This window comes from Thunnus albacares, chromosome 6 (genome assembly GCF_914725855.1).
Source record: "Thunnus albacares chromosome 6, fThuAlb1.1, whole genome shotgun sequence".
NCBI lineage: Eukaryota > Metazoa > Chordata > Actinopteri > Scombriformes > Scombridae > Thunnus > Thunnus albacares.
In genome coordinates, this window is record NC_058111.1 from 24,966,843 (window position 1) to 25,038,931 (window position 72,089).

Consider the following 72,089-nt stretch of genomic DNA (forward strand, 5'->3'; position numbering starts at 1 on the left):
TCATTCAGCTCATGTCTCAGTGAGGGGACTTAAGGTGAGAATGGAAGTTTGCACCAAGTCGTGAGGCAGCAGATGAGATTGCTAATACTGGCAGAATATCACGGGGCCTGTTGGGTGAGCGAGCTTCGGCATAAATGAATGCAAATGTTGGCTAAGTGCCCACAGAAGGAGCTAGCATCACACAGCCAGAGCAGGTCTGACAACTTGCCCAGGTACAGAGAATATTCTCTCATTTTCTGAATCATATGCCAGGAGATCATCAATCTGAGTCATGCTGACTCGTGCATTTGGAAAGGGTACATTTTCTTAGTTCCAGCACAGAAAACCTCCCACAATATTTCTGTACTTTCCAACAATTCTTTCTTTCTTAGTTGTTCTTACTATCTTTCTTTGGTGCAATTCTGTTCACAACCAGGCACTTCCTTTTCAATGAGGGCTGTAATTGAGCCAGTTACCTTATGGCGCCAAACAAGCGAACACTCAAGCAGGGTAACACACTCCAGATAGCAAATTGAATCATAATTGGAGTAGACACTCATGTTGGGCTAGTGGGCACACAGATCGCACACTGTTACGCTACATGCCTCTCTCTGATAGGATTCCTGCCCCTTTACATTTAGTGAGAGGCATCAACAGGGATAAGTAGAAGATCAGTGGTTTCCCCCTACAAATAGCCTCCATTTAGTTTAGCCAGAAGCTGGTTACAAACTGCAATTCCACTGCTGCACTACCCATTTGCACTACTCATTTAGGGCAAGTGGGGACTCTCGCCTTTTAGCCCCCACACAAGTGAGAAAATGACATCATTACTCACAGTTTAAATGTACTTGTGAACCACCGCCATTATACATCATCCTTTATTAAATGACACTTTATAGGCCTTGCCATCTGGAATCAAATAGTCTCAGTAATCAACAGGAGCTGTTTTGGTGTTAAAGAGAATAGAGCACAGTGGATTGCATGCTGCATGTGTCTCACATGACTAACTCTCGGCTGAATTGAATGAAGTCTAAGCAGAACCAATCTCATTTCCAAAAAGATTTGATGTGACCCATTAAAAAGTGACAGTGAAGAAGACGGGACTCACCTTATCCCAGTAGTGTGACCTTCCAGATTCTTTCCGACTGATTACTTCTCACAAAGCTCCCTGTTATTTACTTTTTGCCTGTCTCATGTGTATCAAAGTGCATGGACAAGGAGCTGCTAAGAGCCCTTTGCAGGCAAAGTCTTACCTTCATTGGCTCCCTGCCTCTCTCTGTCCATCCCTCAGCCAGCCTCTGAGGGGTGACTGAGGAGGTGTTGGAGACAAGGTGTCCAGGATTTTCAGGATCTTGTCAGGACTGGGGCATGGGGGGCATAGAGCCTACACTTGTCAACAGAGGTGTCAGCAATCATCAGCTTACGGGAAATACAATATGATAGGCGCATGGCCTAATATTGGGTGGTTTTCCCATAGTGGATGCTGTTTAGGGAGGATGCTCAGACAGTTACTTAATGACCCTTGTCTGCCACCAGCTCTGCCTAGGGGAAGTGAAGAATGGTTTGGTCGGATGGTCCATCAGGAAAGAATGGGGTTAGATGCAAAAAGAAGTGAAAATAAGTGTGGAGATGCCCTCCCCTGCAGCAATGAGTATCCTGCATCTTCACACTATGAAGAAAAAAAATCTGGTAACTGACAACCTGTCTTTCTCTGATTGTCTGACCATGAATTATTAATGGGCACACTAGTTCCCTTGAGCCTTGGCACAGGCTTATTCTCCAATTTTAAAGGCCCATCTTTTTCCCTGAGCTTCATGTGGTCAAGTAGTAGTGGTGACAAAAAACTGGGGAATTTCACAATATGGGACATAGTTTAGCAAGGACAATAGCCTTGGATTGGATCCATTCTGACTTTGCTCTGTGTTCTGTGCGTGTTTGTGTGTATTTGTGTGTCCTGCCCATTAGACAGGAACTTCCAGGACCAGCAGTTTCCATTAGGCCCGCTGATCAGTTCTCTCTGTTTTCACTGTTGATTTGCTGTGGCTGACTTCCATGCAGTTGTCACTCATTACACCGAAGTCCGTCCACTAGAGCATGTCTGGCTGGCTCCAGAACATCGGCCTGTCATTTCTCTCTCCAACTGGAGACTGAGAAGGAAAAGACAGAGAAGAGAGGGGGGAATGGGAGGCAGAGGATGGGGTATGGAGTATTCTATTGTAAACTCAAATGCAGACGTGACCAAATCCCTCTAAATGCAATGACAATGTGGTTAATGTTTAGCTGTAGATGTAAGAATAAAACCAGAATCTACATGAGAGAGCCGGAGCTCTGCAGTGAATTAAATGGCAATGATGAGTGGATGTGACAGGGCTATCATGAGAAAGAAAGAACAACAGAGCATCAGGCATATATTTGATTTAATCAGAAGTGATATGAAAGTAATCCCTATGTTAAGTCTAAGAAATAGAAATGCAGATGGCAAGAACAGCACAACCAAGTCATCAGTTATGGTCATCATCTGCAGACCCTGCCCTGAGGAGCGTGCCTAGGCAATAACAACGCAGAAGCTCTGACTCAGCATCCAAACCTAATTCAAAGGGCAAATGCCATATTATAATAGTAAATTACTCCTTACTCGGTTAAACAGGCTATGAATTAATGATTTTACAAGGGGATTATTAGGAGACATTTTTATGCTGGATCATTTCTTATAGTGCAACGCTATCCTAAGGCACCATTCATCATGTAAGGCTGAAGCCTGTCGAAAATAGTTCAGCTTTGATTTCGATCCTGTGTTGCTGCTCTTCATTTTTATTGCCATCTTAAAAATGCTAAAATAACAGAGTGTAACATGTTTTTTATGATCATTAGAAAAACCCCAACAATAGCTTTTCTGACAATTTTACATGTGTAGACTCAAAATTTGGGAAATTTAGAATTTTATGCAGTCAGTCCAACAAGCATGTTAAGGCATCTTTATCTAACACGAAATGAGATCATGGCTATTTTCTACCCACTACAGTTGAAACACACTTCTTCTTCTAGTATCTGCTCTTCAGAAGTTGAGTTAGTCGCTTGGCCTGTTGCACTATAGCAGCATCTTGATTTTCAATAATTTTATGTTCCTGTCAGTAATGTACCATATTTCCTCAAATAAAAGATGGTAGTCAATTAAAAGCCAGGTCTCTGATAATGTCCGGGGGCATGGTTGACACGAACAAGTAAGGGCTGGCCCCAAAAACAGGCTCGGGAAAAAACAATGGTGGATAAACTCCTGGAGCCTGTTGTATAATGTGCAGACCAGTTAAGCATAAATAGTAGTTTACTGGATGTAACTCCAGTTCTTTAGTACATGCGTTGCCCTGTCACAGAGAGGGGAGGGGGATGGAGGAAACACGATATAGTTTAAAAACAGGGATAATGGTGCATATTTTAATAATAATGACGGCAGCAACACTACATGAGCATGGCTAACCAGGGTAACCAGGGAAACTTGGCTAAGCTGGTGAGCATGCATCAATGAGCATGCTATCCACATGCTACAGCTAAGTGGTGCACAGCCAAAACATTCTGCGTGGAACTCAAGTGCTAGAATTATTGTTCTGCATGTCAGAGTAAGTGAATTATGTGAGGAAAAGCTAATATTAGCTAAAAAAAGAAGTGGCACCAAAACTGCTGGGAAAAACCACAAAAACATGCAGGCCAGCACGCCAACATTTCACTTTCACCCAGCTATCTTTTTTTGGCTAATAATAGAAATGAGTGCACAGTAGTGTAGGCTGTCAACCATCTAATCATCATGGGTGTGCACCATATGTACTTTTTATATAGTTCCAGTGTAGATTTTGTCAATTATAAACAGTCTTTACTTGAACAAGTCTTTTATGCAATGATCAAAATGATCAGTCTGCAAGTAGATCGATTTATCTGTGGAGGTGCACTGTCCTCTGTCTGCAGCATCTCCATTTTCCCCACTTGCATCAATCATGCTTATGTCCCATAATGCAATCAAAAGCCTAATGGCAAACACGGCCCAGCGGCACAATGCTGATGCAGGACATTTTTCTTGCTGGCATAAGTGGACACGCAAATAAGTGAGTTAGGGTAATCAGGGAGTAGAGATAGTTGTGGCTCAGGGTATGTGTGTGTGTTGATGTATGTGTGTGTGTATCCGTCTACCACGTCAGCCCAATATCGATCACATTCACAGTTGCAAGCCCATGTTGGGCAACCTGCCTGCTAGTTTGACAGGTGCCCTTGTCGGCCTAATTCCTCTTGCACCGCTTTGTTTCTCCTTCTCTTTTCCTTAACGGGGAGCAGTACCCTAGAGGGCTGTTCATGTGACAGGTGTCCCAGTCGATACGGAAAGCACAGACAAAGACAAAGGCGAAACAGAAAGACACCTGCTTCCGTGGCTCCTTTTTTAATATGTCGCCAGTGACCTGTACGCAAAGTCACGTTCACACTTAATAAATGCTTTAGCACATAAGCAAACATACAGATGTGCAGGCAAACAAACACCAAGGTGTCCTCATATGACTGGATTGAGGTCAAGTGTGAACCGCCGCTGCGTGTGAAGAATCCATGGAGTAGATGCTAGATGAGCAGCTGTGTGGCACACTGAAGGAGGAGAGGTAATCACTATTCAGAACGCAAAGGCTCTTTATTATAGGGATACACTGCAATGATGCAAGGCAGTCTTGCATGAAATTGAAGAACTGACATACTGTGTTTTCATCTCCTTTTTTATTTGTCAGCTTTGCGCAGTTCAATAACAAGTTCAGTCAGTCACTCACTCAAGTCGAGTGACACTGTGTTATTGTTTCCCCTTTTCTTTCATGCTCAACTTTTGGTTATCATCGCACTGAGTGGGGCAGATGATTGAAGCAACATTCTTTCATGACACCTGAAAACTTGCATGTCTGCATCTGGAAGGTTGAATCTCTGTGATTGAAGGAGAGAGACCTTCCTTTGACATGCTACAAAAATATGTCCGGGAGAATGGGTGATAAAGGGGTTTTGGGAAAGGACTGTCAGCAAAAATGAATATCAGCACAAGAGGACACAACACAGGCAACGGTTCAGTGGTTCACCATGTCCTGGCAGTTATTCACAACGACAACCTTTCAAACACCGCTTTGCGTGACTTTATTTTTCAAATAATGTTTTCGTCTGAACCAACAGAATCGACCTGGATTATGAAGAATGTATTCCAGCCTCCATCTGTTTTAAATAATGGATGGACCATCTGACCAAAACATTTTGCACCGCTTATGAGAGACTGTATCATGTTTAAGGACTTGATAGCTGAGGTTCGACTACTTTGCTCACATTACTTGTAGGAAAGTTTCCTGAGCTGTCCGCAATGGGCCGTTGATGCAGTCATTGGAGTGGATTTGGCAGAGATGCACATTGAGGTGTTATCGATTTGACAGACTCCAGCCCAAAGCATGTGTTTGAAGTTTCTCCATCCTACTGTCCTGCAGTGTTCTCTCTGGTACTGTAATGGCGGATTTACTGCCAAAAAAAGCTTCATTTGGAGTAAGCAAACACCATAGTCTGCTAACAGTATTAACAATTTCATTGAGAACTATTGACATAACTATTATTGATTGACATATTGACATATTCACTGTTAATTATTCTTGTTGAAGAGTATTTCTCAGTCAGTTGATACTGGGAAAAAAAAGTTTTCTTTTCATAGTTTTGGCCCTTGATCCATTTCATTCACAACAGCATGTGGTGCATGGGACATCTTCACACGAGCTTTTAGTATTTAAATAAGTTTCCAATTTAACCATAAAATCAAAACTAATTTTTGGTTCCTGTTTATGAAGGTGAATGTTAATTGTTACTCAAATTAGCTTTGCATTGCTTTGTCCTGCCGCTGTAACAGCAATTTCTGGAACACTGATCGTTGTTTTCTCTTGTGGTGCCATAGACTGTCACTTCAAAAACAAGACTAGGTCAAAACCTAGTATATGACTAGACTGTGTATGGTCAATGTGTCTAATTGCGACTAATTTGTTGGTCAGAGTAGTGTCTATAATGTGAATTCCTGGATATTAAATGTTCATCCGCAATTTTCTGTGGTGGTCACAGCAATGTTTGTTATTTGTTATAATATTTCTTAACGTGTACTGAAATAGCATATCAAATGAAATGGTTAAGCAATGTTTGAGTCAAAAAAAGGGTATAAATGCAGTTTCAGGATCAGTACTTTCCGCTCATATCTTGGGATGTTTGAATTGAAAGACTTGTTATATGAAAGTATTTAAATTTTAATTATAACTATTCTAATTATCTGTCAACTCCCCCTACTTTCATCTGTTTCTATCTGCGGATGTCTGTAAACATATTGCCTCATCCATATGTTTACATAGGATTAGCATGTTAGGCTAACACTCCGTCAGCTGTGTGACTTTATATCCACACCATGACGTCTTTCAGAGCACACAAACACTGTAAACACACCTGTCACCTGCCCAGCAAGGTGCTGTTAAACCAGAAACACCACAGCTGCACCTTATTTTTTATACAGTCTGTGGGCTACACACAGCATGGTACAGCTATGCTAACAATGCTAGCCATGCTAACTAGCTGGTAGCCATCGTGCAGGCTGGTAAAATGGATCAGTTGTGTCTCTTTGTAGACACTTCGATTGGTAAATGTGTGTTTTTAAAACATATTTCGGGACTGCACTCAACCTCAGTCCTGCTGAGAGTGAGCTGCCGTAAACGCTCTGCTGTAAACGCCCCCTGAAGACGTAATTGTTGGAACTGTTCACGCCGATTCATTTTGAAAGAGCAGTGGTCAACTGGGAAACTCCAACACTGGGCTGGCAGACCAATGGTGTACCTTCATCACTCAGTGAGTCAGTCAGTCAGTCAGTTAGTCATACATTTGGGGTTATAGGGCTTGTCTGTGGCCGATCCAGCCAAAAAAGTGGAGAGTAAAATGGTATTGTAAGTGATTTTTTCTTGTCTTGTCTATTGTCCTGTTCAGCAGTGCTCTTTAAACAAACATTTCTTTTTTTCATCTCCCCCTCCTTTTCTGTCAAACTCTCGTCTCTCTTATTCCTCTTTGGCATATCTCACTAGGCCTCCTGTCCCTACACTGCACTCTATACAAAGCATTTGACCAGCTCTCACAAAACATTTTCTATCCCCTAGCTAAGCCCATTCTCCTGCATCCTGCCCTAAATTCTGCCATCCATTAAAACACAGATCCCCAAGGTTTATGATTAAATTCTTTTGATGTTCTTTCACTTAAAAAAAAAACATACAAAAAAAAACAAATCCCATTTTTATGACTAACTAGTACAAAATGGGACATTTTGCTCTTACAGAAACTATTAAGAAACTAGTGATACAAAAGAGAGAGTATGAATTAGTTTAAGATTATATAATTTCATACATGTCCTGATTTTGGAGGAGTGGGCACTCTGGAAGATAAGTTGATGACATGGCAGGACGACTTTTAGTCCTGTTTCCACTGAGGCTACTTCTTGAATTAAAAATTGCAGTAGATAAAATTCCCAGCTACACTCAGCAGGCAGCACTCAGATCTCACACGAGGTTGGCAAGAGTGACACAATCAGTGAGGCAATATCAAATATCAACCGTGTTTGATAATGATGGGGACAGTGTGGGGCCCAACTTCTTCCAGCATAGTGGTGATGAGACCCTGCCAACACGAATATTCTGACAATTCTCTGGAACTCATTTGCCATTTAATGGGAACTCATCTCATGTGTAAGTGATCACTGGTGTTAAGCTGTCTTTATTTCTGGACCCAAACAAAGCTGCATTTATTCTGAGAGTCTTCAGAACTGTGAACAAGACTTCAGAAATATGTGAAATTTTGTTTAATGACTGGCCCTGTGTCTCATAGTGTTTGTATTTCTGCTGTCCAAACATAAGAGAACAGAGCAAAAAATAAAAATTATAATTTCACATGAGGCATAAACTGAGGTTAGAATTACACTGTACTTGAAAACTGTGTCATAGCAAACCAGTTTGGTGCACAGAAGCACAGTAGCAAAGATGAATGTTGCACCCTCTAAGTACTCACCACTTATGAATTAATAAAATGCAATAATTTGCCTCTTTAACTTCCATATAAAGGGAGGCAGTAGCCACTTTTAACACAGTAATGAAAACACTTTCACATATTATGTAAAAACGGAACTCTGACCTTGAGATGTCAACCTCTGACACGGTTTCATTACAACTTATATATGTGTGTGTGTGTGTGTTTGTATGTGTGTTTTATACTAAGCCAGCTAGCTCTGTGGTTGCCATGGTGTTTTAGCCTTTTAGTTTGAATTAAACCTCCTAGATTTGCTATTTTAAGATGATTCATTCAATATTCCTTGTAATTATTTTTTAAGAAGCAGTACTGAAAGCAGTGTAAATGAAAAACAGCTTCTCATGGAGTTAAAGGCCATCACTGCTAAGATCCCAGTGAAAGAAACATCCAAGACATTTCAGAAAAAGAACCTAAAGTGAAAGAAACAGCAGGGGAGAGCTGAAGTCTTTGCTGCCCAGCCACAGCAGTGGTGGATGGGTGAATAGGCAGAAGCTGGGGTAATAGTAGAGACTGTGGGTAACATTGCATATCGGTATAGTGGGAGGTGGAAAATGGGTGTGTGGAATATGAAAAGCCCTAACACTGTTATCGTTGACTGTCTACGCGTGCGAGATGCGATGTGACAGCTGAGCAGGGCTGTGAGGGCAGAGATGAATTCACAAATGGTAGCCCTGGGGACCAGTGGGTTAGGGGGAAGGAGGTGGGAAGGGGTGAGGGGGGTGACGGTGGATGATGGGGAGGGAGGGTCGGGAGGTTATCAAGGGCTAGTGAGGTTAAACTATCTGCAGTGCAGCCAGAACTCTCCCTCTACCTCTCTGCCCTTTCTTGTGATGTCCAAATACAACTATCTGATATAACAATGTACAATTCACCATTTATTAGTTCATTTGCTATGATGAGACACAGCTGAGGAAAACACTGTATAGATATGTTGATTGTTGTGTCAAGACATCATTGCAGATGGTGACATTCAAGGTCATCAACAAGAATAATACTTGTGTTCCCTGCAAGCTACTAGAGCTTAAAGCAATAGTTCCACATTTTGGGAAATATGCTCATTTGAGTGCTAGATGAGGAGATTGATATCACTATTATGGCAAGCTATCTGTTCCCAGCTCGTATGCTAATCTCATTAATATAATAAAAACCTCCTTAGAGTATACTCAATTTAGTGGACATATTCCAAGACTCTATATTGAAGGAATACATATCTATGTCATGTTATATGTATGTGTAAGAATGTGTCTGCCATTCCCCTGCTCTGGTTTATAAATAAGGTTGTTTGAAAAAACTCTATATGCTAAGCAAAGCTAACCAACTGCTGGCAATTTCTACTGCAATCCTCTCATTTAACTGTTGACAGGAAAGCAAAATTTTGTACTTCCCAAAATGTTTAACTATTCTTTCAGAGACTGTTATACTGTATATACTGTATATACAAGAAGAAAATGTAAACACCTAGTCTATTTTAAGGCAGCAGCACAAACTGATTCCAATTGCTAGTACAACTGCTAGCGCAACGCAGCCAAATTCATTTGCCACTCTGTAAAACAGAAATTTATGATGCACTAATGGAGAATCATTACTTCTCCCGATTTGTCATCCTGATGATTCAAGTAGGCTTTCAGTTTATCCAGAGGGAATCCCTCTGAACATGTATGCCAGATAGCTTCATCCATGCTCTCTTCTAACAAATGGACTTTACATTATAAGGATTCAGACCTATAATGACCCTTCAATACTGCAAAGTTCCTGGTCTTTCACAGCTGTGAACTGAAATTGTTTCTCATTTATTTTTTGTTGCTACATTCATGTCACTAGCCCACTTTTCCAACCGCTTATCTGATGCTGCCCTACATACGGTCCGTCCTTTGCTTTTAATTAAATTCCTTCAGGACAAAATTCAGGAGATGCCAGGTTAGTGTGGATGCTACTTCCTGTTGTGCTCTGGCTTCCAATGCTCTTTGCACAATACAACTCTGTGTCTCTGAATCACAACACTGGCATAAAATACCAGATTGCAGATGACATTAGGCATTAGTATATCAACCCATCACTGCTGTGTACCTTCTTCCACCTCACCCACGCACATACACACACACACACACACACACGCAGACACACAGACACACACACACTTCACACCCTACCAGAAAAAACAAGCACAGCTCTGAGCGCAGTCAAAATTAATCACAGATGTCACCAAAAGTGAGGGTGACAGCATTGAGAGAGAGGTAATATGTTTGTGTGTGTGTTTGTGTGTGTATGTGTGTGTGGGTATGACTTCAGTCATTTTCAGGGAAGCACCCCAGACTTAAGACATGTTGATTGGGGATGGCTTGTGCAATTGGGGGCAAAAGTCATGTCCCCGTTCAGTAAAATGCTGATTCTTGGTCAGTGGTTATGTTTAGGATTAAGGTAAGTCTCCAGGAAATGAATGTAAGGCTATGTAAATACCCCAAAAGTGACTTAAGTAAACCTGTGTGTGTGTGTGTGTGTGTGTGTGTGTGCAGCACTGGTGAGGAGCGGGTCTGTTGAGCAAGAGAGAGGAAGTCTGAAAAACCATTTAGCATTTTAAATAGCCGCACCATCTCCAACTCAGCCGAGCCCCATTAATTAAAAGGACATGCCCCGTTGAAGCTCAAATGAAATCTCACTCTTATTCACTGTAGGAGACGTCTGTAAGAATGATCTTTTCCCTGCCTCACGGTAAAACCATGTAATCTGGGCTACAGACTTTATCATAATTGGATGAGGATGATTTATGCCAGGTAGAGAGAAATGATGAGGGGAAACCTACTCCACCACTTCACCCAAGCCCTTCTCAACCGCCTCTCTCTTTTAGCCCCCATACACACACACTCAGACTCTGACTCTCTCTCACACACTGTCTTTTAGTTGAAGAGGATGTCATATAATATACACTTACAAATCATTGCAGCCAACATACTGAGCAAGTTCTAAATTATCTTGATTGACATTCTCATCTCATTGGGAGATTTGTCGTCACTGTTTTGGCATGTTTGTGTAATGTAGGAGGGCTTAATATGCACTCGATTTGTCAAGTTAGGGCTGAACTCGGAAACCCATTTTACAAGTGTAAATGTGATGATTGCATGTCCAAAAACTGATTGATATACCCAGTGACAGAATACACATTATTTTTTTGTTATGTGGAATATTTCTACCCTGAACATATGTTGCCTAAGGCCTTAAAAGCCACTGAATCCAAAGGTATGAATCCATAGAGGACAAAAAAACCCCTGTGTTGGTTGATGTGTATTGCTGATGTCATATTCACAACTTGCTGATCTGATGGCCCTTAATACGTCCTCATGCGGGATAAATGTGGGGGGATTTCTGCCTCTTGTTAGAACTAAAGATGCCATTCCGAAAAATATTTTCATAACAAAAGTTCAGTGGATTGATGAATTTTGGCTCCTGTGGAGATGTTCAGTTTTCCTTATCATTGAATCTTATTGCGTATAAATCATCATTAATAAAACTGGATCAAGTCTGACATCGAGAAAAGACAAAATTCAAGTAAAGCCTGAATTCTCTTTTATTCAAAATGAGTGTGACTCAGATTTGAGTAAACAACTCTTGTGCCCATCTTTTGCCATGTGGCTCTGTGGCAGCTGAATACCCTTCAATGCCCTTCTGAATTTAGATGCAACTAGAATTTTTGTGCGTTTGTCAACGTGCGTGGGTAAGAATGTGCATATGCATGCACATTCACATTTACATTGATGTTTTTATTCATGCGTTAGTAGTTTCCTCTGCTGTTGGATTTTGCTTGTGGCTGTCCAGCTTGCTGAAATTTCAGGTAGCTGCACTCCTTACCCCAGAGGAAGGTCCTTGGGGAGGTCTTGTTGTTTGAACAAAACTTTCCACCGTGCCTTACTGTAAAAAGTAAAAGAGGCTGCTTGCCACTTAGCACACAGTATGTGGGGCACAGATACATATGATATAAACTCTCCCAATTCAAAACACATTAAACTTGTGATTATAAAAAAACCCCCTGCTTTTTTAAAACCTCTGATAACTATCCCATATTCTTCATCCACAGCTTGTTAACTCTTATCAGAGATGGAATAGTGAATGAAAAGAAAAGAAGAGGGGAGTTGGTAATGATGCCTCTCCGCCATATATTGGGAGCGGATGCGTAGCTAAATAAATGGACGACACAGAAGACATGTTGCTGATACAGTGGTAATTACCAACTGCTGCCACTGCAGTACCTGCAGTTTCTCAGTCACATGCTCATAGCCCTGAGCATGACTTCGGCAATGCTCAGAGCAACTCTTCTCTCACTACTCTACTCCCCATCCTGCCTGTCACTGCTCCTGTAGATGTCTAGCTCTCTCTATCTTTACTTTAGGTCTGTACTGTACTGTACTGTCATTAATTTTCGACTGTGTTAAGTAATAGAGCAGTTAGTGGGTTTCTTCTGTAAATATTATATGTATAAATAGTTACAATGCTATCTCATATGAGTTGTTATTTCTTACTAACAAATATTGTCCGTTTAGCTGAAACCTGAAAATAATTTACTCCTGTGGCAAAACCAAATTTTTCACTCTAACTATAAAACAAAAGATAAAATACAGGTACAGTAAAAATGTCTATGAAAGGAAAAAGAGTCATGCTATTTTCAACTGTAGTTTCCATCAATGCAATGAAACTCTCTTCGTCCCCATTCACTTGTTTCTGCACCTGACAGCTGTGATAGTGGCTTTAAGCTTCTGACTGTACTTTCTGAAGCGTCCATTAACCTAGTGATGCAGTGCGCGAATATAAAAACTAGATGATGCACGTTTACTTTAGTGCCAATAGCTAATTGATTGCTGCCCCTAAAGCAACAACTGTCATTATAATAAAACTTGTAGTCCATTTGAGGCTCCTGCTGTCAGGGGCATGTCAGTAGTGGAAATAATTAGCCAGAGCCCCAACATGTGGATGAAAAGCACCGAATTAAAAGCTTGTTTTTATCTGCAATTTTGAAATCTTACATTGTTAGCATTATAGTAAATTACTGTTGGCTGAATCAATAGTCTGACAAACTATTTCTTGTATCTAAAACAATATTAGAGCCTCTCAAGCACTCTTGCAGTAGGGTGGAATAAAAATAGTGGCACAAGACATGTTGTGGTTTTACAGTGGGTTAAGTGTCTGACTTTTTCTTGGCTCTAAGTAGTTACCAGTTGGAGACTCCAGGAAGTTACACTTCTGTTTTTGTACATATCAAACGAATGAGATACAGCGTGTTAATTAGTGAACTTCAGAGGTGGAGGATTGTGTTACCTTTAGACAGAGCCAGGCTAGCTGCCCCCCCCCAATTTTTATAGCTTCATATTTCACATACAGATGTGAATGAATTTGATCTTCTCATCTAACTCTCAACAAGACAGTAAATAAGTGTGTTTTTCCAAAATGTCGAACTTTTCTTTTGAGTAAGACTGTCTTCCAAAGAAAAACGACAGCATCAGTTGTTTCAGCAAATGCCCAAACACTACATGTTTTATGTGCCTGTGACAGAGCCCTCTAGCAGCCATAGTAATTATCACTCTTGTCTGTTGGGAGCAAAGGGGGAAGTAGTGTGACAATGTTGTAGAGCCACAAAGTCCACAGAGGGAAGGGAGGATGCTGAGGTGGTCAAATGAGTCAACAAAACATCTGACTTTGACACAAGAGACTGCTGTTCGTTTCCTGTTTCATATCGACAGTTCACATTGGTTTCTTTTAACTGTGACTGTCAAAGCCTGTGCCCTCTAGAGAGTGGGTTGCACTTTTGCCAAACATACACTACATTGTCCAATTCGTTAGTTCATTCAATCAAATCGGTGCTATAGAGTTTGCTCTAAGTGTGTAGTTAGACAAACTCATCATTCCATCACTCTCATTTGCATTTTAGTCAGATCTCTATGCCACATTCATTTATATTTCAGTACACAAATGTTTGTTGTTCTCCATGTGTGCCATTTCATATCCAAAATGCCAAACAGGAAGTGGGAGGCTCCTAAGGGCTTTATAGTAGGGGGTACCCAGACTGTACCAGCTGGATTGGAGTACACAGGGGGATAATTCATTGTTTTGGGGGACTGGTCTTTCAAAGTACCCCAAGCAATTAGTTTGTCAGTGTTTCCTATGTTAGGACACTTTGAATAAGATGTGGACTTTGTCCATCTTGTTTTTAATTAGAAATAGTATTCAGATTACTTAATTGATTGTAATCTAACTTTGATTTGTCTGGAGAGGAGGCGTTCCCTGTATAAAAGGCAACAATAGAAGCTCCCCAGGGTGTATGTGTGTGTGTATGTGTGTGTGTGTGTGTGTGTGTATGTTTTTCCCAGTTCAGGTGCAGACCTACTGCAAGCAGCATGTGCTAGATGCCCCTAGCTGCTATGGGCCTAGCTTAGGTTTTCTTCTTATTTACTGATGAGTTTCCTGATGGTTTTTTGACAAGTTTTTTATAAGGGTTTTTTTTTTTCTTTTTTTCACCACTTCATACCAAAACCAGCTTGAACTGTTTTTGTTTATCTGGTGTCTTCTGAAAAATAAACATACACCGAGTGATTACACGTGCCTCTTCTTCCTCCACCACTCGGCCAATTCTTAGAATGACCATGTTTGTTCACTAACTAACTATACCAAACCATAGCAGTGTTACATCAGAAAACTAAAAATGTATTTTAGTAACAGTGATTTGTAACAGTTTTGAAAATCACTGACTAATGACGTTGTCCTGTGTCAGATCAGAAAATGTTTATATGTGTCATTATGAAGGGCAATTACAGATTATGTTTTTTGTTTTATAGTTTGGAGAACGTATGCATCAAGGTTAGAAAGCAGTGTCACTTGGCCACAGTGTCACTGTAGTTCTGCGTATTGTCTTTCTGCCATGTGGGCTTTCAGCTACCATGCTGTTATGATATGGACAGGGTGTATAACGGCAGACCCCTGTCAAATACTGTTTCTATTCTAAATTCATCCATTCCATTAGCTGTGTGGCACCCACGTCTCACTCATTCTGGTATGATTAGCATTATGCTAATAAGGCTGTAGGTGGAATACTTTGGAGTAATTACAGTGCCATGAGACAGAAGGGTTCTGAAAGTGCAATCCATTGATTATGTTAAAAAGCAAAGATCTAATGGGAAGGAATGAATGCATGTAGGCAGAAGAATGCAGTTGTAAAATCACATATACCACAGAGATCCTGTATTGCAATGATTACATTGTGGGTTGAAAAAATTCCAAGTGGAATAGCAACACCTGCAGAGACCCTTAAAGCTAATTTGGGAGAAATCCTTTGAGTGAGACATTAACTCAGCACAGATGATATGAAAAACTCAATTAACATTTAACCAAGTGATGAAATACAACAATACAAACAAGTGTGCCTCTGGGCACAGTGAAAATAAGCTCTCATTAGCCAGATGGAAATTATTAAAATAGGATAATAAGAAGACCTACCCCATTGCAAGGCTGCGCAAGGTGGAAAAGTTAAAGATGTTGCTTTTATTTACCAAAGATGATTATTAACAAAGAATATTCATGAGGAGAAAAATGCTGTTTATCTCACAAATAAATTAAAACCAATTTGAAAAGGTACACAGACTAGAAACAGGTTGTCATATTTTACTGTCTTGTTTTACTGGCTCATAAAAAAAACGACTATTTCTCATAGTCATTTTAATTTAAAGACATTGTCACTGGGCTGCTGTGTGGTAAATAGCAATATTGATTTCAGTGTTGGTGGTCTTTGACCTACCAAACAGCCTGCTTATCTTTGTCCTGCATCATAATGGAATTAAAACATTGGGAGCAGAGGTTGGGATCGCAGGGGGAAGTGTTGCTGCCAGAGTGGTGATGGTCCCAACCTTTTCCCCCTTCACATGTCACCCATTAATTAAGTCATATATCATTGCAGGGACTGCTTATTCTACTGCTGTCATTCTTTTACTGTGTTGTAGTTGCCTCGAATGCTCTGCCTGACACTTTCTTGACCCCACTGATAAATAAAGAATTGGTTTGGGATTAGTCCTCTATCATTAAAATCTCTTCACTCCACCTGCTATATCATTGTATCTGCTAAATTTGAATTTCAATCTGTTCCAGTCATTCATATATTTTTTCTTGTCAACAGCCTGACAGTCTGTTGATATATACTCATGCTGCAGTTTATGACTTTGTCCGGACTGTATGTAAAACACAATAAAGAAAACAATAAATCTACCATTTGTGTTCTCCATCACTGTGATGTGTTTGCAGTATCCTGGTTGGAAGACTGGAATGAAGTGCCATAAAGTGGAGGCATGTGCTGCTATTAGAGCCACATGGTATGTTGTACAATATACAGATATGATTTATGGAACACCATCACCCCTCCGATTCCCATCTATATCCGCTGCTATAATTACACTCAACAGCATTTTTCTTGTACTTGCTGCATGGATTGATGTACATAATTTATTTACTTTCCGACAGATTTTAAATAGGAAGCATCAAACCACGGAGTAACCTTGGTGCCTCACCCAAGTGCAGCTACATCGCTGTCACTTTGAAGAAAACAAAGTGTGAATATGCAAATTTATTTCCTTTTTTACACACCATTACAAGGGCTACAGTTAGAAGACAATGACTCTCTCTGTCCCCTTCAATATGAAAATGCAGTGAGTGGCTATGAAGTTTTTTGATGACACCCTAATTATAAAACGCATGTCCACTGAGATGTCCTCAAACCAAGTTGAACTGGTGCTCAAATTCCCTGAGGTGGTGACAATAGGTTCATAGCGTCGCTTACATGCATGTCCAGACTTTTGACAACTTTTAGCTCATTTACTCATCTTGTGTGAGTTGGTAGGGATTCAACATCTTGCTTTTCAACAGGATGAGTGCACATTTGTTGTTGTGGGGATTAAATGTATGAGTGTATAATTCAGTCTCTCTAATAACTAGGTCACCCTATTGCCCTTACTACAATGTGACTTTCTTGTAATTTGTCCTCTCTCTACACTGTGCTTATATGGGATATGAGGCCATTCCATCAATACATTTCCTACTATTTAGTATTCCATCAACATTATCTGCTAGTTAATGTATGAACCTCAACTTTTTGTTGCCAGAGGGACAGGACTTGCCCCCACACCAAGGAACACCAGACAGAGAATATAAAATGAATATTTCATAGAGCTCCAACGCCCGTCAGACAAATTTATGTGGACATCCCGTCAATAAATGGTTGAAAGATTGATGGAATATGATGTCCCCGGGTGCAGCATGAAGCAGCTGGTAGGAGTGTTGATACAAGTGCTATTTTTGGAAGATCCCTGGTTCTTCCCTTTAATCTAGTGGGGCAGCCAACTGATGCATTGTAGCATGCGTCAGTGTGGTCTGGAAAAATGGAGAGTAGAATGGCATGTGTTAAATGATAGCTGACATTGTTTCATCAGGTAACACAATAAATCTAAACTGGATTTGTCAAATGTATATGTGGAAAACAGAAACATGTGTGACTGACTGAAAATCAGCTTGCAAATGTAGTTAATGGTCCTGAATAGAATTACTTTGAACTACCACTATGACAATGTTCTGTAACATTTGATTCTTTTTCTGGTTGGACCAACTGTTGCCAAGTTATAACATATGTGTTCATTAAATGGAGATGTACACATATATAACATCATAACACCACACAAAGTGGTTTTCTCCTATAGATTAGATGTTTCTAAATACTTATACCTGCTAACTGCCAGGTCTAATTGTTGCACTGCTAACCAAACCAAATGACAAAGCTAAAGCTGTATCTGAAATCCATGCTCCTTTTTTTGTTCAATTGTGGAATTTTTGAGGGTAGTACAGTAGATAGTGGATACTAGGGATGTGCAGAGAGTCCAGTATTTGTATTTGTATCTGTATTTGTTGAGGCAGCAAAATTATTTGTATTTGTATTCAAATAAAAGTGGAAAGAGGCTTACAAATCCTGTTTTTGCTTTTATTACGCATTTCATTTTAGAAAAAACTGTAGTAATTACAGAGCAGTTCAGATGACGTATATAAAAGTTGACAAATTTACTCATTTGGAGGTGGTGGGTTGGGTGAATGGTGTAAATCAACCGTTGACTTTGCCACAGTTGACTGCTGTTCGTTTAACATTTCCAGCTGTCAGTTGGGACAGTTTGTGCTTGTGAAACCAAATCCAGAAACTGAGATGTCCGTAGACTATTTTTTAAAATATTAATAAGGAGAAATTATCATGTGCGCTCTCTACTTCTGTGACATTTGAGATCCTCTTGCAGGTCTCAGGGCACGAGCCCAGAGGGTTGCCTGAGGGGCCACGGTCACCTTTGAAATCTGAATGTTTTTTCAAAACGGCCATTAAAGAAAAAGCAAAGATCTAAAAGCTTATTTGTCTATAATTTTGGGACCAACACAGTGACTCACAGCACAATCTAAGCTGTAATTTATATTAATGAGAAGGAAATCTCTTTAATATAGAGATAAACATCACCGGTCAGAAGAGTCAAAGCATAAGAAAATATAAAGTTGTGTTCAACTATGTAGTACTTGTATATGTGCAGCTGTTTTGAAATGTATACATACACATTATGTACTAAAACTGAAAAATATTTTTATAATTATATACACGAGTGATTAATTTTTAGAATTTTTGTTTGTCCTAAGAACCCCATATGAAATAAATAGTTATGTGGACATAATAATGGTGGCCGTTTACCTAAGACAACAAGATTACGATTCCTTTATTTTCATTGAGCCGTATGCAAGAAATGTCTCTCTTTAAGTAGTTTCATGTCCTGTCTGCAATTCTCTGACATCATAAATAAATTAGCTGAACGTCAAGGCAAATGGGTAACATTTGTACAGAGAAACCCACAAGCCAAGGATAAAGGGACCAAACAATATTAGTTGTGACAATGACAGATCCAAACCTCTGGAACAGCCTTCAATGGATTTGACATGGTCTCATCTTGCCGGATCTGTCAAACTCCTCTTGAACTTTCCTTTCTATTATTTTATGGTTAGGAGCATAGTACAGCCTAGAGGAACTCTTGCATGGGTTTGAAGTAACGTGCTTCACCCTGACAGTGAAGATAAAGGGCTGGGGCTGGGGGTGAGGCGGAAAAAACAACAACTCCGAGGTCTCGAGAGAGCTTACTGTTTATTTGAAGGTTAGTTCTGCTGTTTTATGCCAATATAAGACCAGTAGTTGGCTATAGCAGTCCACAAAGCTATAGTGCTAGCAATGCACACTAAGCATTGGCAACAGGACTGAAAATTTTTTGACCTTCTTATGTTCTCATAAACACATATGCAGCTTCTCCATGAAATGACAGGGCTAAATGCAATTTTATTTCATTTGCATCATTGACTTCTGGGTGGCAATTTTAGCCCAAGCCTAAGGCAGTTTAACAACCTATTAACTTTGTGCCAGTCATGCCTGGTTTTACAGTATATGAGAGTCTGTTTCTTTTTTTTGTGCACAGTAAACCTACAAGGATGATGACACCACCACTTCAGCGGAATTACAAAATTTCATCTTCTCAAGTGCTGTTTGATTGAGGGGAACTCCGATTTGAGAACAGCTGTTTTATCTATTTCCAGTTTCTGTGTAATTTCTTCAATACACTGACATTACAGATGGTGGCCTGACTGACTGCAGGGTTCTTTATCCAACGAGTATCATTTCCTATGTGCAGTTACATCAGTAAGAGCGGTCAGATTGCTACCCTGAACTCAAATTAGAGTGAGTGTTCTAATCTGGAGACTTTGCATGTAAAGCAAATATTTGCATCACAAGGAGTTGGCTTAACATCCTCTGATCAGCTGATTACCATAGTGATGAGAATCTTCAAAGGGGAAACTTTCTTTTTCTGGGGTTGAGCTCAGAGTTATAGGTTATGAGCTGTAATATTGACTGTCTCTGAGGGCATGTTCTGCTCAGCAGCAGGAATATGGGACACTCCAGCATTGATTATAATGAAGTGGGGGAAAAGGCAAAAGCTTACTTTTGGTAGAGGAAAAAAAAAAGGAGAAGCAGACTCTTTTGACAGAGCTCATTATCTTCTCGGAGGGTGTTTGAGGCTTTAAGAAGCAGCAGAGAGAGAGGAGTAGATTAGAAGAGGAGAGGAGTTGGAGATGGGACATCCGGAGAGGCTGGAGATTTGTGATGTGATGAGCTTTATGCTGTGGGGATCCATTTCCTAATTATTCCTCTAGGACAGTCATTTCCCCTCCATTCCCATAAAACACCCTCCATATGGCACCTTTGGCAAAGGACATTATTCTGTTCCTCAACAGGCAGGCGTCAGGGGTGAGCATGGCCATCTGAAATGTGCTGACAATTCACTCCTTGGAGCAGTTAAAGGGGTAGAGGTAATGAGGGGAGTGGGCTAGTGGTATGCAAAAGAAATGTCCCTTATTCTTTTTACGGCAACAGATGCTCCTTCCCATGCTCTTAATCATATACTGTAAGTTAATATTAGTCACTGGACACCCTCCCTGGGGAACTGGGGAATAAGGGGGTGCTGTTAGAGTTAAGTGATGGAAAGGAAAAGGGGTTTTGGATACCCTGCCGCAGTCTGTTTTGTGGTGTGGGGCCGATGCCAGACATCCCTCCTCTCTCTCTCTCTTTCTGATACTGCTACTCAGCACTGCAGCACTGTAGCAACAGGGTGGATCTTTCCCTCAATGTGTGTGTGTGTGTGTATGTGTGTGTGTTTGCGTTTGAAAGAGGGAGACAGAACGCGAGATGGGAGTCAGAAATGAATATGAAGTCACAGCATGTCAGCGCAGCGGCAACATGTAGCGCTGATATTGAGATAACAAGCAATGGGAGAGAAAACTGTAAAGAAATGAAGCGGCTCGGACACCCCTCAGAAGATTTTTGCATCCATTTGTTTTAGGATGGTGCTGAAATGGGGTGGCATGCTGCCAGTGATGAACTCTTGTCTGTGAGTGTGTGTGTAAGTGTGTGTGTGTGTGTGTGTAATAGAGACAGAGAGAGAGAGAGAGAGAGAAAGAGAGAGTCACTTCATCAGATGTGCCTTACAAAGTGAGGACAGAACATTTCCCTAAAGTCCAAAACTTAATATTTGAAGCAAAGCTGTAGAAATTGATTGATTGAAAATGATTATCATTCTACCAGGAAAAGGATGAGTAATGCTTAACTTGTGTGGCTTAATGTGTGCACTGTACCTCCTTTTCTACTGCAATATACTAAAAATATTTCTGAATCATCTCCCACACATGATTATGCAGACATAACAGATCATTGTAAATGGACTCAGTATACAGAAAATACACCACACTACTACTATGCATACTGCATACTCCAACATACAATAACCTAAAAGCGAGCCTGTATAGTCCGCAGTCCTGAATAATAAATGACATTCACCACAAAAGTGGTTCTTCTGTTCTGTTGAATTAAGTATGATTGATCCACATATCGCCACAGGAACCTAGGAACCACTCAGATTCCTTCCCTATCAATTGAGTCTATCCAATAGCAGAGCAGGGGGTGTAAAATAAGATTGGGTAGAGGTGGGGGGTTGTTGCTGGATAAGCACCGAGTAGCATTTATAAAGGTACAGGCCATTAAAGTGTGCACTGGATGCATTGAATGGGGAGCCGCTCTGTGACATCATGCCTTCAAAGAGGGATGGCTTAGTTAAAATTTCATCCGACAAATATTCATGTGCGTTTAATGATCCCGAATCACTTCATTCCACATGAATTATGAATATTAATAAACAGGAGGGAAGGACAGCGGAAGGGTGTGTCATGTAGGTTGGAGCTTGAAGCAAGGGTGCTGGTTAAAGAGAAGGATGTGTCTAGCCACCAGTCAATCACTTCACAGTCCCACCAAACCTTCCTGCCCAGAGGTCATAATTGAAGACATATCTATAGTTCATTGTGTGTGTATGTATAACCTCATTACTGTAGTCTTGTGTGGAGGCACTAAAACCACCATAAGATTTCACCCAGATCTGACCAGAGCAGGAGTGGCTGGTGGTGGCCTATTTCTGGGGTCCTGCCATGTCACTTCTCCCTTCGTTGAATGCTCACTGGCTACCATCTTGCCCTTGAGCATGGCTCCCATTTTGTCATGTTTTTTTCTCTATTAATTAAAACAATAAGGCCAAATCTCATGTGCAGGCATCCATGAACTAAGTCGTAAAAAAAAAAAAATGGATGCACTCATGTTAATGATGGGATTTGATGTCTTTTCAAGCTTAAGTGCATTCCACTGTTTCGGACTGTGTTTAGCTGTGAAAGTGTTGTAATTGCTATAAATTAGCACAATGTTTTTCTGCATGAGCACTACTTGTTTACAGACAGATCAAAAGCCATAACAGTGCTCTGCTTGTCAGTGTCTTGGATTATAAAGACAAAGTCAGGCAATTCTGTGAATTTCTACAGTTCAATAAACTTGAGCAGCTGAGTGCACATGTGCTAAGTAAAAATAATGAGTATTCAAAGCAAAAAAAAAAAAAAAAAAGACATATGACGTGAACCTGAGATATCTTGGGGGATATATTAGTAATCCATACAGTATATCATATATGCAATTTGAATCCCTGTCAAACAAGATATTGACAGTTCTTATAAAGAACAATGGCTTTATGATATCCAAATATCCCCATATTCCTGTTCATGAGTATGCACCACGAATGTAAAATGTAAAGAGGTTCTGTGGACCACCTGCTTTCACTCAAGAATTTTCTGCCTACATAGAAAAAAATGCACTCCATTAGAAAAAGAGGTCCACAGTCAAAATTACCACGTAACTAACAAGCAATTTAGATCTTTTTAATGCTATGAGAAACTGGAAAGTGGGCTACAGGCTAAAAGAAAATATTCCTATGACAATCTTATCTAATCCATTCTCCACATTAAAAAATTGAATCTTTAAATTCAGCAATTTTTCTTCCATGGTGCGTAGCAACTGTCTCACATCCCCACAGAGATGAAGTCCCCACTACTGCTCTGGCATAACCGGTATCATTGGATCAATGCTGCCATCTACTGCTATATTTCAGACTCTTCAGTGTAGCTCTGTGTATTGAGAGTAATAACTGAAATGGTTATTGCTAACAATTTGGATTAATCGAATCAGATCTGGTTGAGTATAGAAATCAAAAGCACATTTACAAAAATACATATTATATTCAGTCAGTTTCTGTGGGCAGTGATGTTTGTTTTACAGATTCAGCAGGTTGGCCTGTTTTGTCTTCCAGTTCACTTATTTCTACACTGTATACTTTGTCCCGTGGAACAGCACTTTCATAGTGCTCTCCTGAAACCCATCCAATGGTTATAAAAAGGGAGGGGGAAATACATCAGGGAGATGTATGGGCTAATGGCAATGTAGAGACCCGAAATAGATTCAAGGGCTTTAGTCATCAAATAGTATACTGCACAGGTGTAGTTTTATGGTTTAGGCTTTTTTTACAGCTTCCATTGCAACCTTGCAGCATTTTAAATCATATGCATTTTGTGGGAAAGCGCCAATACATCAAATGTTAACAACTATGCACAACAGCGCAGTTCCCACGAGACAGAATGACAGCCAAGATTTTGGTGTTAAATTGCGGTGTTAATTGCCATTGGACTAATAGAAGTAATGGAAATAGCACCTTGTGTGGAATAAATATGTCATAGAGATTGCAAGGTGTAGATTCTTCTGTAATGGCTACAGCATGCGGCCTATTCAGGTCACCTCCATGAATTAAACTAGAAAGGTTTAGTCTTGAAATTGTCACCGATATGCATATGATTTCTCTAACTTGAGCTTTACCAGGGCAGAATCTGTGAGGATGTTCCCCAGGCATGAAGGAGAAAATCATTACAGTTTAAATTGATATAATTAATATGAGGGGCAGACACCGTGGCCCATCTGATTAGGGTGGAAGTTAAGCCTCTCACTTGACCTCCACAGGCTATGATGTCGCCAATACCAGAAGCGCTTGGTTCTAGGCAATTGAGCCAGTGACCCAATCAGAGTGAGCTACAGGGTAAGAAAAATAAGAAAACCTTATCAGTGTGCAACAGCCAGCAGGCAGTCAGAGGAACTGAAACAGGCAGAGAAGAGACGAGAAGAGAAGAGAAGAGAAGAGAAGAGAAGAGAAGAGAAGAGAAGAGAAGAGAAGAGGAAAACCATACAAAATGTCTGCTGTGAAAATCAGTTTTTTACTGTTCTCTTGGGTGTCTTTTAACAAGTGTTAGTACTATACATTGCACTTGTAAATGGCATGCAATTCAAACAACTAAAGCACACAAACAAAAACAAAACAAAACAAACAAAAACAAAGACAATTAATTTATTAAGTCATTTATCAAAGAAAAATGCCAAACATTCTTAGGTTTCAGCTTCTTAAATTTTCTGCTTTTCTTTTTTAGTGAATGAAATATCTTTTGGTTTTAGATTGACAAAAACAGACAAAACAAGCAGTTTGATGATATCAGCTTGATCTCTGAGAAATTGTAACAGGCATTTCGATTAATTGATCAAACAAAAAGTCTAATCAATAGATTAGACTGTCAATCGTGAAAGTTGAAGCCCTAGTAGTCTAGTTATAAAAATAAGTAGTTTGCATTAAACATCAAATCTTCATTGTAGTTTTAAGCAGCTCTGTGTTGTCGTCATCTGTGTTGTTTTTCGTTGTCGTAGACTGCTGTTGTAGCGCAAAGGAGAGAAAACAAAAACTCATTCTCAGTCATCATATAAGAGAACTGTCATCTATTATAATTATGTAAAAAATAAAACATGTTTATCATGTCTATCCCTTTAGACGGAATAACCATTGATATATAATGGATATAATAAAATGTTCAATTCAGCACAGGGAGACATTTTCCAGCCTTATTGTTCAATGTGTCGTAAAGTACCCTCTGTTCATCACAACGGAAGCTCAACTATAAGCCAAATTTATTTCCTAGGATGGCGAAGTCATGACCCGCCCTATTCTGCCTCTGATTCGCTAGTATTCGTTGCCTTAATTTATTGGGTTGGTTAGGTTTCGGCATGAGGAGTGAAATTGGTTAGAATTAAGGTAAGAATATCTAGTCAAGCCAATCAGAGGCAGAGTAGGGCGGGTCATGACTTCGTCATCCTAGAAAAAAAAAATCGCCAAATGTAACGACATTTCACTTTACGGCAACACAGGGCCTTCCGTTTATATTTCACTGAGCGCTTTTTTACGCTGAACGTTTGCATCGCTTGGAGAGAGCCAGTACTTGCTTAAATACGATGGGAATAGAGGATGAAGCGGATCGGACGCTCTTCATAAGGAATTTAGATTCAAGAGTGACGGAGGAACTTTTGTTTGAACTGTTTTTACAGGTGCTGTTGTCACTAACATTAATGCTACACATAGCTAGCATCACACACAGAATGCTAACCGAGCGAAAGTGTTAAATTGAAATTACCCAAAAGTGATATATTATGAAGTGATAGGCTTTTGTAGTAAGCTCCTTCACATAACGTCACTTGTATCACGCTAATGTTTGTTTTGTATACGCTGCGGACAATTTTAAGAGATGTTATTGATTCATTTAGGCTAGCTGGCTAACCTAGCTGTCGTTAGCTGCAGTCGCTGTTTGTGCACAACATTAATCAGATTGTTTTTGCAGGCAGGACCTCTCATCAAAACCAAAATCCCAAAAGACTCTGATGGGAAACAGAAAACATTTGGTTTCGCCGTTTACAAACACGAAGTGTCCGTGCCATACGCCATGCAGCTACTGAACGGGACATCGCTGTTCGGCAGAGCTATTCATGTGCAGTTCAGATCAGGTAAGTTCACGTTTTTATTTTCAACCGGTGAGCAGTTTTGACAGTTGCTCATATACGTCATTATATGCAGCGTTTTTCTCTTAATCTTAATTATAGTAAAGCAGAGTCAAAGTAGCAGCCTAAACTTGTAGGTGTCCTTTCACTTTAAATCAATTCGGTCTTGGTTCAGTGTTGTGTGGCAGCAGGTGTTTCGGTTTAACTTGTGACTGTGTTAACTGGTGACTTTTAGCTGAATGTGGCGTGGTTGTCGTGGTTACGGCAGATGTTGGAAACACTAACAGAACACGCAGGTGTCCTAAAAGTCTTATCAGTTTTACTCTAATTAGTATATACTCATCTGTTTATCATCTAAACATTTACATATGTTAAATTGTGCTCAGCAAGACACATTCATCTCGTAATGTTTCTTATAATTCGGGAAACAAAACGTAGCATATAAATTAGCAGCTACAGCCAATCTTTGGATATTATACAATTATCTTCAATTGGAAAGTGGCCCATATTTAGCCAATTGACCTGCCTTGCCCTGTCCTTGTGTACACATAATATGTACAGTTTGTGAACTTATTGTGTAGAAATGAAACTGTAGAAAAATGTAATATCACAATTATAGTGACCAAAATTATCACGGTATGTTAAAATGTTCAAAAAGCACTGATACATAATGAAATCATTTCACCCAGTTTGATATTGAAAACCACAGGTAAAATTAGCAGAATTGTGCACTTTTTGTTTGCATAAACACTAAAATAATAACATAGCTAATACCATGAAAACATATGGAAACCATATCAAATGTGCATTGACATTAAAGATGACACCATGTGGCCATGAAATGTAACTGTACTCTGCGCAGCAGCAAGCAGGAATGCCGGTCTTTTCTGATGTATGTATGTACTGTATTCCTGTTCTCATTAAGCTGTCACTTTTCTTTTTTCGACTTTATCTTGTTGCTCAGCAACAAACAGAAACTCCTCAGCTGCATTCAGACTGAGAGCAGTCCTTGTAAAACTATACAAGGGCGCTGTGTTGGTGTGGGTGTTTTGTTTAAAGTGCCGGTGAGACAATGAAATACAATCCAGCATGTAACATTTAAAGTTTGATCAGAAAAAACATTGCACAGCGGTTTGAAATACTCACAGACTGGATTTTACGACTCTGGAAAGTTATCACACTCTAACCCTGTTTACTAGCAGGCACATGTGGAACGTGCCTGTGTCCTTGGACCTCTGAAAAAAGTATGAATGGAACTGCGTGCACGTACGCAAGACCACAGCTGTCCGCAGATGCAGTACGTGGAAAGCATGAATTCGATTTGAAGTAGTGAATTAGTCCTCTTAACCCCGTGTTGAGACAGCAAATGTAGAGTGAGCAGCACGTCAGTAGAGCAGCAGCAGCGAGCGCTCCGTCTGTGTGTCTACACTGGAGGCGTTCAAGTGCAGTGTCGAGCGTAGGTCACCTGCCTGTTGGGAGTGCTCAGAGCCCAATACATGTGACTGTAGTGTCGCGTCTAAAACGGAGGACTTGGAAGTGTAAATGAATGCTTCAGGTTGTTACAGCTGTGAGACGCAAGCCTTCACAGAGCTGGTGCAAATAGTTGCATAGATTAAAAATAGAGTGTATCCGTTGCGCGTCAAAAACGCGTCTGACACGCTTGCTGTCTAGACACAGCGTAAGGCTGAAAAATCTCCTGAGCACTGTCACTACCTTCTGTTGCTAAGTTTGGTTGATGCCGGACGGTATTGACTGTGACAGACAGTTTTAATGATAATTAAAATTTGAAACGGTAATACTAACTGTCGGCAATTTTATGGTGGTTTAATGTGAAACTGATTACTGTTTCATCCCTAATACTGTGCAAACTGTGTGGTCACACGGCCAGTATTCACCTGGTTTAACCAGCCTGCTGTCTGTTTAACATGTGACCCATCAGTGTGATATACCGCATCAAGATTCAGCTTTGCCTCTCCTCCGGACAAGTTAACATTTAAAAAAAAATTAATTTCAGAAAAATAAGTGAAAATCTGTGAATGCATCTTGTTAGCAACGCCGTTTGGTTTACATACTGTAAGACTTCTGTGTCGAACATTCAACCAGTTAACACGATCGCTCGTTAAACCCAATCACCAGTCACAATGTGTTTATGATGAGTGGTCTTCTAAGGAATATGTAAATACGAATATTCATCAACAGAATGCCCTCACCAGTCATATGGTTGATAAAAATGAACTCAAGGTGTCACAGAGACAAACTGGTGCTGCACAAAAAAAACGAGGGAAGTCTTGTGTGAAAAGACTGTTAAAGGCTTAAAGCAAAGACATTAAATATTTACACTAAAGACAATGAATTTCCATGTGTTCTTGTGATGTATAGTGCAACACATGGCAACCCCTCTGGCTGTTTTGTTTAAATAAAAAAATAAAAACAAGTCTTTAAAAATTAAAGACTTGTCCTTATGTCATTATATCGTGTATTTATTTAAATATGTAGCACTCAGTGGGACACGTAATAAAAGCACATGCCTGCCGTACTCGTACAGTATGTACTAAAATCGTTTTCCCCTTCACTAATAAACTATTTTATTGCTTCCTTTGTCCCATCACAGGTAGCAGCCATAGCAGCAGTCCAGGGAACTCGCAGAATTCAAGTCCTGCAAATACCCCTAATCCCCATGGCCAGAGGTAAGAATGTCTCATGAATAGTTTGTCCAGCAGCGCCAGAAACAAAATCTGGTTAACATCAGCATCAGTAGCATTACAGCAGCTACTGGATTTTTCTCCTGCTGCTTTTGATAGACCTGTGATAGATGTTTGTGTCCGCAACACAGCGGTTGTTTTCCAGACGCTTTACACGGATAAGACAAACAACTCAAGCTGAGGTTGATTAATCTCTTGTCTGTGTGAGCTGTGAAGTTAGTCGTTTAAAGTGAAAACCAAGTTATGAAGTCATACATAACAAACATGATAAAATGTTTGGGCGTTTTTTTTCATAAGCCAGAAAGACACTTACCACTAAATGCAAACCTACTTTGCCACACTGTTAGTAACGTATTTAGTCATAAGTAAATATGTTTGATTCATAGTATTACTGTATGTTTATAATTGGTACCAGACTTCCTGTATGTGTTGACGTTCCCAAAGATGCTTCCTCCTTACTGAAAATTACTTAGACATGCAAGTTTTTTATGCTCTTGGCAATGCCTTGTGCACTAAAATAGGGAGTTCTGGCACATGATGTGGCATGAAATGGGATTGGACTGGTCTTTATTTATACATATAGAAAACTTGATGTGCAGTCCTTTCCACGTTTCATGCCAAAATCTCATGCAGGCTGTGACTGTTCAGAGCATTTTCTGAAAAAACCTGAAAGTATTGGCCCTAGAGTTCAATTACGCAGTATCAGACCAATGTAATGTATATTTGTTTTGTCTGCGTGCACTGCATGGTGCTTAATTTATGTTGATTTGTTCTACTAGAATGGAGGAAAAATAGCTTTAAACACATTTTTGGAAAAAAATCAGATGATACCTGTTTTTTTTTAGTTTTTTAAAAAATTTAGTTTCTGTACCTTTTGTCTACATCTAGTACAAATGGGACTTTGTTTTGTAACTGATAACAGTGAGCTGTCTTAAGAGAGGAATAGCCGGTTGTGCGAGTGAGTGCGAGAGAGACTAAAGTGAAGCTGAAACTCAACATGTTATGCATTTCATTGTAGTCATCGACTAAAGCTGATAAAGCACCACAAATGCACTAAACACAGATAACAACCTCACACAGATCACACCGGTGGTTTGGGTCAGCAAGGTAATTTTGTGGTTAACGCAGGCTTCGTGGTATCAGGAACCCGTCTCACTTTTTAACCGAGTCAAATCACCATGGTAACCTTGGCTGAATGTTTCAATACATAGATCTATGTATGTCTTGTTCGGCATACAATGTAGATTAAAAAGTATTTTCAAATTTCAAAGCTAAAATGATAAAGCAAATGTAACGCATGATGCTTTGTAGCTGCAGTGAACAGCAAGAAGTGATATTTATAAGTGACATGGAAGAATATAAAACAGACACATATCCACAGTAGGCTGCATGATCTGAGCAGAAGATGCAGTGTGTGTGTGTGTGTGTGCGTGCGAAGGTTCACACTTAATCCCCCATAAATCAAAAAGTTGTGTAGTGAACAGTCCATTGATTGCAGCATTAGTTGCGTGTTGAATGCAGTCCTATGAATTGTATCAGATTTGGCCTCTCGGCGCTGACGGGCTTATTCATCTCATATTCCTACACAGATCTTGGCACTGTGCACTTATAACCGAAAAAAAAAATGATGTCATTACTTGGCTTTTCAACAACAGCAGAATACATCGAACATGAAAATCATCCTGAGCATTTTCTGGGTCGATGCGAGTCTGGTAATATAATATCTGGCTGCTGCGGCTGGATGGATGAATTGTTAAAAGGGGTGAAATCAGATTAAAGTTGTCGTGTCTTTTAGGTTTCTTTCCCCCGAGTGAATTTATTTAATTCACAAAGCAGACGAAAGGTCACGCATGAATTAAAAATAATTTAAATAATCAAAAATTTTAAGAAGTCAAACATGGATTCTGCAAAAGTGGGTGATAGTCAATATCCTAACATTATGTTGACTTGTTTTGACTTTTTGTGATGAAAAATATTTGGTCTATTTTGCTCTTACAGGACTCCGATCCAGTTCAGTTCTCCACCTTATACTCCTCCCCAAATGCAAAGATCCTTTTCATCTCCTGATAATCTGCAGAAGCATGTCATGGTAAGTTCTTTTTATTTATTTTTTTTAATCCTTTTGTAATGACACACCCTGCACAGTGATGACATTGATTTAACCCCTTGGTTTTAGTTAAAAATGTGCCTCAGTTCCTCAGTAATAAATACATGTGTAGATTGTATATGTTGACAGGAATAGAAACAGACTTTTTGGCCTCCATAAGCCGTATCAGTCACAGACACTGATACGCGTCTTTTCCATCATCCACAGATGAACAACATGATGTTGCAGCTCCAGATGCAGCAGCTCGAGCAGTTGAGCGACAGCTTCTCCAAGCCTCAGCAGAGGCAGCTGTCCGCAGGTGGAAATCCGGGCGGAGGCGGCTCAAGGCAACACGATAACGCTCCCTATCGGCATCATCCGTCCCAAATGAACAGCGGCGGCAGGAGTCAGCGCTACGCAGACGAACCCGGTTCCGGCCATCATCAGCAACACGGCCACAGCCGGAACAACTACCACCACCAGAACGACAGAAGCGGCAACCGTCACCACGACGGCAGAGGTGGCAACAGACATTATGACGACAGGGGTAGCAACCGCGGCTACCAAGATAGACGATGGAGACGGTACTGAGGCACGTAAAGGATTTCTGTAAAGACTTATGTTTTTCACAAATTTATGGACAGCTCACAAAAGAAGATCATGAATTATGTTGACAAAATTGTCATGTATACTCAGGTTGTTTGTACATGATCCTACCAGTTTGACTATTTACTATCTTATGCCTTAGAGCCATTTTTGTTTACTTTTTAAGGCGTTTTTAAATTTGTACAATACCTTCATGTGAGCTTTTTCTCACAGCTGTTGCATATATTTTGGTGGGGGAGGGAGGGGGGGGGACTGTATTGTCATTAGAGCAAGGACAACAAGCAGACATGACTTGTAGTCATTTTGGAGGACAAAAAAAAGACATGTATTTAAAAAAAAAAAAAAAAAAAAAAAAGATTTAGGATATTGGCCAGGTTTTATGTTATGCAAATAATCTTTAAACGGTGCTGCCAGAATTTTAAACTCTTAAGGTATTTTGCAAAAAAAAGAACATTTTCAACTAACGATTTCACCAGCACCACTTTTCCTGCAATAGGGCACCATCCTTTCTTACTGTTTAGATCAGCTGACCTTGCTCTCACTAAAAGTGGGCTTTATTTTATTTTTTTAATTCTTGGTCTGTACGACAAACTCATAATGTTTTAAAAAAAAATGAACATTTTCATGACTATAAAAGTCTTTTGATTTGACTGTTGCATTGTCTTTCATCTGGTCACCACACAAATGCCTGCGCCTTGGCTGTTCATCATGAATGCTATTTGCAGCTCTTTATGCGACTGGGTTAAGTAAGTGAGCTATTGTATGTTGATGCTACATGCTGTAATGCATGCACACATGGCCTTATCTGCACCTATAAATGGCCCATGTGTAACTAATATGCTTGTGCAGCGGGTTATGAAGTAATCTACAGGTGGCGCCACGCGCATCCTTTCATTGAATCAATTAAGATGTTAAATATAACTGAGCCACATGATCAGCTCCTACATTTGACCTTTCTATTTAGGATGCTTTCAAGTCTTGACATGGATTTGTCACCCACTCTGTTCACTTTACAACATGCAATTATGTGTAGGCTTGTTTCTTGCTTCCCCAATCTCGAATTTAGTAAAATATTCTGTTGCAATCACTAACCAGCCACCTTGAGATGGCGCAGATTTTGCTCCATTTATGTGAAAGAAGTATTCTCCCAGAGTTAGCAGCACTTTGACCCTAAACATCTCAAATTTAATCAGCCTTTCAGCATCTATACCCTGGTGTCTCTGTTAGAGTTTGCATACAACAAAATGCTGATCAAATCCCTTAATGTCCGCGTTGAGGTCATAATCTACCCTTCCGAAAGTGCTTATGCCACTAACAGCAGGCCCCTCCGCGCTGTATCGACAACTACATCCCCTAATAAATCTCCCGCTGTCCAAAAGTGGAGGTGCATTTGCACCCTCTCCACTAAGCTCTGTGTCTTGCCTGTAATCTGCCTCGTGTCAGATTGCATCCCGATGCTCTCAAATCGCTCTAATAGAGAGTATCCTCTGTTCGGTGTCAGTACTAAGAAGGCCCTTATTACACTTCTGGCCGTGGCATAACTCCTTTAATTGGTTGATCTGGCTGGCGTCTCCAGCCCTGGAGCGGGCGGATTAGAGAGCCCGCTCAGTAGCCGCTGCTGTGTGGACTTATATAGAAGCGTGTCTCTTGAAATGATCCCCTTCCAAACACCCGGAGACCCTCCCCTCCGTTGTAGCAGCCCCGCAACACAAACCACAAGTGACAAGATGCCTACAGCCGTGATTGTCGGAGCTTGGCACCACCTTAGGTTGTTGGGTTCACTGGTGGCATTGTAGCCAAAGAAACAGGCCTAAAGTAGCTTGTGATAGTCTTTTTCATGCAATCTTAATTACCTTTAAATAAGTGGAAAGTTATTGGCAGGAAATCCTCCTCTATAGAGTTTGCTGAAAGTATTGAAAGTATAGACTACATTTATTTTTTATTGGATAAAGCGATCAGAAAATGACACCTGATTCAAAACAATAAAGGGAAGTTAATTTAGAGACAATTATCTCCTAATTTCGAAAAAAGTTTCGTTTCATTTTTCCTGTGTTAACTTTTAGGATTGAATTTTGTAACGAATATACTGTAGCACTCTGCTACAATAACGGCCTACTGTAGCAGAGGCTTCCCTCCCCACCCGCCCCTTCAAAAAAAAAAAAGTCAAATGTGCTCCGCAGACTGCAGCAGTTGTTCTCATCTCCCCCTCTTTGATAAGCCATCAAACCTCTGAAAAGCAGCCGAGCTTTCCCATGCAGAGCTCCCATATTTCCCCCCTCTGTAATCCTTTGAACACGGCGGCTTCGGGAATAATCCGCCAGCGAGTTAAATTTATTTCCAATTCTTCAGATGATAATCGTTCCTTCCTTTTAGGACACCGACGTTGCAAAAGTTTAAACTTGAAACTGTACCTCCACCGGGTTTCCTCACAGAGAGCATTATTTTTTAGTTAAAACACATCATGTAAATTCTTTTTTTAAAAAAAAGATGTATTCCTCTTCTTCTTCTTCTTCTTCTTCTTCTTCTTCTTCTTCTTCTTCTTCTCAATGTTTCAAACTGCTCAAATCTGCAATAACAGAACGTCAAATAAAAAGGAAAAACATCATTTTCTACTATCAGCGATTATTTGTAGAATAATAAAAGAATGGGAAATGCATGTGGAAAGATTCAGCCTGTCAAACGGAACGTGTCGGTATGTGAGCTATTCCTTCACATTAATGTCAGAGCTATCAGCACGTTCAGCCAACACTGATAATATACTTTTCTCATGAACTATTTGATCTAACTGACAAATTATATTCTGAAAATTGATATCATTCTTGGATTAAACTTTTTTTGTGCCAACTCAGAACTTGGAAGAAGAATTTTCAGTAGTTGCTTTTATTTGAGCTTGTCACGGTATTTTATTCGAGATAGTAAAGACACTTAGGATATGTGTTCGGCGTGCCGCCATGTCATTCGCGCGCGCACGCAATTGTTGATTAATAATAAATTAGAAATGCGTCAGTTTGCTTGGCAAGCCGGTAAAGAAAAAAAAACGACATCATTGACTTGGCCTTTCACCGCAGTTCTGGCTTTATTGCTCCTTTATAAGTAGCTCATGATTTAGGTTGTTCAGTAATAAAATGATAATGTTCCAGCAAGAAAAATCATATGTAACGACAATTAAATTCCCTAAATACATCATTATCATTATAATTGTAAATATTAATAAATAAGAATAATTTCAATTATAATAATAATAACCATGACGCAGTTGAATCAGTCAGACTATCTGAAGCAGTCTTAAAACCTCACTCAGATCTGTGATAGCTGCTTCTCAACATAAGTTAATGGTTTAAGAATAAAAATGAAAAGAAAGAAAGAAATATTCATCCCACGTGGAGCCTCATTTATTCGTTCAAGTTGACTTGCTATATGGTACTAAAAGGTTTTCAGTTTAAAGTTAATTTAAATTAAAATAGAAAACTGAATTGCTTTTTTGTATATCTGAAGCAGACCTAGAATTTTTTTTTACTAAAGTTCGACGTAGGTTTACTAATAGTCCGATTAATAAATACATTGAGAAGGCTATTTAAAATATAATTGTTGAAACAAAGAAACGGCACCATCTTAGTGAACCCCAGATGAATCTAAGGTTTTGTGTGGCTCTGATCTGAACATGTATTCGGGAAACTAGAATAGGTCACTATATGTTTGAAATAGAGAAGTGTATTTGTAGCAGGCTGCGATATTGATTACATTAGTTTAATTCTGTAAATATGATCTTCGTTGTTCACCTGATCGGTTGGTTACAAGAAATCACAGAAAGGACAATATATTTTTTTTTTTGGTGGTGGTGGGTGTTCGGGTGGGGGGCATGTGTGGCACAGTAGGCTACGTGTGTATCTGTGAGAGAGAGAGGGAGAGAGAGAGAGAGAGAGAGAGAGAGAGAGAGAGAGAGAGAGAGAGAAAGAACGAGAGAGAGAGAGCGAGAGAGAGAGAGAGAGAGAGAGAGAGAGAGAGAGAGCGAGAGCGGTAAAGATGTGTTCAGGGATGGTTTATATAGCAGTGGGTGTGAGCACACATCCTAGTCAGTTCATTACCACGGTGGCGCTCTGCGCAGCTCAAGTTGAAAGCTACTGCTCTTCACCACGACACTTCAGGGAAGCTAAACTGCATTTTTAAAAGATAAACAATGAGTTATTCAAGCGCATGAACTCCAGTGGTCGCCTTTTCACACGGCTGAACCTGCATGACTTTAGATATTAACTGAACAAACACGTTGTGCAGTGAAGACAGCGCACGGCGCACAGGGAGAAATCATGCACTGTCAAGCCGAGCTGAGGCTCTCCTCTCCTGGGCAGCTGAAAGCTGCCAGGCGGCGCTACAAGACTTTCATGATTGACGAGATTCTCTCCAAGGAGACTTGTGATTATTTCGAGAAACTTTCTCTCTACTCCGTGTGCCCTTCCCTCATTGTTCGTCCGAAGCCTCTTCATTCTTGTTCGGGTAAGAAGACGCTGTTTTTTTTTTGACTGATTCAGAGACAGTTAGAAAAAATAAATAACTGAAGGCGAGTTCTAGCAGTTGCAGATTTGTGGGCAAATGAGAAGGTAATTTTTATGCATGGAAATTGTTGACACTTTTACGCATGAGCTCAATTTAATTATGGATGCATTTTTTATTTGTTTTTTTTAAAAAAAAAAAGATTCTACATTTAAATGGTGCGTAAATCAGGAAATGTGTATTTTACACTGCAAGAACTTCATATGTAAGACGGATGAAATGCATTCCACGTCTGCACTGGAGTGTGTGGCCGGTTATCCTAATGTTATGATAAAATATCCGAAGTTCCAAAAAGTTGTAATTAATTATTTTTAATCAACATCCCCTGTGCGTAAAACTGTGCGTATGGAAATATTGATATTTACAACGTTGACAGTGCACCCTTTGCTTGATTTGTCACTTGAATTTATAAGTTTGTGTCAGATATTTTTTTTCAAGCGTGATCTAAAATTGATGACTATCAATTTATGCTTCCTCCTAAAGTTCCCCTAGTTTGCCTTCTTCATTATGTACTATGCGTTATAAATCACCGAGAATAACTTTAAAATAAAACACGCGGTAAAGTTGATGAACTCCAGTGATGCCTGAGGGCTTGCGTTAGACGCAAGATGATAAATGACTGAACTGATAACTCAGTATAATTACACATAAAAGTCAATGAAGATGCAGCAGTACAGATAAGAATGATAAAGTCAAATCTCACTCTAGAAGCCCATGGTTACCAAGCTGTAATCTTTAGTCTATTTGATCTAATTTGCTTTGATTAACATCAAAGGCCTTCCTTATCCGTTTTGCTTGTGCTGGACACTTGCGGATGGAAGGATTATGTCTTGTTAATGCGCTAATATGACATAGAAATAAATGTAGCCTAAGTAAACAAATTAAAGCTTTGAGCAAGAGACGTGGTAGTGTGGACAGTTGTGCCACCCTCTAAAAACACTGACAAAAAGCTGCACACGGATGTATCCTGATTAATACACATGGAACACAACCCTAAAAACTATTAATTCGATTAATACGTTTTAAAGCTGATTAGTCGGAATGCTGATTAATTGAAATGTTGATCTCTTTCTTCCCAACTTTTACCGAGTGCCTTCACTCTTTTAGAATGATCTAGATCTCTACACGATAGATAGATAGATAGATAGATAGATAGATAGATAGATAGATAGATGGAGTGATTTCGCTGTCAGTTGTGTAAGTAGCCCTTTACCTGTGTCTTATACTTCCTTAATATAACCAAAGTAGTATGACAAAGCTCAGTTGGCACAGCACATGTTGTCTTGTCAAAACAAAGCCTCCTGACTGATTCTTAATTGTAATTCCAGATGAATCCAAACAACTTGAAGGCTACTGCACACTCTAGTAACCATTAGGATAATTGCTCTAAAGTCTGAAATAATAGCCACTGCAATTTGATGATGACAGCGGCGGGTGGATAAAAATAGGGGGGAAGCAATTCCCTCATCCCTCTGATATGGATTGGTGTGTGCTAGAGGGCACTATGGCTGGGCTTTGGCACCCCTCTGTTCAGATGGATAGAGTAACCCGCCCTGCATATTAGAACACTGTGCCCACCACTTATTTGTAGCTGCGGGGGTGTGAGACACAGTATATTCCCCAACATCAATGGCTTTTAGTGCTTGATATAGAAGCTGGCAGGCTTTCAGGTCGTGGGCCAAAGAGAAGCTGGGCCCCCTGCATGGTCCCTTAACAGCGACAGTTCTTCATTCTGCAAACAAGGGGATGCTATAACCTCCTGCTACCAGCGGAGGCTGCTGAAAGACAGTGATGCCAATAATGTTGCATGTAGGAGCTGATAACAAATTACTTGTTGGTTCTGTATTATTTATCATGGGTATGATACTCAAACATACCATGCATTTTCTCTACATTTTGCTCTCTCCCAGTCCCTCAGTCTATTTTTATTCATCTGTAATGAAATACAGGCCTTCATTTAGCACAGTAAAAGTGGCTAATACTCCCGGAGTTAATTCCCTGTCAGTTACAGCGGGATCAGAGACAATAAGTCCTGACCTGGTGCTGAACAGCGAGCGACGTAATGGCAGGTTACAATATTTCATTTGGAGTCCCATCTCTCAGCAGGAACCAGGGCAGGGCTTTTAGTGGTTCTTTCTGGAAGGGGTGAGAGAGATTAAGATCAACTATGGGGTAATCTCACCTGACAGCATGATGAAAAATAAAAACAAAACACAAAAAGTAGGAGTGTGTGCAGCCCCGGGGCCGCTGGGTGCTGGTTTAGTACTGGCTGAGGGCTTATAGAAGAAATCCAAGTGAGCAAGAGTTTTCATCTCATCTTAAAGCCTAATCCGCTACAGACAATAAAGTCTCCCATTAAGCATTAAGCTAGTTTGAAAAGGTTGATTACACCCATGTCAACACACACAGGCAAGTATGCACACACAAAGACAAAATGCGCACACATCTTCCATCTTCAGTCAAGGATAATGCTTGACAACCTGTCATCTCCCCACCATTTCCGCACAACCGCTGCTATCACATTTTTTTCTATCTCGAGAAAAGGATAAGTAATTAATCAGTTCTTGAAGTAGTTTACGCTACAGGCTAATTCACCTGCCACAGAGGGAACCGTGTGGATCAAGTTTCACATTAAATAGTTAACACTTACGTTTAATATAATGTCTTCTGCTAAGTGCACAGCTTCAGTTGGAGAGGTTTGTCAGTGTGCCTGAGAAAATACTATGACAATTCAACTCAACAAGATGTTTTTAACACATTCCTTCTACTATCTGCAAATTGCTTCAATCTGTCATGTCCCAAAGGTGAATGGTTCAAATTAAAGCAATGAATCAGGAAAGATGAAGAAGCTACATGGCCTGTTGCCCTTCCCACCTCGGCACTGTTTGATATGTACTCAAAGGGCAAGGCCAAAAGAACAAAAACCTGTTTAATTGAGCAGCTCTCTAGCTGTCATTAAACAGTTTATACCCAAAACATGGCAAAAGTTCACGTACACTTGTCATAGCTAACTTATGAATCATCACCTCTCAGCATCCCATTGAAAAAAAAAAGAGAGAGAAGGAGTGTAGATATTAGGATAAGGATCCGGTTATTGTGGGGAAGCCTTTAAAAGTTGCTGCGTTGATGCCATTTGTCATGCAATCGGGAATCACTAAAACTATGCTTGATTTGATAAGATATTTCACAATAACTACATGATGAATAGAGCGAATTATTGGTATTAAAAGGAATGCTCAACAAACGGCTCTTCTTGATCTATTCTTAGCAGGTATGTCTTCTGTAATGGTTACCATAAGCACTTGTGCCAGTCCCCGCATTCCGTCTGTGATTATCAAGAGTATCAGTGTGCTTTTGCAAGGGGCTGAGTTGCGCTCTTGCAGCTCCTCAAACAGTTTATTTGTAGACTATTGACAGGACACTGGCACTTGTCAACAACATGTCAGATCTGAGCTCCGAGAGACAGCTTTGCTGTCAGTGGAAAGTCATCACGAGGACTGACATTTCCCTTTCTGCACTGTCTCTCTTTTTTTTTTCTCTCTCTCTGTCTCTCTCTCTCTCTCTCTCTCTCACTCCCTCTGAGGGACTGTCCGGAGACAACTTCAAGCTCTTTGTTGACAAGAGATTTCCTGACAATCCGGAAAACAAACATTCAGAACGACACAAGGGACACTTTCCCAACACTCTTGTACCATTCTGTGAATAACAGTTTGACAAATGTACATGTGAAATTCCTCCTATAAAGGAATACAGACCATAAATCAGATGATTCACTGATATCAAAAAAAAGATACCATTAATACAGAGCTGATTTATAGAGGGAAAGACAGAGTGATATAAATGTAACAAGAAGGAGAGCGTACAACCAGAGAAAAGAGGTCTTCTTGTCTAGACCTGTTGCAGCAGCAGCAATCTCACGTTGGAGGATTAGTGATGACCTCAGCGCCTTACCATGATGTCATGATGAGCCCAAGGCAATGTCTGGTGTGTGTGTGTGTGTGTGTGTGTGTGTGTGTGTGTATCTCTATCTGTGTGTGTGTGTGTGTCTGTCTGTATAGAGAGCAGGTGTGCCTACTTGTATCTGTGCTTACATGCAGTACTTGTGCTCCCCATGCTTGACTTACATCTAATAGTGGGATTTGGCAGTTTATATGTTTAAACATCTATATTTATACTGTGAGTGCTCTACCTCCTCTTCTTGACTATTTTCTCAAGCAACAAACAGTTAGAACTCCTGAAAGTAATAGAAAACAATCAAGAGACTTTATGTCGCTTCTGGGCAACATTTGTCTTGTGTGTGTGTGTGTGTGTGTGTGTCCATGTGTTGAGGTTTTCTGCCCAGGTCGATGAGGAGATTAAGGAGATAGATCCACCGCAGACAGACAACCAGGAACACACATGCATGTGTGTGTTGGTGTGTGACAACCTCTTATTTTCTGTGCTCCATTACAGCGTTTTATCTCCCTCTATGTCTTCCTCCTCTACTCCAATAATCCCCCCTGTGTCCTCTCTGCTGCTGCTGCTTAACAGCCAGTGCATTACAGTTTGTGTTGTGCTCAGTTTGCTTGTAAATTTTGGTTAGGGAATTGGTTGTTATATTTGAGGCCATAAGGATTTTTCTGGCAGCTATTATATTCACTTTAGTTGACCCGCCACATCCTCTCAGCCAACCTCCTGGTCTGCTTCCCTCCCGCCTCGGCTCCAGACAAGTGTTACTTTTTATTGATTCTGGCGTCTTGCTGCTTCTGTCTGCTCTGATAAAGAGCAAGACTCAGTATGTGTGTTTGTGTACGACTGCCTACATGTGCACGAGTGTGAGAGATTGCAAGAGAAGGGGGGGAAAAAAAAAGTTTATTAGTTGAACGCTGTTTGATTTAGTTTTTGGATTTTATTACAGCTCATTCTGTGTCTGAATGAGTGTGTGCTTGTACATCATGCTGTCAGGCTCAGTGTGTGCATGTGGTTTCGTGTTGGGAAGCCAGTTAGTATTTAACAACCTCTGAAAAATAATCAGTCATTTGAAGGGTTCAGAGGAGCGGTGTAAAACACAGCCTGCGTCATCGGGATCATAGCCCTCTACATGGAAAAGGTCAAAAGCAAAACACTTTTCACAGCAAACACTAGGCAATTAAAAAGGAACCTGTCTAAGCAATTACAGGCGGTCGATAATGGTGCAACCAAGGAAACTGAGGAGCTCATAAGAGCTCACTAAAAACTTACAGTGATTCAGAAGAATATCTACTCTTTCTGTCCACCGGTTTTTATTGCATTTCTATATGTTTCTGTCATCTGACGCACTGTCTCTGCTCTTCCAGGCTCCTCGTCACTACGTGCCTACCCGCTCCTCTCGGTGATCACGCGGCAGCCTCCCAACCTACCACCCCACCTCCCCCAGCCGTCCTCTCCGGGCGGGGTGCCCTCGCACCTGCCCTTGCTCTCCCCGCAGCATCCCAGATGCTCCGAGCCCTCGCCCAGCCAGACGCCCCTCAGCATCAGCAGCGAGTCGGACACAGAGCGGAGCACCCCTCGTCTGAAGAAGCCACGCCGCAGCCGCACCATCTTCACCGAGCTGCAGCTGATGGGCCTGGAGAAGAAGTTCCAGAAGCAGAAGTACCTGTCTACACCTGATAGGTCAGTATAGAAGAAGTGCAGGTCTGTTGCACACACAGGCAAAAACACAACCGTCAGTACACAAACACAGTCACAGAGCTAAAACAGTACACAACATAAAAACACATGAATAGAACACAGTAAATCATTTCTGTGCCATCATCATTGCTACCTAAAATGATTAAGTGACTAACTTACATTAAATAAAGCAAACCACTGATTTGTTACAGGTAACTAATACCACAGTTATTAAATTTCAACAAGATGTTAGGGAGCTACCAGAGTCATATAAGTGTCACTCAACGGTGACATTGAGATAACCTGCATACCTGGCATAGAGTGCATTTTGAAAGTAGAGTACACACACACGCACAGACATTCACAAAGCCACAAATGCAATTATCAAGCAGTGGTTAACCTAACATCATAATTTTTGATTTATCCTGTGGGGGACGTCTCATGTAATGTGAATTAGTCGAAGCCAGAGCATGACCTCAGCATTTTAGTTCAGTCATTTTTAACCCTGTGCTCTCAAACAGCAAAAAAACCCCCAAAAAAACCAACAAAGAAACACTGCCTTATTCAAGAAAACAGGGACAGCAGCCAACACAAGCAAACAGAAATGTACTACATTGATTTACTGCCAATCATTTCACACATGTGCAGGTGTATATAAAATACATTAAGCCTTCCACAATAAGATGAAGTAATCTACATATTAGTATTTGTGTCTTAAGTTCCATTCTGCGGGTCAGTTTTGGGACCTGACATGAGGTCAGACCATATTTTCCAGTTTTACTGTAGACCTCACTTTTATATTTGGCCTGCAGGCTTTTTTTCCTATTATAACCCAGAATAGTATTGAACCATAAATGTTGTAAAACGCTTTACTTCACATGCGCACTTGGAATTTCAAACTATTTGTGAACCTTTGCATCAAGCAGAGATTGGAAGTTTTTACACTCCACCCCCGTTACTCGTCTATGTTTTTTTCATCATAGTAATTCAGAAGTGATTACAAACAAAAATAAACTGCCTCATGTACAGTATGCTCCTGCATTTAGACATGCAATAGCTACACTCGCACCCTCTCTGCAATATATCTGCTGAGCACATCTTATCTGAAAAGAGATTTTAAATAAACTTGATTTATTTGTCATTCCATTTACATCCCATCTGTGGGGAAAACTCCCACGATGCATTATTAAATATATCACATCTTGGCTTGCCTGGATCCGTTGGAACTGTGCCATGCCTCATCTTAAAGCAGAAGATGCCTGAGGCATAGCACAACTCTGTGATCAAAACCAAGCACCTGTACAGGTGACTGTGCCAAAATACTGCATCCTGTCAACATATCTGATTCTGACATTGTGTTGAAAATTAATTAAATACCCGGCTGGTGGAAAAATATCAACAGAGAAAATCCCCTTTTAAAGTCCCACATCAAAGGTGTGGCGTGCTCCCCACTTTGGTTTGTTATGATCCAAAGATAACTTCACTTTTCTCTCCTTTGTCTTGGCTTGGATCCTCTGCGGTCTTGAATTGGAGGGGCGGGAGCAACCAAAACCAAAATATCCTTGAGAAAGACTTTTAATTATTTATATCGTGGAGCAATAATGATTTTAGGCTGCTTTCAATTATGATAATTAGTGCCGCATAATCTTCACTATCACCGTCACTGTCGTCATGGTCATCATCATCATCATCATCATCATCATCATCATCATCATTATTATTATTATTGTTAAAAGGTATTCAGTTACACCCAAGATTCCTTTGTTAAAGGTGTGAGAATGGAAAAATCAGCAGTCTTGCAATAGCCTACAGGGAGCAACTGAAATACTGTTTCTATTGCTGTAAGTGTGTGGTTTCTCTCCATTGAGAACTAATGACCATAAATAAGTGGGGTGTTTTCCTTTTCTGCAATTACTTTCCCTTGCCTCCAGTCGTTGCCCTGCTATAGTCTGGGGTATGTATGATAGTGAAGTTTGATAGACAGTTTGATTGCCTGTATGTCTGGTGCTTTTCTGAAGCATGGGGACATACACACCCAAAACCACACACAGCCCTTAAGGGTATAAGGTTATGTAGACTATCCTATGGATCTCTGGGATTTGTTGCTCTGCTTTTTAGATTTTGTTCACACTCTTTTTTTTCCCCCTCTTTCTCTGTCTCGGCCTCCACTTTCACTATCAAATGAAAAGTTAGTTCCTTTCACTGGGGGGCTGGTGGGATTCAGAATCCCTTCATCTCACTATTAAAGACGTTGAGAAGAGCAGAGAGGAGGAAATCTCATTTAAAAAATCCTGATAAGTGCTCCTTCCCTTTACAAATGAAAGTCTTGTTCACTTTATCTGTCCCTTCCTGAGGTATCACATTACTCACCAAGCAATAGCCCTATTAGTCATGGATCACCACATGTGGTGGATGCATTCAGAATTTTCTCCAACAGCCCCAATCATTCAGCTACAAGTGCTGTGATTGGATTACTGACCTCGGTACAGATGTTTCAAACAGTGCTGCAGGTGTACAGTCAAACTGGAGCTACTAGCAAGTCAGCTTTGATGTGTTCAAAGACGGAGCTAAGAGAGAGAGGTTTCTTACATTGATGTTTGCAATGGTAGAAGTGTGTAAAGCATAGCATGTATCCTGTACAGCCTAGGGATTAGAATCCAGAATGAAAGATCCATCTGACTGTAGTCTGTTTTGTTTTGTTTGTGTCTGATTTTTCAGGTTAGACCTGGCCCAGTCACTTGGTCTCACACAGCTACAGGTGAAGACATGGTACCAAAACAGGCGCATGAAGTGGAAGAAAATGGTAAGAGACAGTACCACAGTGAAGCCTCACGTATCTGGAAACGTCAGCAGAGCTATTTTTTAATGGATCTTTTCTGTCATACTTAAAAGTGCATTTTTTTAATCCAAAGGTTTGGCTGTGATTTTACCGCTAACTAACTGTTGCATGTAATGCTGATAGTGAGAGAAGCAAATGGCAGGTAGCATTATGGCAGGATAAGAGGGTGTGGAGAAGCAAAGTGCGGTGTGAGGTGTGACCGATGATGACGGCAATGAGAGCAAACACTTTTGTAGGAGGGTCAACAACTCAGAGAACACAAAGAGACCTCAAACCGTTAACTCCGAAGATAAATGAGTGCAAAAGGGGCAGCCAGGAGCAATATGTCTTCTCTTAATTACTATAATAGCAAGCACTGCCTTTGACTGCTGCTGCCATTTATTACCAGAAGAGCCCACTGAGACTGTGCGTGTGTTATTTTAGGTGCTCAAAGGAGGTCATGAGGCACCCACTAAGCCCAAGGGGAGACCCAAGAAGAACTCCATTCCCACCACAGAGGAAATAGAGGCTGAGGAGCAAAGATTGAAGATGGAGGAGGAGGAGAGGATGAGGAGGGCGGCCAAGGAAGCTGCACTGGCTCACGGAGGAGAAGCGTCTCAGATGGAACCTCAAGATCTCAGTTCAGTCCCGACTGTAGCTCCAGAAACTCACAATCCAGCCAGAGCGATAGAGGCTTCTGAGCAAGAGCTGCCGCTCTTAATGCAGTCAGAGACTCATGCAGCCAGCTAAGCAAGAGCAAAACAACCAAAGACTAATGCCAACCTGAAAACAAATAGTGCCTCAGGATCACTGTAAAAAGCCTGTGCGATGTTTAGAGCCCTTTGCTATAGGGATTTGACTGGAAACATATTAATGGCATCTGATCTTTACCTAACATAGCCTATTGTTTTTGTGTACCATACAAAGAGCTAACATGCAAAGACACTGATTGCACTGGTAAAAAAAAAAAATTGGCCTTTTAAAATTGTATTTGATCAGGTCTCTAGCATGAGGAGTGTAAATCTGTCAAATCTCAGCAGGTCAGTCAAGCCTTAATCACAACACAGTGATATGTATTACAGCATCAAGTGATTGTGTGTTACAACCACAAGAGATCACACACCTCTTGATCCTCCAAGCTGCCTCACATAGTGCATGTGCCAAAATATCAAAATTTGCCTTACTGTGGTGTATCTATATATCTGTGTACTCTGAATCACTTCACTGCCAAAAAAAAAAATATAATAGTAAATGGCTTCAGTGCCTTGTTGGTCTCAGAGGAACGCTTTTAACGTGTTGATAAAATAACTATCAAATGCAAGTATATTTTTTTACAGTGATTTTTGATTTCAAGTGCCAATTTTGGAGAGTAAAGTTTAGAAAAGAAAGATGTTTAGATTTGAGTTCTTCTGAACAGCTTAAAGGCGCAGATTTGTTCATTATTTGGTGAGCTTGTGTTCTCTCTTTTTTTTCAATCTGAAAAACAATATTACTTCCAAGCCATACACTGTATCATACTGTAGAAATATGTATAAAGTATAAAATATATGGTCTTTCGGATATATATGTAAAACAGTATTTTTAACTGCTGTTTTAAATTGGATTAAAATAGTTTGTATGTATAGCGTTACAGCCGTCCATGATCTTTTTCTCTTCTTTCACGGGAGTCAGGATGACTCTGCTTTCTGCCACGAGGCCACTAAGACTCTTAAGCTTTCAGAGATTCTCGGAGGAAATAAATCATGGCCTGTGCCAGAGATGCACAGCAAACGCTGAACATTTAAATCTCAAAGACGTTTTCAGCCTGCAGGCTTTGCATGAGTACCCAAATCAGCATGTTAGACTTGCATTAACATAACACTGTCTGTAACTGCCTGTCACTGACTTCTCCGTACACTTCAAACTCAACTTTCTTTCCTTGCAGAGATTTGTAAGTTGAAAGAGTTTCACTTTTTGAATTATACAGATTTATTTTTATTTGTTATTGTTTCATATGAAAAATGCAGTATTTTTCTGATGTAAATAATGCTTGTTTGGTAAGCTTGTTTGCCTTTTTTTTAGGTTTGTTTAAAATCATTTTTACTATATACAAGTGTGTGTTTATGTATTTAAATACACTTAATAAAATAGCAATTTAAAACTGATTCTGTCGACTTGGTATTATTATGGTGTGATTGTTTTCAGTATTGACAGATAATATCCTGTTTTTACATTCTTACCACTGGATTAAATCTGATATATCAAAGACATTGTTCTGCAATTAAAATTCATATATCAAATGCGTCACACAGTTGCAGATTTACATGCATATTCTACTTCGCATAATAGCCACAAACTCAGCAAACTTCCATGTTTGTTTTGGTCTGTAATGAAAACAGTTGAACAAATCAAAGTTGCCGGCAAGATCTTTTTACATGACTCTCCAAATAATTCTCAGATATACTGCCACACTATGCTAAGTGTGTATAAATCAAATAGTTACAGTAGCCCTGGCAGGTTGAAGTTCAGGCAGATCCATTACAGAGGAAGCTTTTGAAGATATATTAGCCTTAGTTTAAGTTCATCATAAATCACATTTAAGAGAACAAAGCATTTAAGCACTCCGTGTTGTGACATTTATCATCTTTATCTGTACAGCAAACAAGATGGCCTGTAGTGCACCTAAGGGCTCTTCTGTGACCCTGAGTGAGCAAGGAATGGTCTAAAGTGTATTTTTAGTGCCTGATACTGGACATGGATGATTTCTAAAGCAAACACTGCAGGTTAGCACTGAGTGATGGGCACTGTGCTTTAACGCCTTGTGTAAACATTCTTAGTATTCTTCATGTATGTGCCCATTCAACAGCAGAGGCCCCGCACTTCTTGGAAGTATGACATTTTAACTTTTTCAGTCTCAGTCACGGTCATCAAAACCGGCAGATTAGAACTGGTTTTTACACCATTATTGTTTTTGTGCACTATATTGGTCAAGTATAGTAAATAGCACAGATAACTCTTTCTTGTCTTTTCTTTTCTAATTTAAAAAATGTATACATATACATATATACTGTATATATTATTTTCTGTGCAGTACACAGAAGTTGATCCAGCATCTTTCTTTGTAAATCATTTTTGAAAATTAAAAGAAAGTGATTTTAGATCAGTGTTTTTTTATTCTTGTTTCAGCCCATTGAAGTATTAGTTTCTCCCATAACACACTTGCATTTCTAAACATCCAGAACAAATTTTAAAAAATAATTATTTTATTATGCAATTATATATTAAAAATATTGTTTACTGTATAATGAAAGATCTTTATACACATCTGTGGCATATGGCAGTTCAATCTGTACTTACAGCAAACACCGAGAAGACTTTGAATGATGATATAAAATGAATGTGAATATAAACAGATGTGAATGAGATGTGTAAATATTTAGTTTGAGTGTACAAATAAGAACATTTGTCAGAAATAACAGGCACATATTTTAGAAATATAGTAATAAGCAGTATTATATTACATGAGCCTTCACTAGTAGTTTTCAATCTTACTAAATTGTTTTGTCTGTGAAACTAATGTTGTTTGCATTTTCCAGATCATACTGTGTCATGAAAGGGTGTGTGCAGTGATACCTACAAACAATGTAATGTTGTCAGCATTGTCATATTCGTCATTACCCTGCAGTTGACCACATTTGCTCGAAGTATGTTGAACAAATCCTTCCAGCTGCCTGGTTAACGGCACTAGGAACACAATATATATTATGATTATGTGAATTTATGCTAACAACTGTGGGTATAGTTATTTGTTTGGGAATATATTAAGCTTTGATTATTCAGAATTAGTCTTTCCACTTGCCAGGCTTATGTAGAATGAGCTGTGACTCAGCATTGCCACCTGGTTAAATTAAGACAAGAATAACAAAAGCTTTTGGAGGAGGTACAGTCTATCTGCGTTAATTGCAGGGAATGAGTGCAAACATTTTCCTATTAAATATCCTTGTGAAGACAGAGGTTGTGGCTGGCAGGCAGGGAGGCAGGTCTTCAAGGAACCGCACTTTTGCAAGTCTCCACAGGCTGGTGAGCTCCTCCAGGCTAATTGTTGTGTGGCGAGGTAAGTAAGACTTCCAGAAACAGCCCTGCGGTGAGACACTGGCGGCCTAATTGGAGAATCTGTTATTTTCTCACAGGTCCAAGTTCAGCTGCAGGTCACAATAGTGAAGTGGTGTCAGCCTTAGCCAGCCCCCTCACCCCCACCCCAGCTCCCACCTCCACCCCATCACCCACCCACTAAGACATCCATCGCGCACCTTCACCTGTCAGCTTAGCGTACGCTCAGGTAATTAGCAGGGGCTGATGTGAGAGGGGGAGTGGGCGTTACTCATGGTGTTTCACCCTTATTTGTGTTATGACAGAGGAAGTTGTCTCTAAGTGTTGAGTGGAGGAGCAACAGCAGGGCTTACCTAAGTCAATATAGGCGGATGCTTTCTACAACATACACAATGCTCCCCATTGTCTTCCGAAAGAGTGGAAGAGTGGCAGTCATCAGCAATGGCATGAGGATCACCTCTTCTCAGAGGTGCAAGTACATGTACAAGACATGTGGATGACTATTGTATGTTGAGCAAGATAAGTCTCACTTCTATTTCCAGCAAGGCTCAAACTAATTCTTATGTGGAAATCAAAAGTGGGAATATGTAGGCAAAATGGACACCAACCGCAAACTGGTAGTGACCCTGGTTCATTGGTGGACCACCACCAGCAGGTAGACTCTAACAAACAGAATTTTGTGCATTTTTTAGTCATTTCAGTCGAGGAACCAACAATTTATGCCAAAAGGTTAAAAAAAAGATTGTGCTATAAGAACTAATCCCTCTGAAATCAACAATACAGGTTATAATGGCCGCACTGTACACCTGCATGAATATAACTAAATGTTACTAGCCACACAGCTGTGAATGAAACAGCTGATGCCAATTAGCTAATGCAAAAATGGCTTCAGTGCTCTGCCTGAACCTCTATGCTTTATTCATTGCAGATCTCAGCGTATTGATCTGACTGATTAGATGTTAAGAGATGTCCGTGACACTTCTTCTACACTTAGCTGAATTTTATACTCATATGGAGTGATCACAAATATGATATTTTTAATTATTCATTTTTTGTCCAGTGTAACACACTGTAAAAACAGTTTGTAGTGACTACAAACTGTGTGACTCATTCCTTTAATGGAGTGTGAACTGCAAAAACTTGACTCACTGTACATAATGCTCTGCTGAAGGCTATACTCTTTGCATTTGAAATACATTGCATAGCATAAACTGCCACTGACTTTTATTAGAATTTTAGAAACAATAAAGTTTTTATTGGTTGCTATTTTTGTGAATTTGTAGTAGAAACAACTTAACCCTCGTTATGCAGTTAACTTTGAGTTAGTTACGCAAGCAAAAGATAAAACTGCATCAAGACAAATTCTTAAGAGGAACACATTTCCTCCGTTTTAATCATAGACTGTTTATGAAGATGAATGTAGCAAGGTGTGACATCACCCATTGATTTGCACTGAAGCCTGTTTGAAAGCCAGAGCTGCTGCTTGTGGTCGGCGCTATCTTTTTGGTTTGAAGCCAAGACCTTCCAAATAAGCAAGCGGGGTGTTGCCTTTCATGCTTTGCTGGAAACACACCCCGCTTGCTGAGCCGGCCACAACTGGAAACACCAACTAACGATACCTGCGCTGTTAGCAGGTATCGTTACCAAGTAACATCAAATTTACCAAAATATTGCTACAATGCCACTGTCAATCACAGCTGTCAATCAACGCCCACACAGCAGACATCAAAGCTACTGTAAGTCCTCTAATACTTATTAATGAAGCAATAATTTCCAAAATGCTTTAGCACACCTTAGTCATTGAGAAGATTGACACCATAATGACTTGTTGAAAAAAATTATTGATTAACTTTTTTTTTTTTAACTATTAACTTAATATTTCCGGAGAGAAGTTGACGATTTTTCAGTGGGAGTCAATTGAAGCCAAGATTTTTTTTTGGAGCTAGCATTTAGCAGCCGTCAGTGGCATTTCACTTTAAGGTACTTCTGCATTGGCTTCAGCCTCAAGCTGTGGTAGTTGCCACTTAATTTTAACAAATAACCTATTTGCTAAAAGTGGCAGAGAGAACTTCCAAGTAAAACTACCTACATGTATCCAATAAACACCATTTATTGCCAAATAGAGGTCACTACCACAGGTATAATGCAATAAAAATGAATATGTGTCCAATATTTATGTAAGTCAATGAACATTTTTCTCAAAATATGTCCTTACAGGTAAACCAAAATATATAGTACAATCTCAGTCAAGTTTGTCATTCAGTCCTGTATAATCTAGACCATGCCAGTGCAAGGAACTTGACCAGTTTGACTGGAATTTGTTTCATTTTATTTTGTATTCCTTGTTTTGTTCTTCCTAAGAAACATTATATCGAATTTCACAGCTGGGAAAAACCCGAAGAAGCATTCATTTGTTGCCAGGACCTGATGAATCCCATTTTCTTTGAATCACTTCCGTCATTTACGCAATCATGCTTAACACAGATGCTTTACGACTAAGTGCCCAAATCATTTCTCAGTGCATCCCCTGTTGATGTACTGTGGGATCTCTCAGCCTAATGTATTTAGTGCGCTAATTACAGTGCTGCCCGCCTCCCTGTCTTCTTTCGATAGCTCATGCTCTGGTCAACATGTCTGGGAGACAACGACACTGCCTCCCACCTCCAGGCCCTCAAGATCATAAATCAACCAGTGGGCATGAGTGTATGTGTGTGTGTGTGTGTGTGTGTGTGTGTGTCTGCATGCTTGTTTTTGCTGCAGGGAAATAGAAGTGCTTGTTATGGAAGTCATGATCACTGGCTCAGGGATGTATCCGCCTGCTGAGGAGATGGGCGGTAATAAACCTGTCAGTTGACTTTTACCCAGGAGCTACCGTGAGCTGCTACGTCCAAATCACTGCAGATTTAACTAAACCCCAAAGACCTCCATGAAGATGCCTGTCAGTAATGACTTAACCCCTACATGGCTAACAGTCTGTAAATGGGTTTATGCAACTGCAAATTTTAACTCCTTAATTGCAGATCACATACACTAAACATGTTTGCTGACCATTTTCAAATGTATCTTACAGTTTTGTGGTGAAGATAATTTATGATTAAAGGTCCACTTGCTGTTGATTCTGTGCTTTCAACTAGCTCATGTGTTATCATGTTACCTGAATGTGAACTTTCGGTTCCCAAAGGTCAAGAATACACATCCATAAATACACAGTTTTTGGATTTTGGACATGTTTTTACTTATCAAATCAGTTAACAGACTCTATGTAATCCATCAAGTCAAGCATTCATTTTTTATCTTGTTGTGTGGCAATACAGTCTGATTGCACATTGATTTGATATCATCAGACCTCTGTGATTACACAACTCAAGCAAGGTTCAAGAGTCTGCTTGGATTCTTACACTGTGCAGAAATGAATGGGAAGAAATTGGCTGCCTGCAAAGGTAGCAAAAAATTAGCTCAAATTTTTAAAATACAAGAACATTTTTTTGTGAAATACAAAAGCATATATATGGGATACATACATGGTTTGTAGTAAATTGGCTAAAACATGCAAAATGCAAAAACACTCGTTCTTTACGTGGTGCTCATTTAAAAAAAACAAAACAACTATATATATATATATATATATATATATATATATATATATATACACACACACAAAACTCTTATTTTCAGATTTCTGATAACATTTTACAAATCCACATAATTTCTGGGATCTGGATCTGGTGATGTGGAGCATGGCGACTCTGCTCTATATCACTTTACAACAGGGTGCACAGGGCGACAACACAAGCAATCACAACTAAATTATCTGAACCCTCTCACCCCGTTTTGCTTTTGTTTTCACCTCAAGGTGAAAACAAAAGCAGAGGCTGAAGTTGTGCAACTGATTTCAGGGAGCATTTACTTTCAGTTTCACCTCCAAATAAGTGATTTAGAGAACTGTACTGGGAATTTGTTGAAAACCTCTGACATCATTCGACCACTTGTGCTCCTTGCTGGTCAGACGAAATGTCAATGTTCAGTGTCGCTGTACACAATAAACTACTGATTAAAAACTGAGATTGCCAAAAGTACAAAACTAAAACGAGAGAGTAAAACTCCATTACAAGTTTTACTGAAAAATGTAATGTTGTAGATGAACTAAACACTGCAAACAAAGAAGTTAACCTGAAAGCCAGACACTTTCTGCACAAGATAGATTTTAAACTTTTCTCTGGTATACTAGTATGCACTATGTGCCTCCAGAAAATATTTTATTTATCACAACATCTAAACAAACAGCAAGAGCTGCATACAAAAATCCAAAGTGAGACGAGGGCCATGTGGGTGGTGGGTACTGTCAGAGTTTCTCACTGTGATCATAACTCATTCTCAGGCACAGCTGAGTGCATGGGAGTCATCCATACAAAATCCAGCAAAGCCCGCTGTTCTGTTTTTTTTCTGCTGTGACCTGGTCTGGCCTTTGAGAGATGTGCTCTCATTTGACAGGGAATTTCACGGTGCTCTTCCGTGCTGCTCTTTACAGTAACAAATCAAACGTTTCAGTCAGAAAGTATGACTTACAAGGGTGAATGTTTACAGCTGGCAGCAGATCAATTGGAGACAACAACAGTTTTGTCTCCCAATCTTCCCCAACAAGGTTAAAAGTTGCAAATAGTAACAACTCCACTTCATATCATATAAATAAATGCCTTAACTTTTACTTATTTAGTATTTTACATTCAAGCTTTTAAAGTAAAAAAGCAGCATTTTAGCTTGACAAAAATATTTCACAGACTTTTTCCATAAAGGATTCTTCATCACAAGTTTAATTTTATAACTTTTCTTTCCTTACTCAGTCCTATGCTTCTCTTCCACACTGCCCTCCCTCTCCCTGCTAGGCTTTCACTCAGGGTTTTCCCTAATGGTAAAGAGCAGCTCCTAATGCACTTAATTTAGGCTACATGAAAAACTGAGCTCAATAGGCTTGTAATCCACATTTTACACCGAGACTTGAGTTTATAAAGGAAGCCGCTCTAAAAGCCAAGGAAATGTCAAAAGGAGTCGGGGAAAAAGTGCAATAGCGCCGGCTGTGTAATGCGGGATCAACTGAGTGGCAGAATGACTGAGCAATTACGTATTTGTTGAAAGCCCATTTCATAGGTCTGTGCCCAACTGAAATAAAAAGAACTGGACCAAGGAAACGTATGTGTGTGTGTGTGTGTGTGTGTGTGTGTATTTTTGTGTTTGCTTCTTGCCTTCTCTCAAGACTTTCTCGGTTCTGTATTCACATCCAGACACTTTTTATCGACTGATGTTTTCTCTCCTCTGGGAGAGCAAAGTAAACTTCCTCCTTGTCAAAAATTCTTTAAATAAGACTTCTTTTTTGACACAAATCCTGCTCCGGGACGCTTTCCTGTGTTGACAGACTCGACTTTCCTTTCTGCTACGGGTGGACACTTACAACATCTTTCTGATGAGAAACGTGTGTGTGTGTGTATAGAAGGACTTAATGTCACTTTAATTGTGTTGTGTTGGGCCAGCAGGCAGGTAATGAGCTCAGGTGAGCAATCTGTCCTCTCTTCAAATATTTCCACTGAAGAGGAAAAATGAAAAAGAGATGGCAAAAGGAAAAAAAAAAAAAAAAAACAGAGGATGGGTACTGGTGATTGGCAAGCTGTGAGGAGCTTCTATTTTCTCAACATGTTTAGCTTCTCCTCTGTCAACTGCTCTGACAGCCGAGCATGTCAGTGATTCTGTGAAGGGGCTCTGTGCCTTTCTGCCTTGGCTGATGTCAGGGAGCAGCCAGGGGTCAGCCATCAGCTCTAGGGGTGGAGTTAACAGAGTGAGGGGTGGAGCGGGTAGACTGTCATGTTTCTCTAGCTGTTACTGAATCCCATATGTGGTTTTATGAATGAAATAAACAGAATGTCCTTTTAATCGTATAATAACATCTACATTTTAATTGTTAGTCATATTTCCAATCAAGATAATTGTGCTGCTGTCATTTAATTGAGGGTCGTTTTAAGATGTGCTGAAACAGCTGTGCTTATGGCCAAGGCACCATACAAGCTGCTACACGTGAGGCAAGATGCATGCGTGACTCATCTGTGGGTTATTCAAGGGAGAAGTTACCACGTATTACTCATGATTGTCATAAATAACAAGTGTGAATTAAAAATTATAGACAGAACTCGACATGATTAGTTTTTGTGGGCAACTTCAGTGAAATTACTCACTCTTAGATGTTTTAATAACTTCCTTAATAAGAGTAATTCAAAGGGGTCGTACAGTATATGCACTATGTCTGACAAGCAAGAATTGAGAAGGAAATTGCAGAAATAACAATAATAATGTTATAATAATACTGTTAGCATACAATTTGTTTTACAAGGTGCAGTTTCGACATAAATCCAAACCTGCTGGCACAAAAGATACACTAAACTAAATCATAATGGCAGTTGTACTTCAGTAATATGAGAGCATGCTTCCCAGCACATTTATGTTGCCCTTTCAGTCCCTTCTTGGCTGCAGACAAAACCTCCTTTATATCCGAACACACAGGGACACACCGAAGTGAGTCAGTTCCTCTTGACTTGCTGTCGATAAGGCATCAGAAACCACAGCTCCATGAAGAGCAAGACCTGCCAGCCTGCCAAAGGCTCATCCCTCTCCACCTGTTGTGGCGCTGGTTGCTATAAACATTTGAGTAATTTGAATTGAGTATGCAATACTGTAATGTTTCCTTCAAGATGTTATCTGCCTGTATCTGGCGCCGCGCCATGCACTCAGGGTGTATGCACAGGCTGAAACACATGCACACTTAGTCACATACTCGCACACAAACACAAGTTCACAAGTTGTATAAGAGAAAGAGGGGGAGAAGAGAGAGAGAGAAAAACATGGAGGAAAATGAGGAGGGGGAGTACAGTGAGGATGAGGAGGTGGTATCTCTGTCCTTGGCCCTGACAAGGTGAGCTCTCTGTGCCCCGAGGACTGACTGCACAAACAACATTGCTGGCTGGTGAAGCAAAAGGAAAAGGCTCTGAGCCATCACTGAATATACATAATTTCGTAAGCACTTAAAGGTGATGAAACGCAAGGGTATGTCAGATGGAAGAGAGATACGTTGGTGTGTTTTATCTCTTAGAACGTGTGTGTGTGTGTATGTGTTAAATGACAAAAAGATCATCATAATGTCAGCGGGTGCCAAAAGGAAAGGCATGTGAAAGAAATATGTTACTTGACAATGCACACCATATCCTGAGACAATCCTGTCATCATTATATTTTGATAATTATAGTTGATAATAGTTAATCATAGTTAATAATCATAGTCTCTCTGCATCGCTAATCCTTTTTTATTAAGCATTCATGATTTTTTTTTCTTCTCCTTGCTCAATCCTTTGGTTCATTCTTTTTTTTTCTGTCAGTCAACTTAATTCTAATCATTGAAGAGTGGGGTCTATCCCAGCATGCACTAGGCAGAGGACAACGAAAAAGCCTGGCCATGTAAACTGCATGCCATAGGTCTAACACACAGATCACTACTTACCAAATGTTCCGAGCAGATGACAGGAGCAGTTAGTTACTGGTGTTACTAAAATGGGAGGAAGATTTTTAAGGTCCTTTCACAGATTTTCAACCTGTAACATAAATGTTACATAATAATGTTACATAAATATACCCACTGTGTTTGTCACCACATGTCTAAGGGTGAAAATTATAAATCACTTTACACATTCTAAATGTTTCATCAGTTCAGTTCAAAGATTCATTGTCAAAGACTATGTAGTTTGGTCAGTTTTTTTTTTCCAAGCTACGTGATCACATCACTATTCAAATTCACTTTAGTACATATGTAAGTGAACTCATCACCGTTCATACCTCTGGCATGTTCAGCACTGAATTTTTGAGATTCCCAGTCTTCATTTCAGTGCTACAGTCACTCTGTGATTCAAGCTGTTTTGTTCAGTTCAGTACAAAACTAGACCTATACAAGCACTGGTTTAATGGTCAATACTGTGGCTCAGATATCACCTATTTGCAAGTTAGCACTTCATGATTGTCTCTGTGACTTTCGCTGCCTTTCACTAAGCTTTTCACCAGGAACAGTGCTTTCGGTCACCAGTGAGGGGAGCCCCACTGCTAAAAGCTATTTGTTCCATGATGACGGGGATTTAGTGTAATCAATTCAGACTATTTCAAAGATTTTTTCGCACATGTACTGAACACCTCTACAGAGTTCATCACCTTTGGCGTCTGGTGGACAGAAGAGGTTTAAATTAACTGCAACCAGAAAATAAAACACACATTTGTCTTTTATATGTCCTGCAATGTAACAAGAATGACATTTTCACATGTTTAGTGTTAATATTTGCTCCTATGTGTAATATGGAAGAGAAGTGTGTGTGTGTGTGTGTGTGTCTGTGTACACTTTGTCTTTAATTCTCTGGTGTGGATGAATAAAATTACTGAATCAAACTGTAACGGCTTATCACTACCATATACTATTTTGATGGATTTTTTTGTCAATTGTCAATTATTTGTCAACATTTAACTGTTATCTGTTCATTACACTGCTTTTGTCAATTTTAATAGTACATATAGTTCTGTGGTGTGTTTGTACAAGGCTGTAAGCATTTTATTTATTTTAGAGTCAACGTTGAGTGTGTTTCTTTTTTCTTCTTTTAAACATAATAGTGAATAGCAATTAGTGCAATCTTTATTTAAGCCTAATACACTGCATAGATTAAACTCATGTTTCACATACCCACAAATGACAACAACAGCATTTTGAGGTACATTCTTATTTCTGAGGCTTAAGATAAATTAAGATAATTTTAAATTGTAGTTTGTGGCAAAACTGCCAAATGAGCTAAAAGTGATTATTGCTAGTGACGAGGAAAAAGATCAAAAGGGAGGAAAGAATCAGTTATAGAGAGATATTTTGGAACATTTCCCGCTAGGACAGTTGTAATGAAGCTTAAACATGAAAATGTTCAAAGGTCACATCTCAAGCCAACTCGTTTAAAGAAGATCAAAGCATTATCATTAACCCTCCGCATCTGTTAAAATGGCAATCACTATAAATGCAGTCACAAAATGCATTAGGCAATGATGATGTTTTTCTTTCCTGTGGTGTGGGTGGTAATGATTCAATTTCCATGATAAATAGGGACTAGGTGCTTCCTGATTAGCAACCAAACTGGAAGGGAAAAAAAACGGGAAGAAGAATCGAAAACAAATGATGAAAATGGCCTCACTATTAGGTTTGGGAGTGATGAAGCAAAGGAACAGCCAAGATTGTTGATCGCCGAATGAAAGAACAAGGGAGAGAGAGAAAAAAATGTCACTGTGCTATTTTTCTTCCAGCAAAGGAACACGGTAACAGAGCCTCAGGGGGGATTTTCCTTGCAGTTGAGGGGCTTATTTGAATTGGATCTGCTGTTGATTGAAATGAATCGGCCCAATATCACAACTCCTTATAACTCGATCCTGGGGACAGATGGACGAGTCATCTGAGAGGACACTTTCTCTAATCCTCAGTCCTCTCATGTGCTGTGGCATTCTGGGATGTCGGGAGAGGGAAGAAAGAGGATGGCAGAGACCGATGACCCTTCGGGCCCTCAAACGTATACACAAATACATGCACACACACACACACACATACATACACTCACACACTCAGATTCATCCAAGAGGCATCTGTGACTCTCGGCTCTAGGGCAAACTGATTTCACGGTAGACAGAAGAATGAGATCAAAAACAACAGAAAGGTGTAGAGGAGAGTGTTTTCTTAGTTTTACTTCTCATTCAGCATTTGGAACGACGGGGTGCCAGTGTCAAAGGTCAGCTTGTCAGACGTAGTTATCTAAACCTGGCTTTGACCCTTCCTTGCCATTGTCGGGATCGAGTTTCAGTGAGCTTAAGAGAAAATGTTTTTTTTCAAGTTTTGGAGGATTCAGTCATGCAGTCATTCCAAATATATTATCTTTCCTTTTGTCAGTTGCAAAACACACCCATATCTGAGTTGTTAAACACTGAATCATTAAAAATACAATAGTAACCCAAGTGGGATCAAACTTGGTTTTTTAGTTTCACAGCTAAACCACTCGCCGACCGACTACTGCTCCTCAACGACTACCGCCTGGTATTTGAATCCCTTGTCTTTCAACTTCCTGCTGTTAAATCACTCCTCCGCTGTCAGCACCACGGTTTCTGAAGCTCACATCCCCTCATGGTCATCAGCAGAGTGGATGCTCTGCGGTCAAGTTGTGGGATGAAGCCACAGTATGAGACTGCCACAAATTTCTGTTGTGACTGCAAAGTCACCAAATCTGTAGGGACATCCGCTAATACTGAGCCAACCATGATTTTGTTATTATGAACTAATTTTGTTATTGTGATTAGTTTTTTAATAAATATCTTAGAATTTGTACAATAGATTTTATGATATAAAGTGCCTTCCATTCTGCACAACTTGTTTGTATATCTTTAAACATGTCTGTCTGTATATAGATGTATTCCACTCCACTGTGCAATAATGGAGTCATGCATTTCATATCAAACACAAGGTTACGCTGTCTTGCGGGTATCTAAATATTCTGCTTTGGAACACAGTGTCGTAATGTAATATTTCATTTAAAATGTTGTAATGTGTTCAAACAAATTTAGCATAAAATGCTGTCAATAGAGAGCATGATTTGAGCTGGAATTCAGGGTGAGTCAGTAGATGAAAAGGCACAATGAGAGCCATTGTTCAGGGACGGCCTTGGATACAAACTAATGGTTGCTATATCTTTATCAACACTGGCTCAAAACACATCTGGTGAATTTCTTTTAGCTTGAGTGGCCATACACAAAGAAAGCCAGTGTTCCGCTTTGACTGACAAAATCTGTGAGACACAAATGATTTACGCAGCCTTTAATACCAGGGTAGGGCAAAGAGCATGTTGGATGACACACCAGAGAAAGAATATACCTGTACAGTCACAAACTTGTAAACATTTCCAGTATACCTGCTTGCACTGAGTATGTGTGCAGACTCTGATGCATGCACACGCAAACACGCATGCATATGCTCATGCGTCACTCATACAGGGTATTACAGCGTTGCGGAGCATGTGCACCCATCACTATAGCTTGTTGTCTGTGTGCAGGGTTACCCAAACAGAGCAGCTGCCAAAAGATACAATGAATAACACATGGTACTTCTGTGTTTTCCAATAACTGTCATCCATGACACTCAACTCTCTCTGCACTTTCACTAAAATTTCTTCACAATAAGTTTCTATCCAGATCTAAATAGGTATGAATGGCATGGCATACTTTTAGATTCTGTCTTTTTTTTTTTTAATGTCCCACACATTCTTTGAGTTTTATTTAAATTTCTGTCCTGATAATTCAAGGATTAAATAAAAGTACTATGTCGGGTTTCTTAAGTGTTTTTTTTTTTTTTCCCCAGCAATTCAAGCAGTAAAGATCTTCAAGGCTATTACACTACCCATTTATAAAAGTAGCATTAGGCCTGAGTTATTGAGAACAAAGGTCTAGCAGACTCTTCTGGCACAGTGCACACATAAATTATTGTTTTCTTAATTGGATTAAAACCTCAAAGTGAGTTTTGGGACCTCCCACATCCAGACAATGGAAAAAACAAGCTGGATCATTGTAGATTTCCATCTCATAAGGTCTTCAGTTTCTCAATAGCTATTAGACAAGGATCCTTGTTACAAATTCTTTATTTTATTGCGACAATAAATCTATCATCTCTACGATACAGAAGGGAATACAACTTTTTTTTTTCTCTCCCTGTCTCTTCCCCTCGGAAAAAGATGTTCCATATAAATAAACAATTGGTATCTTCCCCATCATCTTCCACAATCTTTTTTTTTTTTCTCTCTCCTGCTCCTCCTCCTCTCTCCTTTGTCCCCAGGTGAAAGGATATTGTTGGCACATGTACGTGGATTGCTCAGTCAGTCATGATGTACTAAACTCTCTGACACTAATCCTGGTTGATCTGTGTGTGTGTGTGTGTATACATAGGTGTGTGCATGTGCTGTATGTGTGTGCTTGTTTGTGTGAGTTAGGTTTGGGCGCTTATGTGTTGACAGCAACCTGCTGGGTGAGCTTAGTGCTCGAAGTAAGTTGAACTGATGACACTATGACACATGTCAGCAGTAAGCATCCTGTTCAGTCAGCAGTCATTTGTAACTATTTATTGACACACTCAGGAAGTCAAACAATACAGTTGAGCATTTATTAATTTCTCTTTGATGAGAAGGAAGAACATATTTGAAATGGCAACATCATCAAAGAAGATAAATGCATAATAGAATAAATGTCAGATTTATTGGAGTCTCATGGTTTCCCAGGAAATTCTTCTGTTGCACAGGGTGTGATCGGTTTTATTAACAGAAGTAACAGCAGTGGCTGATTTGTAATAAATATAAAGAAAAACTAAAATTGAAAAGCTTTCTTAAATATTTGTATCCATTTATACTCTTAAACATTTAATAAAAAAAACATCACAAGAAGTTTTTGGTGGAAACTGTCATATTGAATACATGTAAGTACTGCACTGTGGGATCATGACTTCAATTCAAACTCTATGACTCAAACCTCTAATCCTGGCAGTGCTCTTTTTCTATGATGTATTACAGTATATGTTATTGGTTAGTTAAAGTCACTCTAGAGAGCAATGAAATGAACAGTACACTCATTGCTACTGTGACAGTTCTACGTGAACACATTCGTTCAATAATGCATTTCTTACGTGGTAGGAAATCCAGCTGTAATTCACAGTGATAATTATAATATCCACAATGCAAAGAAAGACGTTTGTATGCCGTGTTGTTGAGGGAGTTTGATACAATTTATTTATTCATTTAATGCTCTCTGGGAGATGAAAGGTCTTTGATAGCTCAAAGTAAATAAATAGATAAATTTACTTGTTTTTGTATTTAAGTAACCTTTCCATCAAGATTTTATATCATACACTGAAAATTGTTATGTGAAATGTAGTTGTAGCTGTCTTTTTTCTTTTCTTTTCTTTTCTTTTTATTTTTACAATGCAGCATACTAAGCCAAACTAATCAATTCCCAATTCATTATTGTTTAATGCTTTATTGATTATTAAGACCATTATAATATTGGAAAATCACTTTGTCATGGCAAATAATTTAAATGTGGTGATAATGTACATTTTACACATTTAAAAAAAAAAAAAAGGGTCTTAAATGGCTCTGGTATAGATAATAAAATCTCTGTGCAGGAGATACCTTTGTTTTGACTGTGAAAAAAATGTGTTTCATAAGTATCAATGTACACTGTAATATACAGCATATATGTAGCATTTTTACTATGATTTCAAAACAAAAACTTCACTGAATGAGGAAAAACACGCTCAAACAGTAGCAACACTAAAACAGCAGTTGTTTTTACAACCAAAGCCTTGAATATGGATTTTGGATGTGGACTAAAGCAGATTAAAAAAAAGGCAGACACAAATGAAAAAAACAAACCAGTGCCTGGTTTTCATGTGGGGCCAATTTAGACGTATTCAGCTCTCACACATTCACAAAGGTTTCCACTTGCTCATCTGAAGAACCCAATCCTCCCTGAATTACAGGGAGATTAGGGCTGGATTACGCTGCCTCTGAGAATCCCAGCCAGAGAGCAGCTATTATATCCATCAGAAGAGACAGTGGGCCACACCTGTTGCTTCACAGCCGCGTGGAAAGGGACAGTTCAGGCCCAATTTAAGATATATTCTGGATATTTTAAATAGAAAAAAAAACAAGAACTTATAAAATGAAACTCTATGTTGTTTTAACCTTTCTTTTTTCTTCTCCAAAGAAGCAATTTCACTTTAGAGCACCACATGTGAAACGTGTTTTGAATTTTATAACATTACTTCATACCCTGGCAAAAGATGTCTCCAAGAGTCCATGAATGTGTACATGGCCCAAGAGGTTCTTTATTGTGCCTGCAAGCACTTTACAACCAGCCGTATGTGCAGTAATTCACTAAAATGCAATTATCTTGAAAAAGTGGACCATAAAAAAAGGCAATTTCAAGAAAATGGTGTCAAGAAAAGTTAATAAAAATGGGAGTTATTTACATGGATAACTGTGCAAATGACTGCTAATGCTGTAGTAATGGAAGAGAGGAGGGAGTGGACGCTCACAATTAACTACCTCTCTTAAAAGTGCTGCTGACTTGCAGGTGCAACACGTAAAGTCCTATTAATGTGTGCATCTTGTGGAAATAAAATATGAGAAGGCACTGTTTGCTGGAGTTACTTGATCTTATAACATGTTATGAGACAATTGGAGCATTTTTATGTGTTTGACATAACACTGTAAAACAGAATATAGCCCAATGGACTCACATCATTGTCTGACTGTGTGAGAACCTGCTGAGACTGAGAAATACGGGAATGGTAGATTAAGATTAAAAAATTAATTCATGAGATTGTAGCAGCATTAAAAGATCAAAAAGGACAATCGCTGATCACACCCCACTGCCTTTCCAGGTCCACATTGCTGATTACTCAACCTTGGAATGACCGCACCTAACTCTTGCAAAAACTCTACTCTCCGAAGATGTATTTACACGGACAATGACAGCCCTTTTAGTCTTGCCAAGATGGATTGAGCAAGCATGTAATGGTTTAGCATTAATGCATTGCGGTTGAATCAGCAAGCCCCACAGCTTGTCACTCAGAGCGGTAGTGTGCTTTTTACTTTGTTTTGATAAGGAGAAATAAAAGGATATGAGACATACACTCCAGTGTTAAAGCTCTTATAAAAATACCAAATTACAAGGCATACAATATGTAAACTGAAATACTGCAATTACCCAAAGCCAAACCGCTGCTGTAATACAAGTCCTTTTGTTATATGTGTACAGTACTCAGGATGGGTATTTTAAACTGTCTGCAAGTGATGGTCGGACTGAAGACAGACAAAGGCTTCTTCACCGGGAACAAAGATGTTACCAGTTGTACTGTCCCTAAATACAATAATGCTATTGGGCAATAAATAAGATGAGATAATTTACTATGCTTGTCAGGAGACAAACAGGACAGGTAACAGTACATTAGGAAAAACAACCTGCGGTTGCTAAGCAACTTCCAAACAAACAGAGCGGGGAAAAGAAGTGGTTGGGTGTAAATCAGCCTGAAGGGACAAGGGCCCAGTCACTAAAGCACAGAGAGCCAGTTTCACAAGGGAGGCCCAGCCAAGTATCATCCAGCGTGAAATACCAGCAACTAATCGTTTACCATTTTCCTTCTCTTTCTCTCCACCCCTCTTTCTCTCTTTCTCTTTCTCCATCCATCTCTGTCTGTATCTCTGTCTGTCTTATGAGACAGAGCAGCAACAGCAGATTTTTGATTTTTTTTTTCCTCTTAAATTTTTCTGTTGAAGCTCATTTGTTTTTAAATGTGCATTCTAGATAAATCTTAAAAAACTGACTTGACTTAGTTGCTAAATGTTTTTTTTTTCTGTATTTCTTTTTCAAAAAAATATTTTTAGGGTGTAAACTCGTAAAATTTTAATCACTTACAAAAATGTACACTGCACTACAATAAATAATCCTTGCAGTAATGAATGAGTGATTACTGGTTCCCCTGTTAAATGCAGCCACCCATAATCAGTTTCTATTGCAGTTCTCTAATAATAATTATCTTTTTCTTTTTTTAAAGTAATGTGGCAGCTTCAAATTATCCTGTCATATTTAACCATAAAATTTAATTACAGCTCTCTTATCTTATTCCAAGCTGTTTAAAACTAAACCATTTTATTTTGGCATGTGGGAGGTTAACCGTTTCAGTTGACCTCTTGAAGCTAAAGATGTGACTCTCAAATTCAACAGCCATGCAGCAGAACATACGAACAACTTCCAGCTCGCAGCATGTAATTTTCTTTCCGCTTAAGTTGCTCTGGCAGATGACAGACGAGTTAAAAGGGTAAAGCGAAGTAAATGTGAGATGTAGGTATCTGCTCTTAACCGTGGCCTCTTAGTATCACCGCTCGGCTGAGGTGATACTTGCTCTCCGGTTTCGATGCAGTTCCGCTCGACCGGGTAGACTGGGGACATTCCTCAAATGAACAGAGCACACTTAAACACACTTGCACACACCCCTGTCACATGCTTAATTCATACCCATGGGGACAGCAGCATCTCATAATGTGTTTCTCTACTTGACATGTTAAGCTGAAGAATGTGCATGAAAAGACGGTAGAGGCCTCGATGAGACTTACTGGCCTTGTTTTCAGCACCTCTGGATCATCTCAGTGTGACAGGCATATATTAATGACCATGCACACCTCTTGCGACATCAGCAGTGATTGAGCTGTTCACTAGTTTTCCTCAGGCAGCATAGTCTTACTCATACAAGAGTTAAATAACAATTCCCATGAAACGACTCATTCAGTCTTTTAACTGAATCAATTTCACAAACTGCATTTGAAGAGGGGGGGAATTTTTTTTTAAATCATTTCACAAGATCCCTGCTGATCTCATATCTTTTCAGTGCATTCACAAAGTCGAGTACCAGATAAAAGTTCAAGGAAGTTAAGTGTCACATTTCAAAGGAAAGCATGATTCCCATCACCATAAAAATATCCTCACAAATAGCACGTACTATTTATAGGCAGGGTAGAAATACATTTGATCAAGGCTGGCATGCAGGAAGCTTAAAAGAGAAAAGCAAACCTAGATAAGATTATAGATTAAACCTCAAAACACTTATTTAACATTTATTCTGATTCTATTTACTCATTCTCTTAAATGCCAGATGTTGAAGTTCAGTGTTGAAGCACAAAGAGAGAAAGGAGCTCTGGCGGTTGCTTTTCTTGGTCACCTTATAGCTCCTAACCTCATGCGGGCTGGATGTTGTCAACCCAGCTGCTGGCAATATCACTCGGCACCAGCGACATGGTGCCGTGCTGCAGAGTGAGCTAATGGGCCCCACGTTACTTCATCGCACTTCTAAGTGTTGCTCCATTTAAGAGAAGCCGGAATGACTGCAGAGGCACTAATAAAGCCATTCAGAAGAGAGAGCGTCCCTGGAGATTTCATGGCTCTACTTGTGAATCGTTGACAAGTCTTTCCTAAAGGCCCAGGTGTATCCTTCAAATGGAACTTTCACTCCTCCGTTGCTAATTTAGATGCTAAGCAAGGTCTTTAAAGTGACTTTTACAGATGCAAAAGCTCAACTGAGTGTAGTATAGTGCAGATTTGTGTTTCCAGTTTGTCTGATGGGGGTATATTATTTAAAAAGACAGATTTTTAATCTCTGAAAATTAACATTGAACACACAAAAATACAAAAAAATACACTTTAATCAGCAACATGCAGACTTTATTTAGCTAAAAAATGAAAAACAGCAGAGACACTAACATAGTTGTCAAGGAATTACATCCTCTCGTGGTAGAACACTGATCTAAAAGCTGAAAGCTCAGCAAAAAATATGAGCAGTGCGGTGAAACTGTTTCGTGGTACTCTCATTTTGCCTCCAGGTGTGCCCCCCACAGTTCTACACACGGAGACATATGTCTGAAGACCTGGGACAAATTCTTTAAGCACCATAAACAACAGAGAAATGGTACAATTAATGTAAGGATTCGTAGGGATGGAGACACCTGTCTGGGTGTAATGTGATATTTATTTTTTCTACAAGAACAGGAGCATCAATCATCCCCAGTTGAGGAGATATGTGCTATACGTGAAATGTCATATGGCTCATGCATAAAATCCCTCGTCACTCCACTCTACACACTCCTTGCAGCCTGCTTTTGCAGCTTGACTTTTGCCTCTGAGGCATTCTATGTCTATAAATTAAATAGCAATTACACAACTGGTTGACAAAGCACAGAGTTTGTGCATCTGCGTGAGGCTTGACGTTTTGGCATGGCTGTCAACACATAAGGCACAGCCGTGGCTGGGTGTGAACACACAGTGGTTTGTAAATCATCCTCTCTGGAGAAAGAGAGAGCTCATAGTAGGACTTTGTTTCATAAAATATTACTAATTTACTTCTTTGCATGTCTAAATTTAACAGTAGTCACTCACTGCTATTAATTCATCAAATCTGTATAAAGATTATCAGAGAGTTACAAGGAAACCATGCTGTCTTGATTTGGGTTGCAGCACCTTGAGGCAATCTATCATGAGGTATAAACTGTTTTCCAAGTCCTCGACCAAACAGGTGAGATCACTAGATTGGCATTGATCCTCAGGACTGGACATGCTCAGCTCCTTTCACGCCAGGTGAATTAGAGGTTGTCTTTATTTTACAAGAGAGTTATGTTGTTTTTTTCCACTGCTCAATTTTATTTTCCCCTGTCACTGTGATGCCAGTTTTCCCAGTGAATCCACAGGACCTATCAATGCATGTCATTTATTTTTATATCCAGTGAACTGACAAATAAGTCAGGCAAAAAAGTGGAAGTTGCTAAGGAACAATGCATCAGAATCATAACAAAGAATACCCCGGAGTTAAATTTAACCCGTTTTCACCCGGAGGCATCAGCCAAGGTCTTGCTTGACAAGTTAAAGAGCACAAATATGAACTCTACAATACGCTATATTGGAAAAAAAATCAGAGTCCTGTCCAAGCACCACTGCATAATATTTGCCTTGCGCAAATGTGCATAGTTGAGATTAACTAAGCTTCTGACAGCAGTGTATACAGTATTAAAGGATAATGCTTAGTACAGTAAGTTTGATAACCCCTTTGAGGACAGATTGATGCTTGGACATCTCACAGTGCAAACAGAATACAGTAAAGATCTTGTCTCAATCAACAGGCGCATTAATCATCATGCAGCTTTATCATATGATGGTCGTTATAGCAGATGTTGTTTGAGACTTGAGGAATTTACAGTGTCAGTCATGACATCACTGTAATGTGTATATGCATAATAGGTTTTTACAGTATGTCTGCCATACTATAATAAGTGATCAAGTACTCTATGCTGGTAGTTATGTGTTTCTAAAGTAGTGAGCAAAAAAGTTTCATTATGTTTTGAAGGAAAAAAAATCACTTTCCACAGAAAACCTCACAGTTTCCAGTGGTTTATCTTCAGGGTTCAGCAGGCTGTCAGGCGTAGTGGGCATGGATCTGTAAATCTATGTGCAGACTAATTATGCAACCCTGTCTCCTAGAAATTATGTTTATATACTACTAAAATCTTTGTCCCATTTATGTTGTGTTGGCAAATGTAATCGCTGCCTGGATTAAATTCACAGGCAATGTTTTTATAAATGAATGAAGAGGTTTATTTAATATATTACAGTGAAGTCAGAGAGAAAAAAAACTACATTTTCAGTGAACATTTTACCGATACGCTCAGTATCAAAATTTTTGCAACTTGCCAAACATGTGTTGTTATGTTGACAGAAAATATAATTCAGCCAGCATTATGTTTCTAGCAAAAAGTATTTGCTGTTGAAATTTAGCAGTACGTGAACATAATTTCTAGGAGACAGGTTTGAATTATCAAAAGGGATTATTGGATCATGTTTGTTTTTTAAGGACTGTGTCAGTGAATAAATTGAATAAACTATTAATTATTTTATTTTTGGTCATATTTTTGACTTCAAGTAACAAGCAGGGTACAAAGGAGGGAGGTTGGAACACTGTTAAGCTCCTGATAAATAATTTTATTCTCTTTATTTGAGGCAACATTTTGATCTATAAGATCTTCCTCAAGTAAGCAAGTAACAAAGGGATTAGAAACCACTGATAATTTAAGTATTTGAGACACGTACAGTCAACATTATTCTCAATCTTGATTAAAAATGACTTGATTGAAAGTGAAGTTTTTCTCAACTTTGTAAGAATTCGCAAGAAACTGTAGGATGCTTGACGAATGATTAAACTTTTGTTTTGGATATAAACCCAAAAGCTTAAGGCTCTCTCAGTAAGCACTGAACATTTATTTCCCTCAGTCTTGCTCTCTAAAGAGTTCTGTTAAGTTCAAGCAAAGACATCTACAGTATCTGCCTTGGGGCAAAAGGTTCGAGGAAAAGGAAGCAAGAAAAGCACCTATTCATAACAGTTAAAAACAGGGCCCTTCCTTCAGGCCTTAGCTGCTGATAGACTTATGCCCATTGACTGATAAGGAGGAGGGCATCTTTCAGCGTGCATTCTCCTGCGGGGCTTACTTAAAGAGACGCACAATTCACCATTCAGCAGAGAATCTGGTGTTACACATGTCCATCTGTCTCTCAACTGGCGTACACAAGGTGAGCAGTGGCATAAATAAAAAAGTAACCTGTCAACCCTGCGAGGAGGGCTGACAGACTGTCAGGAGCAAGGGGCAAAAGTGGTGGCCATGAGGCAATGAAATGCAAAAAAGTTGTAAGAAAAACTATAAGACACATTTACATCTGTGCGCAGTGCTCGGTAGAATGACAGAAAGACAGACAGAAATGCAGAAAGACAGAAAATAAGTTGGCAGGCAGCCAGCAGCTGTCTGGCTCACATCCAGTTGGAATGATGTAATAGTGGGTTAAGTAGTTCAGCGAGCTACAGGAGTTGGAGAGGAGCTTTGTATTTTTTGGGGTGACTGTGCAGCAGGTGAAACATAACAATAGCTGGATTCATTCATTCCCGTTTATCCCTGTAAAGGGGAGACAAAGCTCCGAGACAAGTCTGAGGAGGTGGTGGGCCATTTTTTAAAAATTCTCTCCATTTTTCTCCATCTTTCTCTCTCTTTCACTCTCTCCACCGTCTCTGCGCTTTTGACAGTTATTCAGTGTCATTGACACTTACCCACAGTTAAGTCTGATGATCAACAGGCTCCGAACAGATTTCCCAATGTCATGTGAAAAAAAAAGAAAAATTGCTGGAACCTTGAATTAACTCCCACTTTTCATACATGCTGAGGTGACATTGCCATACCGTGCACTGCCACAGAGGGGCATTGAATTGTGTGCATTACTGAACTCTTGTCAGACAAAGCAAAACAAAAACATTTCGAAAACATCATCACTCATTCAGTCAATAAATCAATCAACTGATCGATCACTGATTCATTCAATCAATCAATCCACAAGTTACAAATAATACGTGTGTGCGACACATGCAGGCATTTATTATCTATGACCTTTGAAAAGACTTGAATTTGCTGCAGGTGCACAGGTAGCTGAGGAAATGAGAAGGTAAAAGGGAATTACAAGAAGAAAACCTCCAATGCGTGTCTTTGTCCTTGTAATTTAATTTGTGAGTTATGATGCTTAGATGCATCCGTCTCTATCATGAAAGCTGGCCGGTGTCAGTTAAACAGGGTATATTTACACCAAACCTGAATTACACAGTGCACATCAGATGAGTCACAGTGCTGAAATGGAACTGTTTATACAGCAACCAAGAAGGGATTCTCTGATTGCAGGGTGCGATCAAACCAGGAAACTCAGAATGAGCCAACTCTTTTATATCACTACAAGTCGCATGCTGTTATTGCAAATATAAATAACCACAAACATGGGTGGGTTAAATTGTTTGGCTGTGTGATAAATGTTTTATACCTCTAACAAAATAAATACATTTGCAAAATGATTATAGACACATTTGTAGACAGAATCAATAAATTAATTATTAATTAATGGCTTACATTTTCTGTTCTGTTAGTAGGAGATAACATTCAGCAGCTGATAACAAATTAAATAAACTACTTTTGCACAAGGAAATAAAGTGAATGTTAAAATTGCATGATAGTAAATAGAAATGATAAGAAGCACAATTCATGTGTATGCTAATGTTATAAAAACGAATAATTTTTACGCTGCTCATAGTTTGACTACAGGTCAACGAAGTCAGTCGGAATTTTAATCCAAACAGTTGTTATAATTGTCAATAAATGATTGAATTGAATCTGTAACTTCCTTATCAGCCCTAAAGCGACTGCTCTGTCAAATAACAACCCTGTAAAGTCATTCTCCTTCTGACTTAAAGACAAACGTGGCTGGTGTGTTAGCAAACAGTCAGAGTTACCAGGGAAACATTTAAAATGACGGCATACAAGATTGACTAAGAAATAGGATTTAATGTCAACAGACAGAGGTGCCAGGTAGCCCAATATTACTTGTTGGTCGGAGTATTTAAAGCCACTGATATTTATGGTGGTAGAGGGAAACATTATCCTTAAGTCCTGCAGTTGAATAGAGCACAGAGACCAGAGGTCTGCCAATACATATGCAGCTAACCCAGTCTAATATCCAAATTACATTATGGCACACTCAATCAGGCCGAGGGCTATTATTGGTCACAGGAGAGGACATAGGCACATTTGCAGAGAATGGTTTCATTTATGAAGCAGGTCGTAAAAATTTGGGTTTGGGGTTGGTGCAGGGTACTTAAAAATATCTGAACAGGGGTTACATTGCTGTAATAGCATTATGTTAGCCCTTTAATCGGCATTGAAGTATGTTTATTTTTCAATTATGTCGAAGTAATGGGCTTCAATAGATCACTGTTGGATATTTAAAATATACAATGCCGTGTTTTGGACTATTTCAGAAAAATATATTGTACAGTGACAGCTTGAGTGTAGATCAGTGAAAACGGTAGAAAGAAAGAAAGAAAGAAAGAAAGAAAGAACGAAAGAAAGAAAGAAACAAGGTTGTTTCTGTCTATTTTTCATGGTGATGGTGAAGCTTTACAACTTTCCTCCGATGGGCCCAATTGTTCATTTTTACACGCAAAGATTTTTGTCCTCTCCAACAACAACAGAGACAGCCATAATGTCCTCTGCTTGCGCTGCTATTTCAGTTGGACAGAACTACAAGTAAAAGTATTTATGGTTTCAAAAACAAGGCCTTGGCCATTATGCTAAATAAAATGGAAGGTTTATTTAAAATACAATTTTCAGTTTGAGATGAATTTATTTGAATGGATTCTTTCCTCATAAAACACAGCTGAAGTTCAGCTTATCAAGTACCATAATACTCAATATGTGAAACGCAGTGTAGCAAGAGCCTTTTTACTAGCCATCATGACACAAAAAGTATTGAATTTCTCCACAGGTGGATATTCATCATCAAAACTCTGACATCAATTACTGAGAAATCCTCAATGACCCCGCTGGAAGTTCTATTTGAAATGAGTACAACATGAGAGGCAACATTACACTTTTTTTCCCTCTGTCAATAAAAGAGAGGATTTGCAGCGTATTAAGCCATTTTGCTTCACTGTCATTTAGCAATTACGCGTCTGTTGAGGGGAAATAGGACGGAAATCCTTGTGAAGAAGATGAAAGGACTGAGCTGAAACCCAGGCCTCGCGTTAGCCGTGGTGGTCTCTTTTCCCCTCACTCATTTTCTCTCATCCCTTCCTCTCACACTCTCACTTTCTCTCAACAATGTTTGCCAGAAGTGGATCCCTCTCCAATCCCCCACTGCACTCCCCCCCCTCTCCCCTGGCTCTCTCCTGCAGCCCTCTGTGGACTATCAGAAAGTGGCCACCTTTGAGCATGGCACTGAGCTGCTGTGATCTAACAGCTATAAAATGCCAAATAAAACTTATGGACAGCCATTGCCAGAGTGCAGAAGCCTATACAACACAATGGATCATTGTTATGGAATGGATGATGTCATGACTGTGCTGTGCTCAATGCTGCTCTTCTTCATTTTCTCTGTTTTTTAAAGGAGGGAAATCTTCCTTATAATATCTGTATGTGTCTTTGATGATGTCATGTCTCTCGTTCGTTACAGCTTTGCACAAATCTGT

At 39.6% G+C, this 72,089-nt stretch overlaps 2 protein-coding genes across 2 annotated transcripts; both read left to right on the forward strand.

Moving 5' to 3' along the window:
* The first annotated feature begins 25,231 nt into the window (after window positions 1-25,231).
* rbm7 (RNA binding motif protein 7) lies at window positions 25,232-31,929 on the forward strand. Its single transcript, XM_044355182.1, has 5 exons — window positions 25,232-25,438; window positions 25,729-25,891; window positions 28,497-28,572; window positions 30,586-30,676; window positions 30,902-31,929. The coding sequence occupies exons 1-5, from the start codon at window positions 25,346-25,348 to the stop codon at window positions 31,262-31,264; spliced, it is 786 nt and encodes a 261-aa protein (XP_044211117.1). The 5' UTR covers window positions 25,232-25,345; the 3' UTR covers window positions 31,265-31,929.
* Window positions 31,930-35,354: 3,425 nt separating this feature from the next.
* On the forward strand, window positions 35,355-46,309 carry barx2 (BARX homeobox 2). The gene is made up of 4 exons (XM_044354211.1): window positions 35,355-35,770; window positions 41,143-41,458; window positions 44,174-44,258; window positions 44,718-46,309. Exons 1-4 carry the CDS (start codon window positions 35,584-35,586, stop codon window positions 45,021-45,023), a joined length of 894 nt encoding a protein of 297 aa, XP_044210146.1. The 5' UTR covers window positions 35,355-35,583; the 3' UTR covers window positions 45,024-46,309.
* Window positions 46,310-72,089: the final 25,780 nt, after the last annotated feature.

What these genes read in the sequence shown, in the direction of transcription:
- rbm7 (XM_044355182.1), top strand. Translation starts at nt 25,346, where the DNA reads ATGGGAATAGAGGATGAAGCGGATCGGACGCTCTTCATAAGGAATTTA. An exon ending in TCATGTGCAGTTCAGATCAG is followed by an intron (nt 25,892 to 28,496) that starts GTAAGTTCACGT and finishes GTCCCATCACAG; the next exon opens with GTAGCAGCCATAGCAGCAGT. An exon ending in CCTAATCCCCATGGCCAGAG is followed by an intron (nt 28,573 to 30,585) that starts GTAAGAATGTCT and finishes TTGCTCTTACAG; the next exon opens with GACTCCGATCCAGTTCAGTT.
- barx2 (XM_044354211.1), top strand. Translation starts at nt 35,584, where the DNA reads ATGCACTGTCAAGCCGAGCTGAGGCTCTCCTCTCCTGGGCAGCTGAAA. An exon ending in GCCTCTTCATTCTTGTTCGG is followed by an intron (nt 35,771 to 41,142) that starts GTAAGAAGACGC and finishes CTGCTCTTCCAG; the next exon opens with GCTCCTCGTCACTACGTGCC. An exon ending in GCATGAAGTGGAAGAAAATG is followed by an intron (nt 44,259 to 44,717) that starts GTAAGAGACAGT and finishes GTGTTATTTTAG; the next exon opens with GTGCTCAAAGGAGGTCATGA.